The sequence below is a fragment of the Lepus europaeus genome, assembly GCF_033115175.1.
Source record: "Lepus europaeus isolate LE1 chromosome 12 unlocalized genomic scaffold, mLepTim1.pri SUPER_12_unloc_2, whole genome shotgun sequence".
Lineage (NCBI taxonomy): Eukaryota > Metazoa > Chordata > Mammalia > Lagomorpha > Leporidae > Lepus > Lepus europaeus.
Window position 1 is genome coordinate 1 of NW_026909002.1, and position 72,089 is coordinate 72,089.

Genomic DNA, 72,089 nt, shown 5'->3' on the forward strand with positions numbered 1-72,089 from the left:
TTGGGATGCCAGTGCTTCAGGCCAGGGTGTTAACAAGCTGAGCCACAGTGCTGGCCCCTTCACTGCTGAATTCTACCAGACATTTAAAGAACTAACTCCAATTATTCACAAGCTATTCAGAATGATTGAAGTGTGTGTGTGTGTGTGTGGGGGGGGGGGTCCTCACAAATTCTATGAAGCCAGCATCACCTTAATTTCCAAACCTGAAAAAGATGTAATGGAGAAAGAGAACTAAAGACCATTTTCCCTGATGAACATAGATGCAAAAATCCTCAAAAAAATTCTAGCCAACCAAATCCAACACCACATCAGAAAGATCATTCACCCGGACCAAGTGGAATTTATCCCTGGTATGCAGAGATGGTTCAACATTTGAAAATCAATCAATATGATACATCACATTAACAAATTGCAGCACCAAAAGCATATGATTATCTCAATAGATGCAGAGAAAGCATTTGATAAAATATAACACCCTTTCATGATGAAAACTTTAAGCAAATTGGGTATAGAAAGAACATACATCAACACAATCAAGGCAATTTATGACAAACTCTATTGAATGGGGGAAAAGTTGGAAACATTCCCATTGGGATCTGGAACCAGACAAGGATGCCCATTCTCCCCATTGCTATTCAATAATCCTTGAAATTTTAGCCAGAGCTATTAGGCAAGAAAAAGAAATCAAAGGGATACAAATTGAGGAGGAAGAAATCAAACTATCCCTATTTGCAGATGACATAATTCTATACACAGGAGATCCAAAAGGCTCTACCAAAAGACTATTGAAACTCAGAAGAGTTTGGTAAAGTAACAAGATATAAAATCAATGTAAAAAAAAAATAAAAAGCCTTTGTATACACAGACAATATCAAAGCTGAGAAAGAACTCTTAAGATAAATCCCAATCACAAGAGTTACCAAAAAAATCAAATACCTTGGAATAAATTTAACCAAGGATATCAAAGATCTCTACAATGAGAACTATAAAACATTAAAGAAAGAAATAGAGGATACAGAAAAATGGGAAAATATTCCATGCTCATGGATTGGAAGAATCAATATCATCATAATGTCCATACTACTGAAAGTAATCTACAAATTCAATACAATACCAATGAAAATGCCAAGAACATTCTTCTCAGCAAATACAATGCTTAAATTCTTATGAAAACATAGAAGACCCTGAATAGGGGAAGCAATCTTATACAACAAAAACAAAGCTGAACACATCACTAAATCAGATTTCAAGGCATACTACAGGACATTCATAATCAAAGCAGCCTGGTACTGGTAAAAAACAAATAGATAGGCCAGTACCATGGCTCACTAGGCGAATCCTCTGCCTGTGGCGCCGGCACACTGGGTTCTAGTACTGGTCAGGGTGCTGGATTCTGTCCCAGTTGCTCCTCTTCCAGTCCAGCTCTCTGCTGTGGCCCGGGAGTACAGTGGAGGATGGCCCAAGTCCTTGGCCCCTGCATCCGCATGGGAGACCAGGAGGAAGCACCTGGCTCCTGGCTTCGGATTAGCGTGGTGCACCGGCCACAGCGTGCTATCCGCAGTGGCCATTGTGGGGTGAACCAACGGAAAAAATGTGACCTTTCTCTCTGTCTCTTTCTCTCACTGTCCACTCTGCCTGTCAAAAAAAAAATGAATAGAAAGTGAAACAAAACAGAAACTCAGAAATCAATCCACACATCTACAACCAACTTATCTTCAACAAAGGAGCCAAAATAACCCCTGGGGCAAGGACATTCTCTTCAACAAATGGTGCTGGGGAAACTGGATCTTTACATGCAGAAGAATGAAGTGAGACCCCTACCTTACACTTATACAAAAGTCCACTCAAAATGCTTAAAGCCATAAATCTGCAGCCCAATATCAAATTATTATAACATTGGGAAAACTCTGCAAGACATCTGCATAGGCAAAGAGTTTTGGAAGACTCCAGAGACACAGGCTATCAGAGTCAAAATCAACAGATATTATTACATGAAACTGAGGAGCTTCTGTACTGCAAAAGAAACACTTAACAAAGTGAAGAGGCAACCAAAAAAATGGGAGTCAATATTTGCAAATTATACAGCCAATAAAGGGTTAATATCCAGAAGCTATAAAGAGTTCAAGAAATTCAACAACAGGGCCTGGCACCATGCCTCACTTAGTTAATCCTCTGCCTGGGCACCGGGTTCTAGTCCCGGTTGCTCCTCTTCCAGTCCAGCTCTCTGCTGTGGCCCAGGAGTGCAGTGGAGGATGGCCCAAGTGCTTGGGACCCTGCACCCACATGGGAGACCAGGGGGAAGTGCCTGGCTCCTGGCTTTGGATCAGTGCAGCGCTGGCCGTAGCAGCTATTTGGGGGGTGAACCAACAGAAGGAAGACCTTTCTCTCTGTCTCTCTCTCTCTCTCTCTCTCTGTCTGTAACTCTACCTGTCAAATAAATAAAAAATCTTTAAAAAAAAAAAAACTCAACAACAAAACAAACAAACCAGTTGAAAAAAGAGCAAAGGACCTAGACAGGCACTTTTCAAAAGAGGAAATTCAAATGACCAACAGACACATGATAAAACATTCAGGATCACTAGCTGTCAGAGAAATGCAAATCAAAAGCACAATGAGGTTTCACCTCACCCCAGTTACAATGGCTTTCATACAGAAATCAACAAACAACTGCTGGGGAGGATATTGGGAAAAAGGTACCCTAATCCACTTTTGATGGGAATGTAAACTGGTAAAGCCACTATGGAAGTCAGTATGGAGATACCTCAAAAATCTGAATATAGACCTACCATACAACCGAGCCATGCAAAATCAGCATACAAAAGAGCTATCTGTATACCAATGTTTATTGTAGTTCAATTCACAATAGCTAAGACATAGAATGAGCCAAAATGCCCATCAAATGAAGACTGGATAAAGAAATTATAGGATATGTACACCACCGAAAACTACTCAGTGGGAAAAAAAAAGTATCCAAACATTTGCAACAAAATGATGACACTGGAAATCAGACTTGGTGAAATAAGCAAGTCCCAAAGGGACAAATACCATATGTTCTCCCTGACCTGCAATAATTAATAAAGCATCTAAAAGCAATCTGTAGAAGTGAAATTGGCACTCTGACAAGCAATGACTTTGAACAGCTATTGACTGCTGAAGAACAGTTTGCTTTTTTATATTTTCTTTTCTTTTACTTTCTTTCTCCTTTTTCTTCTTTCTCATACTATCTGTTGAACTTTTACCCAAAATAGAGATAATCATATGTGTAGAAAGTTAATTGAAAATAGATCTTAGTGAGGCCTGTATTGTGGCAAAGCAGGTAAAAGAGACCACCTGCAGTACTATCACCCTATACGGGTGCCGGTGTGAGTCTCAGCTGCTCCACTCCTGATCCAGCTCTATGCTATGGCCTGGGAAAGCAGTAGAGGGTAGCCCAAGTCTTTGGGCCCGTGCACCTGCATGGGAGACCTGGAAGAAGCTCCTTTCTCTTGGCTTCAGATGGACATAGCTGTGGCTGCTGTGCCCTTCTGGGGAGTGAACCAATGGATGCAAGACCTCCCTCCCTCCCTCCCTCTTTCTCTCTGCCTCTACCTTTCTGAAACTGCCTTTCAAATAAATAAATATTTTTTTAAAAAAGAAAATACATCTTAGTAAAAAAAAAAAAACAAGAGTGAAAATTAGAGAGGGAAGAGGAATGGGTGTGGGAGCATGGGTTGGAGGTAGGCATGGTATGAAGAATTACCGTGTGCCTAAATATGTAACTGAGATGTATGAAGTTTGCAACTGCAAAACTGTACAGTTCTTCATACAATTATACAGACCTACTTCTAAGGGTAGAGTTTAAAAACTTACTATGGGACCCCAAACCCACTTAAGTCAGACAGAAAAAAATAGCATTTTAAATGTTAGAGTGAGCATGAAAATAGGATTAAATGATAAGTGATCATATAGATAGGACTAAGTGTTAAAGTGATCATATAAATAAGACTAAATGTTTGAAAATAATAGAATCAAAAAAGAGTGAATGCACCAAGATGGGAAGCAGTCCTTGCAGCAGACTCATAGAATGACAATCACTTCAAATAACACTCTGACCTCAGGATCAGTTCTTAAGGCATTGTGGTCTATCTGAAATGCCCAGGAGAGCCATTTCAGGCATGGAAAGCCAAAATACTGCGGCAAAAAGTATCCCACATGAAGGACTTCTGTGGACGAGACTGCAACAGAAAGAAGTGGTCATCAAAGAAGGATGCACTTTACTCTGAAGGGAGGAGAGAACTTCCACTTCACCCATGGCCTTGTTTAAATATGGAAGGAGTCAGTGGGTTCAAATGGCTTCCACAGCATAGGCAGTTCATGTAAAGAACCTCGGGTGATCACTGACATCATTCATAACAGTGTTAATTATTAAATTAACAACAGGAGTCACTTTGTGCTGACTTCCCATGCAGGACCTCTGTCCTCGAAGTGTTGGATTATGAGAGTTAATAGTAAAACTTGATCACAAAATCTACCTCACTTTATTAAGTGGAGGACACCATCTGTGTATCATAAGCTATAGTAATGTCTAAGTGCTCACAAAAGACACAGCATTCTTGGGATCTTCTCCAAAGTCAGCTCTCTCAAAAAATATATATATACAGGTTAGGGGTGGAGCCAAGATGGCAAATAGTGAGGTCGCACATTGATAGTCCGGGAAAGATAGGTTGATATAAGAGGAATTACAGTAAATACAGGGAAAGGCCCAGGGAAAAAAATGCAGAAGAAACTCCTCTGGATCTAGTGGAGGAGACACAGACGACCTGCGGCGAGAGCAAGGACGCTCACGGCTCCGGCTTCCGAGTCTTCACATCCGCACTGGAGGGGGAGGTGAGCTCAGTAATCCGAGACGTTGGCTGGAGAAGCGGCAGACAGAGAGGGAACTGGGCTGGAAGCTGCGCAGGGAGAGCTCACCAAACTAACTTCAGGAGAGAAGAAAAAGAAATAGGGGTGGGGGGGACCAGTCCAGATGAGCTTCTCTCTCCGCCCACCTAGCAAAGGTGTGCAAGAGACAAAGAGCAGGTGCCATTCTCAATATACATAAAAGGTGCATGCCCTCAGGGCTGTGCGTGACTTCAGAGCTGTGCGCAACAGGGCCGCGCGTGAACTCAGAGCTGAGCTCGAACTAAGTCAAACAGAAAATCCTGACTCTGGGGGGGAGAGGGAGGTGAAATACCAGGAGGTTAGGATTTAATAAAAAGGTAGAACTAATGAACTGAGGTGGGGAAAAAAAAAAATAGAGAGACGGTGGGGTGAGAGAGCTCGTGGAGGTCACATGACTACTCTCCAGAGACGCTACAATTCAGTAACCTTAGCAACCCGGTGGGAAACTGAAGGAGAATCCGAACCCACACTGAGCACAGCACAGATACTTTTGTTGATCTGTGGGGGAAAAAAAAAAAAGCAGATGATTCCTATACCCACAGAAGCCAGAGACTGGAAACTAACTACCATCAATTCTGCTCAGCTGTGTGGTATTACTTCCCTCCTGAAAATAAAGAAATAAATAGATAAAGAGAGAGAGAGGGAGAGATCTACCATGCCTAACCCAAAAGAACTAAGCAGAGCTCTCTGCCCTTACACATCTCAGGCCACCAAGGTTACTCCAATAGCAGACAACGCACTTAACACAGTCATAGTATAACAAGAAAAAAAAAAAAAACACTGTAAGGAAATAATTCAAAGAATTCCTCCAAAATGCCAAGCAATAAACACAGAAACCATGGGAACAAGATCAACAAACACATTATGACGCCCCCAAATGAACAAAACACCCCAGGCCAAGATTATGAAGATGATGAGATAGAAGAAATGCAAGATACGGATTTCAAAACATTTATGATAAGAACATTTAGAAGTTTTCAAAAGCAAATTCTTGAACTACAGAAATCCTTACTGGACAGGATAGAAAATCTCTCTTGTGAAAATGAAATATTAAGGAGGAACCAAAAGGAAACGCAGAAACTAGTAGAACTGGAAAGTGTGATAGTGAAGAGAAATCAAAATGAAATGAAGAACTCAATAGATCAAATGACAAACACATTAGAGAGCCTTAAAAACAGAGTCAGTGAAACAGAAGAGAGAATATCAGACTTAGAAGACAGAGCACAGGAAAGCATACAGTCAAACCAAAGAAAAGAAGAGGAAATTAGAAATCTAAAAAATATTGTTGGGAATCTACAGGATACTATTAAAAAACTCAACATACGAGTTCTAGGAATTCCTGAAGGCATGGAGAGAGAGACAGGATTAGAAGGCCTTTTTAGCGAGATACTAGCAGAGAACTTTCCGGGTTTGGAGAAGAACAAAGACATCCAAGTACATGAAGCTCACAGAACCCCTAATAAACATGACCAAAAGAGATCCTCACCACGACACGTCGTAATCAAACTCACCACAGTGAAACATAAAGAAAAGATTCTAAAATGTGCAAGAGAGAAACACCAGATTACTCTCAGAGGATCCCCAATTAGACTCACAGCAGACTTCTCATCAGAAACCTTACAGGCTAGGAGGGAATGGCGAGACATAGCCCAAGTGCTAAGAGAGAAAAACTGCCAGCCCAGAATATTATACCCTGCAAAGCTCTCATTTGTGAATGAAGGTGAAATAAAGACCTTTCACAGCAAACAGAAATTGAAAGAATTTGTCGCCACTCATCCAGCCCTGCAAAAGATACTTAAAGATGTGTTACACACAGAAACACAGAATCATGGTCATCAATATGAAAGAAGGTAAAGGAAGAAAACTTACCAGTAAAAGATCATAGAAAACTCAAAGCATATACTAAAAATATCTTTGGGAAAATGGCAGGGCAAAGTTACTACCTATCCTTAGTCACATTGAATGTTATTGGATTGAAATCTAAAATTAAAAGGCAAAGACTGGCTGAGTGGATTAAGGAACAAAACCCATCTATTTCCTGCCTACAAGAAACACATCTTTCCAACATAGAAGCATACAGACTGAAAGTAAAAGGTTGGAAAAAGATATTCCACACCAACAGAAACCAAAGAAAAGCAGGTGTAGCCATATTAATATCAGACAAAATAAACTTTAACACAAAATCTGTTAAGAGAGACAAAGAGGGGCACTATATAATGATTAAGGGTTCAATTCAACAGGAAGATGTAACTATTATAAATGTATACGAGCCTAATTACAGGGCACCAGTTTATTTAAAAGATGTTAAGGGACTTAAAGGGAGACTTAGACCCCAATACAATAGTACTGGGAGACTTCAATACTCCACTCTCAGAAAGAGACAGATCATCCGGACAGAGATCAACAAAGAAACAGCAGATTTAATTGATACTATTGCCCAAATGGATCTGACAGATATCTACAGAACTTTCAATCCTACATCTAAAGATTTTACATTCTTCTCAGCAGTGCATGGAACCTTCTCTAGGATTGACCACATACTAGGCCATAAAGCAAATCTCAGCAAATTTAAAAGAATTAGAATCATACCATGCAGCTTCTCAGACCACAAAGGAATGAAGGTGGAAATCAGCAACTCAGGAATCCCTAGAAAGTATGCAAACACATGGATACTGAACAACATGCTCCTGAATGAACAATGGGTCATAGAAGAAATCAAAAGAGAAATAAAAAATGTTATGGAAGTAAATGAGGATAACAACACAACATATCAAAACTTATGGGATACGGCAAAAGCAGTGTTGAGAGGAAAGTTTATATCAATAGGTGCCTATATCAAGAAATTGGAAAGGCACCAAATAAATGAGCTTTCAGCGCATCTCAAGGATCTAGAAAAACTGCAGCAAACCAGACCCAAATCTAGTAGGAGAAGAGAAATAATTAAAATCAGAGAAGAAATCAACAGAATTGAATCCAAAAAAAAAAATTGCAAAAAATCAGGCAAGCGGAGAGCTGGTTTTTTGAAAAAATAAATAAAATTGACACATCATTGGCTCAACTAACTAAAAAAAAGAAAGGACCCAAATCAATAAAAATCAGAGATGAAAAAGGAAATGTAACAACAGACACCACAGAAATAAAAAGAATCATCAGAAATTATTACAAAGAGTTGTATGCCAACAAACAGGGAAATCTATCAGAAATGGACAGATTCCTGGACACATGTAATCTAACTAAATTGAACCAGGAAGACATAGAAAACCTAAATAGGCCAATAACTGAGACAGAAATTGAAACAGTAATAAAGGCCCTCCTAACAAAGAAAAGCCCAGGACCAGATGGATTCACTGCTGAATTCTACAAGACATTTAAAAAATAATTAACTCCATTTCTTCTCAAACTATTCAGAGCAATCAAAAAATATGTAATCCTCCCAAATTCTTTCTATGAAGCCAGCATCACCTTAATCCCTAAGCCAGAGAAAGATGCAGCATTGAAAGAGAATTACAGACCAATATCCCTGATGAACATAGATGCAAAAATACTCAATAAAATTCTGGCTAATAGAATACAACAACACATCAGAAAGATCATTCACCCAGACCAAGTGGGATTTATCCCTGGTATGCAGGGATGGTTCAATGTTCGCAAAACAATCAACAGAATACACCACATTAACAGACTGCAGAAGAAAAACCATATGATTCTCTCAATAGACGCAGAGAAAGCATTTGATAAAATACAACACCCTTTCATGATGAAAACCCTAAGCAAACTGGGTATAAAAGGAACATTCCTCAATACAATCAAAGCAATATATGAAAAACCCATGGCAAGCATCCTATTCAATGGGGGAAAAGTTGGAAGCATTTCCACTGAGATCTGGTACCAGACAGGGATGCCCACTCTCACCACTGCTATTCAATATAGTTCTGGAAGTTTTAGCCAGAGCTATTAGGCAAGAAAAAGAAATTAAATGGATACAAATTGGGAAGGAAGAACTCAAACTATCCCTCTTTGCAGATGATATGATTATTTAGGGGATCCAAAGAACTCTACTAAAAGACTACTGGAATTCATCGAAGAGTTTGGCAAATATCAGGATATAAAATCAATGCACAAAAATCAACAGCCTTTGTATACACAGGCAATGCCACGGCTGAGGAAGAACTTCTAAGATCAATCCCATTCACAATAGCTACAAAAACAATCAAATACCTTGCAATAAACTTAACCAAGGACATTAAAGATCTCTTCGATGAAAATTACAAAACCTTAAAGAAAGAAATAGAAGAGGATACCAAAAAATGGAGAAATCTTCCATGCTCATGGGTTGGAAGAATCAATATCATCAAAATGTCCATTCTCCCAAAAGCAATTTACAGATTCAATGCAATACCAATCAAAATACTGAAGACATTCTTCTCAGATCTGGAAAAAAATGATGCTGAAATTCTTATGGAGCCACAGGAAAACTTGAATTGCTAAAGCAATCTTGTACAGTAAAAACAAGGCCGGAGGCATCACAATACCAGATTTCAGGACATACTACAGGGCAGTTGTTATCAAAACAGCATGGTACTGGTACAGAAACAGATGGGTAGACCAATGGAACAGAATAGAAACACCAGAAATCAATCCAAACATCTACAGCCAACTCATATTTGATCAAGGATCCAAAACCAATATCTGGAGTAAGGACAGTCTATTCAATAAATGGTGCTGGGAAAATTGGATTTTCATGTGCAGAATCAAGAAGCAAGACCCCTACCTTTCACATTACACAAAAATTCATTCAACGTGGATTAAAGACTTAAATCTATGACCTGACACCACCAAATTATTAGAGAGCATTGGAGAAACCCTGCGAGATATTGAGACCAGCAAAGACTTCCTAGAAAAGACCCGGCAGGCTCAGGCAGTCAAAGCCAAAATTAACTATTGGGATTGCATCAAACTGAGAAGTTTCTGTACTGCAAAAGAAACAGTCAGGAAAGTGAATAGGAAACCAACAGAATGGGAAAAAATATTTGCAAACTATGCTACAGATAAAGGGTTGATAACCAGAATCTATAAAGAACTCAAGAAACTCAACAACATCAAAACAAACAACCCACTTAAGAGATGGGCCAAGGACCTCAATAGACATTTTTCAAAAGAGGACATCCAAATGGCCAACAGACACATGAAGAAATGTTCAAGATCACTAGCAATCAGGGAAATGTAAATCAAAACCACAATGAGGTTCCACCTAACCCCAGTGAGAATGGCGCACATTCAGAAATCTACCAACAACAGATGCTGGAGAGGATGTGGGGAAAAAGGGACACTAACCCACTGTTGGTGGGAATGCAAACTGGTTAAGCCACTATGGAAGTCAGTCTGGAGATTCCTCAGAAACCTGAACATAACCCTACCATACAACCCAGCCGTCCCACTCCTTGGAATTTACCCAAAGGAAATTAATTTGGCAAATAAAAAAGCCATCTGCACCTTAATGTTTATTGCAGCTCAGTTTACAATAGCTAAGACCTGGAATCAACCCAAATGCCCATCAACAGTAGACTGGATAAAGAAATTATGGGACTTGTACTCTATAGAATACTATACAGCAATCAAAAACAATGAAACCCGGTCATTTGCAACAAGATGGAGCAATCTGGAAAACATCATGCTGAGTGAATTAAGCCAGTCCCAAAGGGACAAATATCATATATTCTCCCTGATTGGCGACAAATAACTGAGCTCCAAAGGGGAAACCTGTTGAAGTGAAATGGACACTATGAGGAACAGTGACTTGGTCAGCTCTTGTGCTGACTGCTGATGTACAATGTAATACTTCATCCATTTTAGTATTTTTTTCTCTGTTTTGTTCTAGTACTATTGGTTGAACTCTGTAATTAACACACAGTTATTCTTAGGTGTTTAAAGCTTAACTGAAAAGTGATCCCTGTTAAATATTAGAGTGGGAATAAGAGACAGAGGAGATGTACAATTTGGGACATGCTCAATTGGACTTGACCCAAATGGTGGAGTTAGAAATGTGCCAGGGGATTCCAATACAATCCCATCAGGGTGGCATGTACCAATGCCATCTCACTAGTCCAACTGATCAATTTCAGTTCACAATTGATCACACTGATAGCTCTAAGAGTCAAAGAGATCACACAAACAAGACTAATGCCTGCTAATACTAACTGACAGAATCAAAAAGGGAGATATAGATCCAACATGGGAAGCGGGATAAACAGCAGACTCATAGAATGTCAGATGTCCTAAACAGCACTCTGGCCTCAGAATCAGCCCTTAAGGCATTCAGATCTGGCTGAAGAGCCCATGAGAGTATTGTAGGCATGGAAAGCCAAGAACTGTGGCAAAACAAAAAAAGAAGAAGAAGAAGACAACCGAAATGAAAGATCTCTGCAAGTGAGATCCCAGTGGAAAGAACCGGGCCATCAAAGAAGGAGGTACCTTTCTCTGAAGGGAGGAGAGAACTTCCACTTTGACTATGACCCTATCGGAATAAGATCAAAGTTGGCAAACTCTAAAGGCTTCCATAGCCTTGGAAACTCATGACTAGAGCCTAGGGAGATTACTGATGCCATGAACAAGAATGTCAAATTGTTAAGTCACCAACAGGAGTCACTGTGTACTTACTTCTCATGTGGGATCTGTCCTTAAATTAGGGTCCAATGTGAAGTAATGCAATAACTAGTACTGAAACAGTATTCTACACTTTGTGTTTCTGTGTGGGTGCAAACTGATGAAATCTTTACTTAATATATACTAAATCAATCTTCTGTATATAAAGATAATTGAAAATGGATCTTGATGTGAATGGAATGGGAGAGGGAGCGGGAGATGGGAGGGGTTTGAGGGGGAGGGAAATTGTGGTAGGGGGAAGCCATTGTAATCCATAAACTGTATGTTGGAAATTTATTTTTACTAAATAAAAAATTAAAAAAAATAAATAAAAGTTAAAAAAAATTTTAAAGAAAAAAATATATATACAGTTAAGTCTAATCTCATAAAGGTTTAATTTCATTTAATTAAAAAGTAATTTTTTCTTACTATAAAATCAAGTCTGTTGGTATTCAATTGCACAGCAGAGTAATAACAGTTAACCATAACATATTGTACTTTCCTAAATAGCTAGAAGAAGGACTTCTGAATGTACACACTACAAAGAAATCTTGAATATATGAAGCAACAGATGCTGATTATCCTAATATGATCATTAAAATATATGCATACCAAAGTATTACATTGTACTCCATAAATATGTTCAATTACTCTTTGTAAATAAATAAAAAATTGTTTTCTGGAAAAAAAAGAATCATGGTGAATGAAATGTATACCTTTGGTTTTAGAGTAGAAAATAGCTCTGCCATATTCCATAGGAGATATAACAGTGTTTAGAGAATGAGAAGTCCAACCATTGTTAATTGATGTTACCCAAAGTGATTTAAATATTCAAAGAGTTTTCCAAACATGTTTAACAAAATTTCTCAGAATACCCGGTGCATTAACAAGCATCCAAGGAAGATGAATTTGCACAGAATATGTTTCAAAATTATTTGCCATAGTCTTTTAATTTAAATTTTTTAAAGATTTTCTTTCTGTATATGAGGAGTAGAGTTACAGAAAGTGAGAGGGAGAGACAGAGAGAAAGGTCTTCCCTCCATTGGTTCATTCCCCAGATGGCTGCAATGGCTGGAGCTGTGCCGATCCAAAGCCAGGAGCCAAATGCTTCCTCTGGGTCTCCCATGCGGGTGCAGGGGCCCAAACACTTGGGCCATCTTTTACTGCTTTCCCAGGCCACAGCAGAGAGCTGGATCAGAAGAGGAGCAGCCAGGACTAGAACCAGCGCACATATAGGATGCTGGCACTGCAGGCAGAGGATTAACCCACTGCACCATGGCACTGGCCCAGCATCTTCTAATTTTAATTTGCAATGACTTTCAGAAGATAGGAGTATACACTGCACATTGGTACTCACAATGATAATTATTGAATTTTTTTTTAAAAAAGTACTTACTTTCAAGCAGAGAGAAAGACAGAGAGAGAGAGAAAGAGAGACAGAGAAGGAGATCACCTCCCATTCATTGGTTCACAGCCTAAAAGCCTACAATGACCAGAACTAGGCTGGGGCCAAGGCTGAGAACCAGGAATTTAAACTAGATCTTCCACATAAGTGGCCCATCACCTGCCCCCTCATAATAGTTACTGGTATGTGGCAAATTGGAGGGCCACAGTGCTCAAATACTTTATACTTGATGTTTCTTTAAAAATATTTTACTGGATAAAGTGAATATTACAATGAATGGGCTTTGAGTAGAGCATACAGCCCTCCATGTGGGGGCCTCATCCAATCACTTGATAACCTTTATAGTACAAGGACTGACCTCTCCTGGACAAGATGGAATTCATCCTGCAAATGGCCTTTGGATTTGAATTTTAACACTGACCCTTTCCCAGGCTTCCTGCCTACCAAATTACCCTGCCAATGTTGAACCTGCCAGCCTCCTTAATCACATGAGCCTATTACTTAAAACAGAACTCTGTGTACATCCTACCCATTGTTTCACAGAAAAACTCTAATATAGTGACTAAGATTCTAGGATCTTCTTCTGTCTCTAAAACTGGCAAATAAGGTATGTATTCACCCAGTCATTGAGCAATACTGCTTAGAAGTAAACCCAGAAGCAAAGTGTTCTTTTATACAAAGAAGATACCTTGAGCTTCCCCAAATTCACAACAAAATCTCAAAGTTAGCTTGATTGATATCCATCATTTATAAGGAGGAAAAGTATGTTAGTATTTTTTGAAAAATAAAATGTTTAGAGTTGGGTGTTTGGAATATTGGTTCAGACTCCTTTTGAGTCACCTGAGTCCCACATTGGATTGTGCAAGTTCTAACTACACTCCTGATTTCAGCTTCCTGTTAATGCACACACTGGGAGACAGTAACTGATGTCTAAAGTACTTGCACCTCTGACACTCACATGAGATACCAAGACTGAGTTTTTAGCTCCTGTTTGAGCCTGCCCCACCCCTGACTTATTGGTATGTGGGGAATGAACCAGTGAATGAGAGATCTCTCTCTTGCTCCTTCATGCGTTAATACATGCTTCGTGCAGACACTGTGATGGGTGTTCTGGCGCACTCTCATATGACTACCTAGACCTGCTCCCATGCTGCAGGTTTGCACCCTGCACCAGAAAGATTTTAAGGACTCAGTTTGCACTGAGGCAGTTTAATGATGGGTTCTTAGGAGAAACATCAGGGAGCCCATGATGCTCACCTCTCCTAATAAGAAGTGCTATTTCCCTGCTTGTGGGGGAGGAGCAGGGAGAAATGTCATCTGCACTAGGGGAATGGGAAGTGCCATCTGGTAGGACTAGGAGTCAGAATGCCTAACATTCGGACAGGTTTTTGCAATATTCACTGCTCCAAGTGCTTTAGATAGATGGACTGCGATCATCACAACCTGTGGATGTAAGACTATTATCCTGTTCTATAGGACACACGGATTCAGAGGTTTGCTCAGCTCACCAAGGTCACATGGCTGACACTGGGGCCTCCAGGTTTTCACCCCACAATCCAGCTCAGGAGCCAGTATCTTCACCTGGGACACATTGCCCCTTGAAGAACATTCCTGGGGTCCAACGCAGTGGAGACCATTCATACAGCATGTGATGCCTCTGCTTCCTCCACTGGGAAGAAGCTACTCAACAGTCAGGAGCCACCCAGGGGAATGACCCAACAAGCCAGGCCTGGTCCAGCGCAGCTCTCACCATCTTAGCCTTCTCCGCACAGGCAGGACACCCCAGCACCCACTGACAGTTCCCAAACGGGACAGGCCTGATCCCTGGGCTTCCTCCAGGGCATCGGCCACCACAGCTGATTATATTTCTGGAGTACTCAACTGAAAAGTCCAGGCTTCCTTACACATTCCGCTTCTCATATGGGGTCCTCATGAATTACTGCTCCAAGGACAGGGGGGTCTTGCACTGTGGGAAGGACATGGACCACTGAGCCCATGCTGATGTCTCCCAGTGCTCCCTTCGACTTGAGGCACAGGAGGACAGTTAGGGAAGGAAGGAAGGGAAGTGTCCTGTGTTCGTGCCCTGATTCTGTGACCTCTCCACAATGGGACAAAGTTGGAATACGTCTCCATCCTGATCCTGATGAGGAACCCACTCAGAATCAGAGCCAGGCACAAAGTCTAAAGCAGGCTCCTGGGAAGTCAGAGACACCGTAGCCTCAGCTGGCGCTCACCTGATCAACTGGACTAAACAAAGTTAATGACTCCTGCCACCTAGCGATACAAACTTCAAACTGAGTTGAGCTTTCCAAGGAAGAGTATTTCTGGAAAACACGACCCGCTGACACACAGAAGCAACTCCATACCTTAGCATTAGGGACCCAGGAGAGGCTCTTCCGAGCTTAGGGGACTCTCAGGATTCTGTGGAGACAGGTGGCTAAGAAGTGGTCACTAAGTTGAGTTGCCTGATGCCTAAAGTACACACAACCTGGAGTGGGGCAGATGTTAGCAGGTCAGTCTCAAGACCTAGCCCCTGGGGAAAGGTGTCCTTGTGCACCTTCTGTGCTCACTAGAGAAGCAAGCAGAGCTTGAAACTGCCTAGCTCACTGCCAGGGTGTCCGTGTTAGAGTCAAGGGACGGCCCATCTGACCTCCTCTCTAGAAAATCTCACAAGTCTAGGACCGCTGCACACTATGTGGACAACTCCTGGATAAATTCTGCTCTGCATGGCCTCAGTCCATTAGGACACCCCATCTGGGAACAGATTCCTGGAACACAAACATGCTAACAGATTGCCCAACTGCCAATGGCACACTCTTGAATTTGTCCACATAAGGAAGTGATGAAAATCCACATGTATTTGAATCTTTGACCCTAAAAGATGAACCAACCTACCTAGGAGCAATGCAGTGACTCAGAATGAGAAGGATCCATGCTCACACACAAGTGCACCCAGCCTTGGATGCAGCTTTGATGATTAGCTTGGTCTCTAAGGCACACACCCACTGTCACCCAAATATTCTTACTGCACACATATCTAGGGTCATACATGTTGTAAGAAGCATACAGGGTTAGGCAAGAGGGGCAACAGGAGCAGGGGTAGAAATTCTGGAACTGCTCCCCAACAACAATTTGTTTTCCAAAGGACGCCCCCATGGAAGGCATATCTTGCATCACTGTGCTCAGAGACAGCCTGCCCACCACCAACAGTCCAAGTGGCAACAGAGCAGTAAGAGTGGGGTCTATACGTACAGAGTAGTAAGATGCACACACTCACATAGGCAGGGCCCTCTTATTCCCCACTGCTGCATGCTGGAGGGGCCTTTGGAGCACAAAGAGATCTCCTCTTCCCAGGGACCCCTTGGAGATCAGGAGTCATAAAAGCAGCCATCTGAGATCTCTGAGCGACTCTGTGTTGCTCTAGATTAGGATCAAGAACCAAGCAGTTCAAGAATCCTCTGACCCTGTCATTCCCTGTTCAGCATTTGTGCATCATTTCATCCAGGTTTAACGATCTCACCAGCAAGCAGATAAAAATTGCAAATTTCATGTATTAGCACTGATAAAAATTCCAATGTCTTGCTTTGTCTATTACACTGCTTTGTGGTGTCATGGCTGGCATTTTATTACTCTTTGTACATTTCTAATGGCTTCTAGATTTGTCAGTTTTCTGTGCCTACTGAGTAACAGAAACTTTCCCCCACCCTGCATCCTGGAGCACCACAGCTGGTCTTTGGCAAACATCCTCTGTTGGGACCATCCTCACCTCAGTGGGATGTGCAGATTGGTGAGCTTTCCTAGTAACAACTTCCCAGGAAGAACAGAAACAATGTCTAGGTCTTCTGGAAGTTCTGTAAGGTGGGGGTGGCGATGGGGGAAAACAGATTCAAAGAGGATTTCTTTAAACCTGTAAGAGTTACAAGAAAGAGGACAAGCTCTAGACTCCAGCAGCAATCCCTCAGGCTGAAACCTAGGTTCTTGAAGTTACTAATCCATCAGAGAGACCCACCCAGCATGACTGGCACTGTATGCACATCCTCCCAGCATCACTGAGCATCAGATCAGACATCAACCTGGGCTGGGCATCTGTGTTTCCCATCTGTCAGGTTCCAAATGGGGGCTGACATACCTGCACATACCATATATCACCTCTGGGCTGTATAACTGGAAGGCACAAGAGGAAAGCCTAAAGAATTCCAGTCATGAATAATGGGGATTTGTTGAAACTAGAATGCCCACCTTCTGACAGTAGTGGAAACGTGAGCTGGGCTAGCAAAGTCCTTGGAGGAAGCTCAATCAGCATGCTAATCAAACAAATCACTAGGCCTAGAGCGTGGTTGGGAGATCAGTGGCAAGGACAACCCCAGTGGGGGAATCACAAAATACCACAAGGACATAAAGAGATTAGAGCATTGGGGAATGTATTTCTAAAAGTCATATAAAAGCAAGCAGGGCCCTCATAAGATGGAGAAAACTAAAGCGATACACCATATAGCAAGAGAAAACCACTCTTCTTCTAAGAATGACCACATGAGGGTCTCAGACAGCAGGATATGGCCAGTACTCAATCCATGCCCCAAACTGGGTCCCTGTGAATTGTCAAACAGCCTTGCTGCAGACACCATGCTCTTTCTTCATTGTGTAAAGAGATGGCCCAAACCTGAGTGCAGCACTAGCTTGAGCACACCTGAACCCCTCTTGAGTGTGCACTTTTACATTTCCTGTAAAGAACCATGCTTCTCTGCTGACCTTTTGTCTGATCTTGAATCTTCTTTTATTGGAGACAAACACCTGGACCCAGCTACCCCACAAACTGATCTGCAAATACAAATCTACCTTCACCTACCAAGGAGATGCTCCACCCACATGAACCAGGAAACTGGGTCTACAAAACTTGAGACATTGGGCTCCACATGATTAGCAAAATCACAAGTGGACAGGACCCCATGTGGTCTGCTAACGATCCATTCTTCTCTTAAATATGAAGGTTAGAGGCCAGCGCTCTGCATATCAGGTAAAGCCGCTGCCTGCAGTGCCAGCATCCCATATGGGCACTGGTTTGAGTCCTGGCTGCTCCATTCCAATCCAGCTCTCTGCGGTGGCCTGGGAAATCAGTGGAAGATTGCCCAAGTCCTTGGGCCCCTGCACCTACGTGGGAGAACTGAAAGAGCTCCTGGCTTTGGATAGGCGCAGCCCCGGCCATTGTGACCAATTGGGGAGTGAACCAGCGGATGGAAGACCTCAATCTCTCTGCCTCTCCTCTCTCTGTGTAACTCTGACTTACAAGTAAATAAATAAATCTTTTTAAAAAAATGAAGTTTATTGCTTAGGTTCACCATACCCAAGTGAAGCTGCTGGGCCTACCCTTACCAATCAACAGCTATTCTCATGACTCTATATCTAAGCTCTCAGAGTATGCATTTACAGGAAACTGGATTCAGAAGCCACAGGCATGTACATCTACTTGATAAAGCTAACTATAGTACTAAGTAGTCCTTGAAACGCACAATTTTGCTCTAAGAAAACGATCTTTTGTTTGCTTGAAACAAAAAACACCCTAAATAAAGACAATATCAAACACGTTCCCTCTATTCCTAAAGGCACCGGAACACCCACTTTCAGATACAACACACTTTCAGATACAACCACCCCACAATTCTCACACGGCCAAATAAACAAGAAAACCTACATGCTCACATACACACACTGACCCCCAAACCATGCACACACACTTATCGGTGTGCAGTCAGTGACACTGATCTAACAGGTGAGTAGCACAGAAGTCACACACCATACAAGGTACAACTTCCTTTATTGTTAATTTCATGCACACAAGATGCAGGCAAGGCAACCGTGATTTGACACAGGACTGGGGACTACAGCTGACTGAGCCAAGCTGCTCACATCACTGACACCTATCCACACTAAACCTGAGTGCTGCACTTCTCCTCAGCTGCACCACGTCCATAGGTCAAACAGGATGCACCTGAGGGCGGCACGCACGGTCTGCAGCCAGGGCTACCTGTTGGGCTGCATCAGGGTTTCCGTCCCGAGGGAGCTTCCCCAGCCTCAGCCTTGCTCAGAGTGCTGGCGACACCGACGGGACACACGGAGGGTCCTCTGCGGTACTAAAGCCCCCTCACGTAGGTCAGGCATCGTCAGCACACGGGGAGCGCCCTGCCAGAACCAGGACCGGCACCAAATTCGGCGGTTTAACCGCTCGCTCGCTCGCTCCGCAGCCAGCTGGCCGCTGGGGCCGCTGGGCCGCACAGACCAAGGGAGAGCCCACCGCATAGCGGGAAGGATCACAAAGTGCAAGGACCGCTCGGCAAGACTGGGGCTGGGGGTCCATTACTTCTAAGTAACGGACTCTCGGGGCGCCGCCATGGCTGCGATTCTCTGGGGCACGCGCTCTCCTCGCGCCTGCGCATCACCTGGGTTGGACGCCCGCAACGGATGCTGGGAGACGTTGGAGGGCAACTTGAGCATGGCGGGAACCCGGCGCGCCCCGAGGGCGTGCGCATGCGTGCGGAGCGCGCGCCAAAGATAGGAGTGCAGGGAGACAATATGTGGTCTAGAAAGATTTTTGCGGTTTTTCCGCGACCAGACGAGTCCTGGAATCTTTGTGGCCGTCCCTCCATTAACCTAGCGCGTCTGAAACGACCCCTGATGGTTTGGAAGAGGGCAGACGTCCGCCCAGGCACGCGCACCCCAGGGAAGGGCTCTTCCCAGGGCTGCACCCTAGAGCGGGGTCTCCTGCACTGGGGTCAGCGCTTGCATCCTCTCTGGACTGCAGGTCTCCGAGACTTGTCCGCGCCTCCCCAAAACGCTGCCTCCTTTCTTCCCAGCCCGCCTGGGTTCCATGGAAGAACAGTCTGGCCAAGAATGTTAGACCTGGAAACACTGAGGGACTCCGGTTCCTAGCTCTGTTCTTAGAGTTTGTCCTCTGGTATTTACTGTGCTTGGGGAACTTACATGATACAGGGAATTTTAAATAAACAGTGATTCGCAAATGCTTTCGTTGAAAATTTCTTACCATCCTAAGACGTGCCAATTTGAACCACATAAAGTAAAAAATACCATGTAGTATAGGCGTTATTTCACAACAAAGAAACACTCATTCCTTAAGTTTCTGAGTACAAAACGGGGCTTCATCAACCCTCCAATACGAAGTTATTGTTTGAACACCATGTAAGGGTGCCCACGATAGAAATACAAGTCTTTGAGAAGGCTCTTAAACTTGTTTATGTTTTAAGTCACACCTCTAGGTGGTTTTTATTTCTTAGGTCACACCTCTAAGTGGTTTTTTTGTTTTTGGTTTTTGTTTTTGTTTTTGTTTCTTTTTTGTTGTTGGTGGTGGTGGTGGTTTTTTGCCATTCACCATTACCTTGCTTGAATTGTTCCCATATTATCTTCTGAACATCTTGGTAGACCTGATCCAGTGCTTGCATGAAGAATAAAAACATTGTTGAGTGTAAATGGGTGGTTCATGCTACAGAGGACTGAGGCTCCTAGCCCCTGGTTTATTCTCCAGGTGACTTCAACTCCAGGGCTATGCCAAGAGGCAGCTAGATGCATGGAACTTCATACTTTTCAGGTCACACCTGGATTCGTGAACCCAACAACTTGAGGCATCATCTGTGGTCTCCCAGGGTGCACATCAGCAGAATGCTGGAAGGCCCAATGACTCCAGTACAGACTCCACACCATCCGGAGTACCTGTAACATTTATGAGCTAAAGACCCACTTTTTCTAAATACCTGTCCTACAAACCAAAGAAAGTAACCACAAGTAACACAAACTCATTCTGCACACCAGTAAAATTAACTATCAGAAACTAATTGAAAGTATTTTCAAAAACAAAACTCCTGTCCATATACTTTTAGATAAAAATGTACACATCACAAAAATTTCCTGTGGAAGGGAAAAGTGACCAGGATACTTTGTTGGGAGGAAGCCCCATCCCTATGTATTCCATTTGACTTTTGAAATACAAAAATATTTGCACGTCACAATACTCCATGAAAAGCATTAAAAGGAGAAAAAGCATACATTTAACAACAAACACTGTCAGTACCATAAAAGGTTGGGGAGGGGGTTTCTGAGTTAGTCTGTAAGCTTTAATATCAGTCCTTGATGGACAGAGGCGTTCCAACAAAGGGGATCAGAAGTCAGACTTTCCTTGGAAATGCAGATTCAGCAGTGGACAGTACTTGGGGGTGCAAGACTGCTTCCCTCAGGATGAAGTGCACACACTGCGACTGTCACTGATCCGCTGATACGTTTTCAGACACTTGGTCCCCTCTTCTCCCTAAGCAAGCCTGTACTGATCACATCATGTGTTCTGAAATTTGATGAGAAAGTACTTCACTGAATGTAGCTAGGGGGCCTACCTTCCTCCACAGGTGGGAAGCAGGGTGGCCTAGGAAGCAAGAGTAGGTATATCGATATGGAACAGATGTTAAGGAGGAACCAAGTACAGTCGGTGTGCTGGAAATCAGAGAATACTTTAACACTGCCTGAGGAGCTCACATCAGCTGTTTTGCCAGTTCAGATTCAGGAGAACTTGAGATTCTGCCCTACTGCAAGAGCCTCAGAATGTCTCCCCACCCCCACCTGGGCTGCTCTCCTGCCACCCCTCCCCCACCAGAGAAGCCTGAGCCCCACATTCCGTTCCTGTTACCTTTAAACTTGCCCCAGCTGCTGCAGTTGGACCCTGAGCGGCCAGCTCACTGCTGGGTCCTGAACTTGTTTCTCTCATTGAGGAGGCTGTGCTGAGTGTCCAAGCCTGCAGGGAGAGCTTCAGGAGGAGGTAAGTCTGTAGGGGTGGGGCTGTTTAACCAGATTCCCTGCTACTACTTGGATACTTGGGGACTCACATGGGACACGTCCCCTGGGGACAGCTGACTGGATTGAAGTAGAAGAAAGAGACAACCCTGGATGTCCACAAGGACATCGTACCTGGGGAGGCTGTGGAAGCCTATGTTGAATGGACGCTGTTGACTGGGGAGACTACTGGCCACATACAGGTGAATCAAGATGCCCCATGGGAAGTGTACTGATGAGTAGAAGAGACGGGAGCAAATGGATTCATTCTCTGTAAACCAGGAGAGGGGCACAGGTCACTTCAGTCTGAGGGGTGTAGTGCGAGGATGGCTGGGGATGAGGTGGAGGCAGAGAGAGGGTTCAGGGTATAGCTGAGCCTACCCTTTCAGTCACAGGGAGCCTGCCCTTGAAAGGGCTCAGAGGGTGTAGACAGGGGTATCCTAGGTATTAGGATGCTGAGATGAAATGGGCTTAGCCATGAAAATGATCAGTTGGGATCCTTCCCTTTTACCCATTCTTCCTTGAGTGAGCCTGGAAATTACAACCACCTCTACTGCCCATATCCTCCCAGCTCTCTGCTTCCTGCCCAGTAGTGGTTTCTTTCACTCCAGGAAAGTTGTTTTTTCTGGATTCTGCAAGGCAGGAATGGCAATTAGCATCAGGCAACAGAGGGCTTGGGTTTCCCCTAAGTGGTCTACATTGTTCCTCCTGTAGTGGAAACACAAGTCTTTCAATCAAGTCATCCTACATCTCATGGTGGGCCTCTGCCAAGGACTTTCCATAAAGATGAAGGCAGTGCACAAACTCCACCTCTGTACTTCACAGACAGGTTCAGCTGGGCAGAGTGGTTGGATTTCCACAGGAAGTTTCAGTGAATGCTGTTCTCCACCTTTATTTTCATAAAGCTTAATTATTTGAGTAGCAGAGTGACACAAGAGGGGAGATAGTGAGGGCTTGACAAGCAATGGAAGAGGGAGAGAGGGAGAAAAGAAAGAGAGAGAAAGGAAGGGAGAGAGGGAGAGAGGGAGAGAAGGAGGGAGCGAGGGAGAGAGAGAGAGAGAGAGAGAGAGAGAGAGAGAGAGAGAGAGAGAGAGAGAGAGGGAGAGAAAGGGAGGGAGAGGGAGGGAGAGGGAGAGGAAGGGAAGGAGGTATCTACATCTTCTATCCACTGTACTCCCCAGTGTCTGAAATAATCAGAGCTGGGCAAGGTCAAAGCCAGGAGCCCAGAACACTGCCAGAGTCTCCAACAAAGGACAGCAATTCGTGTGCTATGTCTTCATTTTCTGCCCCCCTTCTCACATTAGCAAGAAGTTGCCTCAGAAGTACAGTTTGCCAGGACTAGAACAAGCTCCAATATGGGATGTGAACATGCCAAGTTGCAGCTTAACTCACTGTGCCAAAGAAACCACACCTGTTTTTATATTAAAGGATGGAGAGTAGCAGTTAGGAAGGTTATGTTCAATGTGAGGACACGGGTCCTGATCCTTAGACACATGTGCACTGTGCCTGTTGTCATTTACTGGGCTCTGTGTGGTTCCTGGTCAGGGATGTGTTCCAGTACATATTGTCCCCCCAACTCCCTGACTCAAGCCTACTCCTCAAGCCTTTGCTTTCCATCACTGAGAGCATAAAGAACGATCCCAGATAGTCACCATTTCCCTCAACCAATTCTGATCTGACCCTTTAGAAATTACGAAATCCCGGACACCTCCCCAGACACCCCTACCAGTCACCACCCTGTGGACTTTCTAACCCTATGCAGCCATCCCTGATTGTGTAAGGAAACCATCTCAAGGGACCAACATCTACCTATCAGTCCTGTTCTTGGGGAATACAGAGGGACCACCAGGCCATGCAACCAGGGGCGGCCAATATATATATATGCTCCCTGTGGTTTCGGCAGGGCCCTCTTAAGAAGAGTACCACCTGCTAGCAGGATGACGTTATCCTCAGAGATCACAAGGTTATCCTCATGAATCACAAGGCCATGGTAGGGAGAGATTTCTTCCCAGACCTTTGACCTTCTTGTGCTAGGGTTTAAGGAAAGTGTCCACTAAGAAGTCCCCCTAAGGTGGGGTCTGGGCTCGGTGTTGTGAATCAGCTGGCTTTACCTAGGCCGGGTGGGCATGTGGCACCACAGCTGTATACGTCCCCTAGCCTGCTGTGGAGTACTGAGGTGCCACCAGGGAGGCAATGCTGATCCAGGTGTTGGGAGACATCTAGAGAACTGGGAGTCACCCTGTGTGACTCTAGGGGCAGTGAGAACTCAGTGTTACATCCTGGCAATGAAGGGTATCTGAGAATTGCTATTCGAGAAGGGTATTGAGAATTGGTTCCCCTATTCCATTCACCCCTCTCCTTTGTCTCCACAGCATCTCCAGGGCTGGGATCAGCCATGATCCCGCACCCAGGCACCTCCACGTCTCTCGTCATGCTGCTGCCCTTTCCCCAACCAACTCACGGCCCTGCACCCCAGCCACCCTGGGGACAGCCCCCTCCGCCCCTCCTGAATGTGGCATTCCCTCCAGGCAGTCGCCTCGTGCTGCCTGCTGCTATCCCCAGGATGCCCACAGTGGCTGGAGATGGTGGCTGTGGCCCAAATGGGGCTGGGAATGTCCAGCTATTCCTCCAGTTGAGGACAGGAGGGCAGCCAGTGGAGCCCCTCCACTCTCAGACCTTGGTCTACAACCAAACCCATATCAGCCTGAATGCCCCAGAGGGGTTCTGTGGGGCAGGGCAGCACCCTGCTCCCATAGCAGTGCCTGTGTCTTCCCTGCAGGCAACAGTGCCTGCACCTACCATGGTGGGAACCCAGGCCAGTCAGGGGGGCTGGCCTCCAGGCCGCCCTCCTGCAGCTCCACCACCAGCTGCCCAGCTGGCCCCGATGGTCTTCCCAGTAAACAACGGGCCACCATCACAAGGGGCTGACAGGGAGCACATCCTGCCTACTCCCAAGGCCCAAGCCTCATCAGACGACCCCTGCAACTCCACCAGCGTCTACAAGAACTTCCGGCGCTGGCAGCACTTCAAGGCCCTGGCCCGGAGGCTCCTTCCCCAGAGCCCTGACACAGAAGCTCTGTCCTGCTTCCTCATGTGAGTACCCATGCCCAGGGCCTGGGGCAGTGCATTGGGAGGATCACGGGGTGGGCAATGCAGGCTAAAAGGGCTCCCAAAGGAAGACCCTGAAGGCAATCGAGAGACCACATGCAGTTCCCATTGGCAGCCATGATATCTCATGCTGCCTGTGACATGCTTCCAGGGCCTTGCCCCACTGGATCTTAGCTATCCTGTGATAACATTTACACTTCCACAATTTCCAGGGTAACCCTTACAGAACACTCAAGGTCAGAGCGGGTCCTGGGATCACAGGAGCCACCACTGGGGTTTGAGTCTGAGTCCACACAGCAATCCCTGTCCACCACCAGCATCATACACAGAAGGTCACAGACCCAGGGACTTGACGTGAGGGCTGATAAGGAGGGAAGTCTTATGCACAGCCCAACCCTCTCTCTTCCCGGAACTTCCAGGAAGACAGAAGGTGGTCAGGAGCCCACCCAGGGCCACGCTGGGGCACCAGCATGAGGGTCTCTCCTGGGCCAGCACTGACATCGCAGCCCAGAGCCCTCACAGAGAGGAGACACTCGCACCTGTTCCCAGGGAGCTGCGAAGGTCACTGCAGCGAACCTGCTGAGCTTGGCACAGGCCAGGCACACGCTCTGTCTCACAAAATGACTGCAGTCAATGCTGTCATGAGGAAAAGGCAATGAGGAGAAGAACACAGCCACAGCCCAAACACCATGGTACAGGCTGTGACTGGACTCTGAGCACCTAAGGCAAGAACGCAGGCCGCTGTCCGGGGCTGCTGGGGACCAAACCAGAGGGAACCTTCCCCGCAGTGGCACACTCCCCTTTCTTGACCACTCTGGCTCCGGTTCCTCTGTGTCTATCACCATCACGACAAACACAGCCACCTTCCACTGAGCAGGGCACTGTGTCCATGTCGCGCCCACCTCTGACCTCCCGGCCGCATCGTCACTCAGCCTGCAACTGAAAGGAGTCTCCACGCCTTGGTGTTGATGTCTCCATCTCCCTGCAGCTCTGAACACTCAGCATTTCCCAGGAGGCACATCACCCCCCAACTCAGTCCCCATCCACAGAGTCCTGGTACCCCACTCAGAGCACAGCCTGCATAGCTCCCAAACTTCTCCCCACTCACAGGAGCTCTGAGGTCCCAACTCCAGTGCGGCCTCTGGCCAGCAACTATAAAGCAGGTTACACACTCAGCCCTGGGACCAGCAGCCCGCACCAGAGCCCTGGCATGCAGGTCAGATCATTCTGTGTGGTTCTCCCTTTGGGCTGCACTGCACAAGGCCACACGCTGGACAGTTTCAGCCACAGATGTTCATGTGTCACATCTGGAGGCTGGAAGACTGAGCACAGGACATGGGCTGGATTCAGATTCCGGTGAGCCTGCTCTTCCTGAGACAGGACCTTCCCACTGTCTTCATTTGAGAGTCAAGCTATGGTGTGTCTTGACCCTCCTCTAAGGACACCAGTACTATCATGGGAGCTGCAGCCTTAGGACCTCTCCTAACCCTAACTGCACCACAGACACCACCTCAGACCCCATCACACTGAGGATTAGGACTTGCACACATGTATTTAGGGGATACAATCATCCAATGCATGCTGCACAGTGATGCTGAAGCCGCAAACGGAAGACAGAGAGGCCAACACAGCCCTGGAAGTGGGTATCCCCCAGATGAGAGGTGGCCAGGAGGCCGGAGAGCCCACACTGGAGGAGGACACGACAGGGACAGAGGGAAGGGGAGACAACAGCACAGTAGTCAGACCCCTGAGCTCAGGCGGCAAGGTGGGCTTGTGTGTTTTTACTGACACTGGGGAATTAATTCCAGCCCTGTGCTGCGGACCCTGGCCCAGAGGAGGCCCACCATGCTGCTGGAGGAGGGCCTGCAGTTTGCCTTGCGTGAATGGCAGCACAAGAGCAACTTTGACCGGATGATCTTCTACGAGATGGCAGAAAAGTGAGTTGGGAGTACTAGTCCCAGGGTTGTGTGGTGGAGGAAGCTGGGGAGGGAGACTGGGCCTGAGGGGCTGGATGTGTCAGCACACATACACCGTTTCTTGGAACAGGCCCTCCGTGGGCCCTGCTCTCCCAGGATACTGCCCCACCTCCTGGATGTAGGGTTCTATGTGCTCTCCTCCCTGGGAGTCCTCCCAATCTGTGTCTGAAGCTACCGAGGCTTTGACGCTCAAGGTTGAGGTGGAGCAGCTAGCGAGCCCTTGTGGTGTCCTCCCACCACGAGGACTCTGCACATGGCACGACCTCCATTGGAGCGTCTGCCTCATGCCCTCGAGAGAGGCGCTATGGACAGATGTGTTCTCAACAGTGAAGCGCCATCCCAGAATGTGCTGCAGCCCAGAGTGTGTTCTCGGGGGTCTGGTGTCTCAGACGCAGTGCCCTGTGCTGCATTTCTGCCTGTTTATGCAGTGAGATAAGTTTAAACACACAGCACTCAGAGGCAATGCCCCACCTCTCAGCTAGGCCTCCCATCCTCCTGCCTGCCCCTGGACCCTCATCTCCTGCTCCCCCTACAAGGATCACAGTCTCGGGCTCAGGATCTTTGATTCTGAACTGGGACCCAAAAGAGCTTGTGATAAATGTCCTTTGGAGCAGCCTCTGGAGTCAGCCCTACTTGTGGCTCTGTATAGGGCCAGACAAGGCATGCAAGTGGTGAGATCTGCTGTGCCTTTGTTAACTGGGCCTGTAGGGGATCAGAGACACACGTCACAGGCCCGTGCAGGGCAGAACAGAGCACTGTTCCCAGAATGTTTTACCCCCATGGGACTGACCAGACATGGGCCTCGCTGACCCCAAGGGACATGTGCATGTGTCTGCCACCAGCTGCTGCCAGATCGCTTGTCAGGGCATGGGCCCCTCACGTTTGGCCTGTGTCCCCCACTCTCAGGTTCATGGAGTTTGAGGAAGAGGAGGAGATGCAGATTCAGAAGCAGGGGTGGATGAAGGGGAAACCTTGCCAGCCCCCACCGGTCTCACCACCGCCGCTTCCTCAAGGGCCCCCAGCCCCTGTGGCTGTCCAGCAGCCAGGTACAGTCTCCCGTGTTCTAACAAGTCCGTGGCAAAGGCCAACACAACCCCAGGATCTGTTGTCCCCTCGTCTGGGCCTTTCCTTCAAGAGCAACATGTGTTCCTTTGTGCAGAATGTCCCACGGACAGCCCAGGGGCCCACATGCTTTGGGCCATCACCTGGGGATTTTTCATGCCACAGTCATAGTGCCTCTCATCCCTTAGCTTCCCAAGGAGCCAGCAAACTCTGGCCAGGATGGGGTCTGGAGATAAGAACATGGAGTGTTGGTGACTCAGATGTTCCACCTCTCGGCCCCATCTCCTCTCTCGGATGCTCTTGTCAGGTTCGCCTGGCCCAGCGAGACCACTCATGTCCCCCAACAACTGCCCACCCCACTGCGCCTGACATGACACTGGGGCCCCTGTACTCACACCATGTTCCCCATCCACAGGGTGTGCCCCCAGGAAGGCCAGCTCCAAGGCCCTGCCTGCCTGTCCAGTGCCACCCAGACACCAGGGGCCTCAGGACAAGACACCCAAGGAGATCCCGCCAGAGGCCGTGAAGGAGTACATGGAAATCATGGACACGTTGCTGGGGCCAACACCCTTGTCCTGGGAGCCTCCCGATGGCCACCCAGAAGAGGACAGAGATGAAGGTTTCCTGGAGAATGAGGGGTCATACCCGGACCCGGAAATGCTGTCCTACATTGACAGTCTATGCGCCCAGGTGGATTTTGTCACCAAGGTGGGTTGGGATGCGGCACTGGGATGCAAGATCCAAAAAATGACCCTGCCAGGCCCTTAAGCCAAATGCAAATTCTTCACCACTGCCTTTGTGTTCCTGAATGAGTGAGTGAGTGAGTGAAGCTGACTGCCCACTGATTTACAACCCCAGTGTGAACAGTGATGGGGCCGTCATTGCTTTCTGGTTCTGTTCAAGTTCCCATCACCTCAGATGCTTCAAGCAAGGATGATCACGGACATCTTGTGTCTTTTCTAGGCGGAGGCCATCATTCACCCCAGATTCCTGGAAGAACTGCTTTCCCCAGATCCACAGCTGGACCTCACAGCCCTGTCCAAGGAGCTGGAGAAGGAGGAAGGGCTGACTGCTGGCCAGGTAAAGGACAGAAGGTGGTCAGCATTAGAGTAGGGACAGCATGTAGACAGGGCAGGGAGGGGCACCAGGAAACCAGGGGTGGGGGCAGCATGTAGACAGGGCAGGGAGTGGCACCAGGAAACCAGGGGTGGGGGCAGCATGTAGACAGGGCAGGGAGGGGCACCAAAAACTGAGGGGGCAGCATGTAGACAGGGCAGGGAGGTGAGCCAGGAAACCAGGGGTGGGGGTACAGCAGGTAGACAGGGCAGGGAGGGGCACCAGGAAACCAGGGGTGGGGGCAGCATGTAGACAGGCAGGGAGGGGCACCAGGAAACCAGGGGTGGGTCGACAGGACAGGGAGGGGCACCAGGAAACCAGGGGTGGGGGCAGCATGTAGACAGGCAGGGAGGGGCACCAGGAAACCAGGGGTGGGGGCAGCATGTAGACAGGCAGGGAGGGGCACCAGGAAACCAGGGGTGGGGGCAGCATGTAGACAGGCAGGGAGGGGCACCAGGAAACCAGGGGTGGGGGCAGCATGTAGACAGGCAGGGAGGGGCACCAGGAAACCAGGGGTGGGGGCAGCATGTAGACAGGGCAGGGAGGGGCACCAGGAAACCAGGGGTGGGGGCAGCATGTAGACAGGCAGGGAGGGGCACCAAGAAAGCAGGGGTGGGGGTACAGCATGTAGACAGGGCAGGGAGGGGCACCAGGAAACCAGGGGTGGGGGCAGCATGTAGACAGGCAGGGAGGGGCACCAGGAAACTCAGGGGGCAGCATGTAGACAGGGCAGGGAGGGGCACCAAGAAAGCAGGGGGGGGGGGACAACAGGTAGACAGGCAGGGAGGGGCACCAGGAAACTCAGGGGCAGCATGTAGATGGGACAAGGAGGGGCACCAAGAAAGCAGGGGGGGGCAGCAGGTAGACAGGGCAGGGAGGGGCACCAGGAAACCAGGGTGGGGGCAGCATGTAGACAGGGCAGGGAGGGGCACCTAGGTAGACTGGTGGTAGAAGGGGGGACACCAGCATGGCAGACCCAGATCATTATGTCTCCCCCTACTCTGCTGGGGAAGAATGACTTCTTGAGGAGCTGCTTCAGGTGGGGTGCAGGTGCTCACATGTGTTAAAGAGACAGAAGAGCCAGTTCCAGGTTAGGGTACAGGGCTAGAATGAGGCTCATGTGGGTGGAGGCAGAACCCCCTCACACCGATGGAACCAGCCCAGAGACTCGGGCCTTTCTGCCTCCTCCTGAGTACCTGCTGTGCACTCCCTGGCCTCCCTCGCACCTGGCACAGCCACTAAGGGCCTGTTTCCTCTGCAGGTAACGGCGAAGCACTTCTCCTTGACAGAGGATGGGGCCGTGGGGGCAACCCCCAGTCATGGTGTGCCCATACTGAACCCCAGCAATTCTGAATCTGGACCCCAACAAAGTGCGGAGAGTGACAACCAGGGCCCCTGCCTTGGGGCCAGAGCTCAGTGCTTCTCCCGGTCGATGCCTTCCCAAGACCTGCAGAGACATGCAGTCCCAGACACCCCCCTGTGCAGGCCTGAGGTTAATGCTGTCTTCAGTGGACATCAGGCATGTCCCTCACTGGGGGCCACCAAAGATGCTGGGAGTTTCAGAGGAGGACCCTCTGTTGGGGGCCCGCATGCACCATTGGGCATCTCCAGTGAGAACGAGGAGGAACTTCCCAGTCTCTCCTTCCTCCTGGCTTCCCAGCACCACCTGCTGCCCTTGGGCTTTGCACGCAGCGAGGCCTCTGCCGAAGACCTGCCCTGCCTTGGAGCTGGGAATCCTTGCAGAGCACCAAAACCCCTGTCTACCCATGGAAGGGACCCTAGGGGTCCCCTCCCACATGCTGCAAAGTCCAGGAAGCAAGCTCTCCAGGGAGGCCCGGGCCCTGCAAAAAAGAAGCCCTGCCCAGTGCCTCATCTCAGGGCTTCTGGAGGGCAGGCCCAGGCTCTGGGCTCTGTGGGAAACTCCCAGGCTCAGAAGAGGAAACGTGACCACTTTGACACCAGGAGGAGGAAGAAGCATCATTCAGCCCACTAGGTGGCGCTAGGGCTCTGGGGAGCAGCTCCTCTAGGTGCAGCCTGAAGCACATGGACCCTAACTCTGCTCTGCACCCAAAGTGCTGACCCTGCTGTTCCTCACCATAAGAGGGCAACTCTAGGACCCCCAGGTGGAGGGACCTGGGGCCAGAGTGTGGAATCATCCCTTTGGGACTTTGTTTGTGTAAATAAAGGAAGTTACATTGGAAACAGCCTGCTCTGCTGCCTTCTGTCCTGGCATCAGCGGGGTGAGGGCGGTGAGGCAGACAGACGGAGAGGCCTGCTCATGGCTGCACAGGGGCCTGACCGACATCTCCTTCCAGGTTCCCACGCTTCCTACCCCGGCTGCTAGTGCCCCGCACCATCACCGCCCACACGAGCCCTCATTGGCTCTGGGTCCTCCTGAGCCCCACTGCCCTCTGTGTCCTATACATGTCTTCCTGGGAGCTGCTTCTGAGCCGTCAGTCGAGGGCCCCAGGAGCAGAGTCCGAGAACTGAGCCTGGAGAGGGCACCCTCCCGAGGGGCTCCTTTCTGCTCCCCTGAAGCAGGCTCCAGGCAGGCCTGGTCCCTCCTCAGTGTGGGTCTGAGGAGATGGCAAGCGCTGGCTTTGGGAAAAGAGGCTGCGGCATCTGGGGTAATGTAGGCTGACAATCTGAGCAGCACTGATGGCCGCAAAGCCAAGGGCTGTGCTTTCTCAGTGACCAGGTGGGATTGCTCCACAGGGGGAGCTCAGCGCTGCAGGAGGTCCTCCACGGCTCTGTGCCCTGGGCAGCACTGGTGGATGGCCCTCATTCATCTTAACAGGCAGCCCCATCCTCTCCCAGCGGCCGGGAAAAGGGCGGGCCAGCACGAGTCCGCTCATCAGTCGACCACAGGCAGTGGCTGACACAGGTCTCCTGGCAGACAAGAGAAGGGCTGGCCCCTGGGACACACGAGGGGCAGCTGAGGCCCTTCACAGCCCCTGCAGTTTCTGTGAAGGCATCCTGGGCTGGGAGGAAAGAACCTGGGCGGCCCCCACGGGGGCTCTCAGGACCTGACTCCTACCCTAGACAGGCTCTGCGTGTCCCAGACCAGCACAGCCCTGTTAAGGTCTTCAAAATCCACTATGTTCTGTTCCCTGACACCAGCACGGATGCCTTGTGTGCAAGCCTCTCACTAACTTCAGACAAACATTTCATGACTAAGGCTGCACTGGGCTGGCTCTCATCCCCTCCCCACCTCAGTCTTCCGAAGGACGAATTCCACCTCTGATGGCAACACCCCTTCCTGCAGTGTCCTGTGTCTTAGTTCATTCCAAAGATTTTCATTTTCTTCAATTACTGCAGCTTTGGTAGTGATATCAAGAGAATGTTTGGGGCCGTGATATGGCGTAGCAGGTAAAGCTGCCACCTGCAGCACCAGCATTCCATATGGACACTGGTTCGAGTCCTGGCTGCTCCACTTCCAATCCAGCACTCTGCTATGGCCTGGGAAAGCAGTGGAAAATGGCTCAAGTCCTTGCACCCCTGCACCCACATGCGAGACCCAGAAGAAGCTCCAGGCTTCTAGATTCCGATCAGGCCAGCTCCAGCCATTGTGGCCATTTGGGGAGTGATTCAGCAGATGGAAGACCTCTCTGTCTCTGCCTCTGCCTCTCTGTAACTCTGCCTTCAAATAAAGAAAGAAAAAAAGAACTTCAGTAAAATAATAATAATAATAATAATGCTACCCTCACAGCATGAGTTATTAGTGTTCCCTCCTCTTCCCTTCTTTGGAACAGCTGAAGGGGATTGATATTCTTTTTCAAAGAAAAAATTGATTTTTTTTTTCATTTTATTTGAAAGGTACAAGAGGAAGGGAGAAGAAGGGGGGGGGTTGGAGAAAAGGGAGAGGGAGAAAATACTCCTATGTGCTGTATCACTCCCCAAACTGGCAATGGCCTGGGGCTGGGTTGAGTCCAGGCAGTATCTTCTGCTATAATCTGTTATTATACAGGAGTCCTAATGATGAGGTGGGGAGGTGTTGGAGGGGAGGCATTCTATAACCCTGTGATTTTACTGAACCTGGGCTACTGTCCTGTGACCTTCACATGTACCTCTGAGTAGCCCTCACCCCAACCCATGGTGTGGAAGAAATGAGAGAGCGTGCTGGAGTTTGGCATTTCTTGTCCACCAAGTCAGTTGGGTGCTGGTAAAACCTCCAAAGAAAAGACTCTCGTAAGAGCTGCTGTTGTGGTAGGCTTTGTAAGCAGGGCTGATGGTCTCTTCATATTTCACAGTCATCACATGTCCAGTCCCCTGTCAGAAGCAGGACAGGCTCTCCCTCTTATCCACACACCAAGACCTTGAGAAGGCTGCTGAGGTAACCATCCCAGCCCCTATGTCCATCTCTCATCCTCCAGTCACAGGCCAGGACCCCTTTCCTCACGTCCTGGTTCTGGACGCAGCCCTGCTCAGTCACTCTATGTCCCAGGCTTTCCCTCCCTGAGGACCACTGGAGTTCAGTCTTCCCTTTAAAACCCCCAGCCGTGCTCGGAAAAGCCCTGGATCCTCTGCACTGTGGGTCCTGAGTGGGACGTCTCACTCCTTCTGCAGGCCTGGGTGCCCCTGTAGCAGACACGTTCTGTGAGAGGCAGAATCAGCCTTCTCCCCTAATGGTGCCCCTTAGTGTTCCCCTACACACCTGCTCTTCTCCTGGGAACTCACACTTGAGAGTCCTCCCGCAAGGTCTCCTTTCTGAACAAGGGAACTAGATGCTGACCCCAAGGGAAGGGCGGGCATGGCGGAGCATGAGAGATCAGAGAGGAGCAGGGAGGGTCACTGCTTTCCTCTGATACTGCCACACTTGGTTTGAGGGTGGGTAGAAAAGCCAAGGAGAAGTTTCAGGGAAGGACACTGGTACACGGGATGAAAGGCGCTGAAGGCCCACAGGTCACGTCAAGGCTTTCTGGGAGGCCCTGAGGATAAATGGCAGCAGAAGCCAGGTAAGCGCAGTTCTGAGGGCTGTGTGGGGTCCAGCTGAACAACAGGTTGGTGTAGGATGGAGCAGATGCTGGGTCTGGGGAAGGAGTGGGCCTCTTCATTCTGTCAACCCAGTCCACTGAGCAAGAGACCCTGGGGCAGATGCTGGGGTAGACACAGGTCAGCACCAGACCCACACTGGCCTGTTTCACCAGTACCCAGACTTTGGGAAGGTAGCAAACTAGGGGCCTCCAGAACCAGACTTCCTCAACCCACTGGGGGAGGGTGCAGCTTGTACAAACAAGGTGAGAACGGCTGTGTCAGGACCTAGGGTATCACAGGAGGCCACAAGCAGTTAACAGAGCCAGCCTGGTGCTAGGCATAGGGTGCCAAGTTGGCAGGCACCAGGTAGAGTTAGGACCAGAAAGACGCCAGCAAAGAAGAAAAGGTAAGACGCCATTGACAGGGAGAGCAAAGGGGGACTTGGTGTGATCACAACTCGATGGCCTCCGGGTGTCCTCGTCCTCATCCCTGGAACCTGGGAATAAGTGACTTCACGTGCAGAAAGACTGTGCACATGGGATGGAGCTGAGGGACCTGAGAGGGTAGAGGACCCCTGGAGTACTCAGGTACCATCCCTCATGTCCTTCTAAGGGAATGGGGCAGCAGGGGGCAGAGGCAGAAGGAATGTGAGGACAGAAGCAGAGGTTGGCTGGATGCACTCTGAGGATGCAGGAATAGGTCACTGGCCAGGGTGTGCTGCAACGGGAGAAGCTGGAAAGGCGGGAGCAGAATGTGCACTAGAGGCTCATAGGAACCGGGTGGCCCACACCGGGACTCTGGCCCCTCAGGTCTATTAGTCACTCAGTGTCAGCCACTGGGCTCCCAGGTGGTGGTGACTTGATACTGGGTGCTGGGAAATTCACATCAGGGGCCTCCTGAGGACAGTGCTGTGCCTTTGGTGTCCTGTTGTTCCCTTCTTGGGCTCCCCACAGGGAGTGCCCTTCCCCTGCCTTCCTCTCACTGTGCCACCACCCAGCTTGAGAAGGCAGCAGCAGGCCTCATCTGCTCCAGGCCATGGGATTAATGCTATGAGTGATGGGGTCACCAACATCACCCTGCATTTTGTGCTGCTGGGGGAAGCACCAAAGGACCCCAGCATCTCCAGGCCCTTGGGGAGCTCCAAGAGGGTAAAGTCCCACCTCTCAGGACCCTATGCAGGGACAGGTCTGAGACAGGCACTAAGAACAAGTGCAGCTCAGACACAGGGAGATGGACAAGATCTGGAACTGGAGCGCCAACACTTGTTCACCATCTGCTGAATGCCAGGCAATGTGCTTACTTTTCTGTAGGAACCTTAAGACCAAACCCTTTTGCAGGTGAGGAAACCTGGCTAAGGTCACAGTGCAGGCGATGACCAATTACAGACTGGACTGGCCCACAGTGTGAGCACTTAGTCACCCCGCGGCACGTGTCTCCTCAGAGCTGTGTCTTGGCACTCTGGCTAGGGCGGGGAGCCCTGAGGAGGAGGTGGGGACCAGGTCAGGCAGGGGAGGAATCCTGAGGGTTCTCAGAGACAGGCAGTGGCAATGGACAGGGTGAAGAAGGAGGGGCGGGGGTGTTTGTCTGGACTCTCAGGAGTCCAGCTCAGCAGTGCCCTGGCCTTGGGAAGGAACAACAGGAGGGGAGGGTTGTGGGTACATGACGGTGTGCCCATCAGGTGCACAGTCAGAGGCACTGGCCCTGAGACACCACAGCATGGCCTTTTCAGGGGAATGCAGGTGCAGGGCCAAGCTGGAGAGGAGGTCCAGGCCCTAGCACTGCATTCAGCAGGCCCTTTTCTCTGCCTGTGGGTGCAGCAGACTCTCAGGAGGTGGCCCAGGTGAGACAGCCTGAAAGAAGCAATGAGGGGTGTAGGGACAGGGAACCAACAGACCTGGAACCTCCTCCCACGAGGAGGGCAGGGAGCTGAGGGCCCTCCCTGTAGCTCAGCGAGCTCACTGGGAAGCAATGAAAACTGAGTTACTGGTGCAGGCACTCTACGTAGCACCACCTGCAGTGCTAGCATTCCTATGGGTGCCAGTTCAAATCCCTGCTACTCTACTTCCCATCCAACCCCCTGTTAATGAGACAGGTAAAAGCAGTGGAGTGTGGCCCAAGCATTTGGGTCCCTGCCACCCAGATGGGAGACCCTGATGATGTTCCTGGCTCCTGGCTTCAGCCTGGCCCAGCCCTGGATATAGTGGCCAAGTGGGGAGTGAATGTGTAGGTGAAAGATCCTCTCTCTGCGTTTCTCCCTCTCTCTATGCAAGTGTGACTTCAGATTAAATAAACAAATCTATTTATGAAAACTAAATTGCCAGCCGACGCCACCTCTCAATAGGCTAATCCTCCGCCTGCGGCATTGGCACCCAGGTTCTAGTCCCAGTAGGGGCGCTGGATTCTGTCCCGGTTGCCCCTCTTCCAGGCCAGCTCTCTGCTATGGCCTGGGAGTGCAGTGGAGGATGACCCAAGTGCTTGGGCCCTGCATCCGCATGGGAGACCAGGAAAGGCACCTGGCTCCTGGCTTCGGATCAGCACGATGTGCCGGCTGTTGCGTGCCAGCAACGGCAGCCATTGGAGGGTGAACCAACTGTAGACCTTTCTCTCTGTCTCTCTCTCTCTCTCACTGTCCATTCTGCCTGTCAAAAAACACAAAACAAAAAAAAAACTAAATTGCCAATGGACCCTTCCCACTGCCAGGGTGAGTCAGTGTTCAGAGTGGGGACAACAAACACCAGGTTCTAGATTTCAATCTGTCGTTTTGCTAGTGGTATGATTTAGCTAAATGTATTCAGTTATAAAAGCTTGCCATAATAAGTTGTCATTAACTAGGTAGTTTGGAAATAAGAGAAACTGATTCTCATGATTATGGAAGCCAGAAGTCAAAATCAAGGCGTTTCAAAGTCACTCCACCTTAAAATGCTGCAGGAGGAACTCCTCACCTCTGCTTACTTCTGGTTGCTGTTGGTGTTTTGTGGCTTCTAACTGTATCACTCCAGCCTCTGCCTCTGTCTCCATGGGAATATCTTACCTCTGTGTGTCTCCATGGATCCTCTTATTTTTTAACACCTTCATTTTTATTTATTTGAGAGTTGGAGAGATCAGAGACAAAGAATGACAGACAGAGATCTTCCATCTCTTAGTCTACTTGCCTAAAGCTCTTGAAAGGCAGGGATGGGTCAGATTGAAGGTAGAGTTGGGAACTGATTCCAAGTGCCACTTGAGTGGCGTGGGGCTAGCTACCTGAGCCATCACTGCTGTCTCCCTGGGTACATATGAACAAGTAGCTGGAATTAAAATCAAACACAGGCACCCTAACATGGCCTGGGCACCACAAGTAGCCTCGTAACCACTGCATCAAATGCCTGAAACTGGCCTCTCTTCTCATATGGACATTAGTCATTGGATTTAGGATCTACCCAAAAGGTGTTGTCATCCTGAGATTTTTTTTTTTAAATAAATGCTTATTCTAGTCCCACTATCTTATCTCTCTTTTTTTTAAGATTTTATTTTATTTATTTGAAAGACAGAGTTACAGAGAGAGATGGAGACAGAGAAAGAGGTCTTCCATCTGCTGGTTCATTCCCCAGCTGGCTCCAACGGCTTGAGCTGAGATGATCTGAAGCCAGGATCTTCCTCTGGGTCTCCCACGTGTGTGCAGGGGCCTGATGACTTGAGCCATCTTCCACTGCTTTTTCCAGGCCATAGCAGAGAGCTGGATTGGAAGAAGAGCAGCCAGGACTAGAACCCTCACCCATATAGGATGCCGGCACTTCAGGCCAGGGCCTTAACCTGCTGTGCCACAGCGCTGGCCCCCATCCTGAGATTCTTAATAAAGTACATCTATAAAGTCCCCATTCCCAACTATGGTCAAACTCAAAGGTTCCCGGGAAGAGAAAAAATTGGGGGATGTTAACCCACACAATACACCATCCTTTCAACAACCACATGAAGGAGGGTTCAGAAACCCCGATTACAGAGGACAACACCAGCTCAGAAGATAAAAAGACCAGGAGCAGCTAGCCACACAGCAGGACTATGTGGCAGAATACGCCTAACAGAATACGGTCCTAACAATTTCCTCTCCACTCCATGCTGCCATGTATGGAACAGTTTAGCCCACAGAGGCCTGCGCAGGAGACTCGGCCACATGGAGGATGCTGTAGTGACCAGAATGGCTGGGCCCAGGTTGTATCACTCACTTTCACCTACTCACTTTCTGTCTCTGCTTTTACACCTCAGTTTTTACACCTATACTGTATAGTTTTACAGCTCAGTTTTTACACATATAAAATGGGACCCAGTCCTTATGTAAAAAAGTGAACTTATATCCAGAATATACAGAGAGCTACTACAAAAAAAAGTCAGTCACCTAACAGAAAACCAACAGGTTAAAAAAATAGAACAGAAATTTCACAGATCTCCAATGACAATACACATATGAAAATGTAATTAGTCAGTCATCAGCAAAATGCAAATAAAAATCGTAAACCACCCCACTCACCAAAATGATCAGAATGAGTGTTGGTGAGGATACAACCTCTGATGCAGGCTGTTTGCTAACCTGGGAGGAAGATGAACCCACACCCCTTTCTATCCTGCAATGCTAGTGGTGACTTTCTTTCTTTCTTTTTTTTTTTTTATATACAGAAGGTCAATTTAGTATATATTAAGTAAAGATTTCAACAGTTTGCACCCACATAGAAACACAAAGTGAAACATACTGTTTGAGTACTAGTTATAGCATTAAATCAAAATGTACAGTACATTAAGGACAGAGATCCCACATCAGGAGCAAGCGCACAGTGGCTCCTGTTGTTGACCCAACAAATTGACACTCTAGTTTATGGCACCAGTAACCACCCTAGGCTGTCGTCATGAGTTGCCAAGGCTATGGAAGCCTTCCAAGTTCCCCGACTCTGATCATATTTAGACAAGGTCATAAAAGACAGGGTGAGGATAGTAACCAATGATCCTAAGAGTGGCATTTACCAGGTCTGAACAATTATACAGCATTAAGTGGGGAAGAGGACCATCAGTACACACAGGTTGGGAGTAGAGCCATTGGTGGTAGAGTAGAGGTTATGATTACAAAGGAATGAGGCCCAAGTGTGCTAGACAGGGTCTAGAACAAAGGACAGAGTCATTATTAGAGGAGCTAAGAAAGGTGCTAAGCTACAATTAAGTTTTCTGATTGAGAGGCAAATAGAACCTGATAGAAGGGGCTTGATAATAATCTGGTGGGCTTTAGGCCTTGTAAGTTAAGAGGCCCAGACCTATCTATCTCTTCACATGGGGTATATCCTAAGGGAGGTGTGAACCTCCTAGGGGAAGGCACTCTGTTGACTTTCATTACTTGGCTGGCCTGGGAGGAGAGCTGGCCAGGTAAAGGCAGGTGGCATCTCTAACAAGAATTTACAGTTCTGCCTGCAATGTTGCTGACCCTACTTGTCCATACCCTCAGCTGCCGTGGTCACTTTGGAAGTTGGGCTGAGTGAAGGGCTTTTCAGCTTAGAGCCAATAAGATCTGTGGCTCTGACCTGGGCATCCTTCGACTCCAGGGCAGGTCCATTTCCAGTGACCCAACTCTTGGCAGAGCTGCCAGGGCTCTTCACAAGCTGACTTCTGCTGAAGCCCAGACTTACCACATTGAAAGCCACTGCAGTGGACTGGCCTGTTGGGTCTCCTTGAGGGCAGATCACCGTACAGATCAGCCCTTAATAGGCCTGCCACCCATTGCTTCTGATGCCTAGCTTTCTTTTCCTCCTGGTTTGTGTTAAAGCAGACCAGAGGATGCAAGTCAAGGGAGTGCCCGTATCCCATCTCTAATCTTCGGTGGCCTGAACTACAAGTCTATAGTCACAGGCATGTTCTGTAGTAGTTTTTCTAAGGTAGAGAATGCCCATGAGGAAAATTATATTCTCACTTTAAAACTTTCTTAACATGTACCATGAAAGAAAGAGTGTTCATCTCTGCTACGAAGAGAAATAAAAGATGTGCTCAGCTCTGCTACTCAGATATCTCCAGGTGGAAACTACTCTGATACCTCCCAAGCACAGAATTGATAATAAAATTCAGTTCTCATGGCAGCACACTATACAGCAATGAGAATGAAAACACCTTAACTATGTGTTACAGCATATATGGGTCTCACATATACAACATTAAGACACAAAAGAGTGCTAGCTGTAATTCTATTAATATAAACTAAGAATCTAGTCTAAGGTGCTTAAAAGTGAAGGTGGTAATTGCCCTGATTATCAATGATAAGAACAGGGTATGAAGTGGGGCCTCTGGGGTTACTGGTAACATGTTTTGGGAGTGTGGGGAGGGCATCAAACTTTAGACTTATGAATTACATACTCTTGTGTAGTTATGTCATACTTCAATTAGGACATTTAAATATGCAATGAAAATGGGTGTTGATTTAGGGTCCTTCTAGCAGATGCCCTTACGTTGGGGCTGGGCCAGGAAAGGGGTTACTTCGGGGAGACTGATGAGGAATGGAGCCCAGGAGAACACACAAGCATCCCCAGACAGGGCCTTACTCACAGGGCAGATGGACTCTTCTTTCGAGAAGTTCTCCTCACAAACCATCTCTATATACAGAGCATTTGTCTGAGTCAGTTCTCTGCCCATATAATAACTTACAGAACCGGTTCTCAATGAGACTCACCTGACATTACTGGAGATTGGAGGGTGGTAAAAGACACATTGCAAAAAAATAAATAAAGCAGGAGGTCAGTAATGTGTGCTGTGGCTTAGTCAAGCCACCCTGACGTACTCTATTCTGAATTCTCACGCTGCCTGACTATTCACCAATATCCCTCTCACAGGGTTTTTCTCATAACATCTGAGCACCAAAAACTGTCTTGGTCTCCTATTATCCTTGAAGTTCCTCTCCATTTTCTCAAATATTTCCAACTTCTCATCCAATTCATTTCACTTCTCTGAGCAACAGACCACACCTGTTCTATGCCACAGAGAGGCAAATCCCACCAACACTTGGGGCTTAGCAACCATTCACTGACCTGCTCACCCTTTCATAAATCACCCTATTCCTTTCCATACATTACTTTCTTCCATTTCTTCATCCACCCATCTACCCACATTTGCACAGCCAACCACTGACATACCTATTGTCCTTCACATCCCCATTCAATCACTAATGCTTCCATTTACCCGTGCATCTGATCTTTCAGTAATCTCTCCGTTACTCAGCCATCAATCTCCCCACCTATCAATACATCCAGCCTAATTACCCATCTATCCACTCACCCATCCTTTTATCCATGCATCTGCCCACCAAATCTTCATCCATCCAACCATGCATCTATCTTCTCTTCCATTGATCCATCTCTCCACTCAATCATCTATTCACTCCTCCATTGATCTGTGCACATGCTAGGTATCTCTTGGACACTAATGACAGATGGGGACATTTGTTGGTCACAGCATGTAAACAAGTTGAATTATATTAGATCTATTATGAAGAACAAAGACATGGAGATGTCTTTGTAGGGATGACCTACTTAAGCTCACAGTGTGAAGTAAAATTCCTCAGCCGAAGATCTGAATCATAAATGTAAAGAAGAAACCCTGCAAAGACTGGAGGAGAGGACAAGCTAGGCCCATGAAACAACATAGCTAAAGGCCCTTAGGTGGGAAAGGCCTTCACATACTAAAGAAACAAGAAGACTTGTGTGACAGGGATGGCATGAGGGATGTGGCAGGAGATGAGGCAGAGGGATCAGGAAGCCAACGCTATGCAAGGCTTAAAGCCAAAGTAGGAAATTTCAATTTTATCCTGAGCACAAGCGAAAAAGCCATGGAGAGGAATGAACAGGAAAGTGCAATGACATGCTTTAAAGTAACGTTCTGATAGTTGTTTGGAGAGTTAAGTAGAGACACAAGAGGCTGGATGCTAGGAGACCAGGTCAGGGACTACAGGACAGAAATAATGGTCTATCCTGCAAAGGAGGTAGCAGCACAGTGGAGTAACTACACGGTTTCACAGTCCTGAGTGAGGACTGGGATAACAAGTATGATCACTAGGGATCACTTTCCCCACAAGGAGGAACCAGTGGCAGAGAGAGGTTCACACTGGTAGCTGTTTGTCATCTGATTAGGGAGTGATTCTAACTATGAGGCTAGGGCCCAGGATCAAGGCAGAGCCCCAGTCTATGATGACAAGTTCAGTCCAACAGACCTGTACCATCTCTGTTGAGAAAGCCTGTAGCAAATTATGACTCAACAAACAGTTATCAGATATGTTGTTTTTCTCCTTACCATCACACTTATGCTTTTCCCCAAACCACATATTATCCCATCAATAAATTCTGTTGCCCATAAGTCTTTGCCAAATTTCTCTTTTTTCAATCATTCAAGCAACCAACCAAAAATATCTCCTCTGTGACTCAGTTCACCTAACAAGACTATAAAGCAGTCAACCCAGTTTAGAAGAGCAAGGTGGCGTTGAGAAAGGTTAAACACGCCAAGATCATGATCATTTTATTGTTTCACACTGCCTCAGAGGTCAGTATACTTTCTTTCCACTTTTCCCAAACACTTTCTATGACAAGGGAAAATCAAGGTTTTCAGTGGTGACCTGTAATGATCAGAGGACTGAAGTCTTCTCAGATCCTTGCCTGATAAAAACATTAAATACATAACAATGCAAACTTAGATTCTTGATTCCAACTGCCCAACATTCCTAGACTTTCAGAGCCTGGGTCTAGGGCCTTCTGAGGTTGTAGAACCACACACCTTCAGAGTCAGAAGGGCCCTGGTCCAGTCCAGTCATCATCTTACATGTCATGAAATTGAGGCACAGAGTGCCAAGGCCCAGTGGCTTCTGAAACCAGCCTTGACCTCTTTGTAGGGCTGACCCAACGCTGCTTTATTCTCTTGCACCACACTCATCCCTTTTCTCCTTGCTTGGGCTCCCATCTTTCCCACACCCATTTGCTACCTCAGTGAGCATTCCCCAGCCAGTTACCCAACAGGATGTGAGACTGGTTAGCTAAACATACAGGGCTGGGGGACAGACAAGGACAATGGAGGAGGTGAAGTTCACAGGCAGGTGCAGCTGACGCATGGCAATGTCACTCCCAAAGGGGTAAAACCTCTCAAAGTCTGAGTGCGTGAGGATCTGATCACTGGCATCTCAGTGTGCTGAGTTTGCTGGTACAGCTGGGTGTTCCAGCTTTCTCCCTCCACCCATCCCAGGGCCAGACTTCAACCATTTATCCATGTCCAGGGTCCCACCCTGGGATTTGGGGATGTCCCAGCCAAGAAAGGTTTCTTCCTGAGTGGGGAACCTGATTCATCTGGCTCATGTCATCCTGAGGGTACCTGCTTGGGAGGGACAAGGCAACATCCAGATGACCTCCACCACTAGTCCTGTCTCCCAGGTTTCTAACTTATCTTGGGCTGGGCTCACAGAGCTCTGGGGCCCAATGGCTGCCAGCTCCCCACCACTCTGCACCCCATGGCAGCCCTATTCAGCCCTTAGCCTGTAAGAGGTTGAGGAACTATGGGCTGCTGGGTGGAAGTGGTCGCAGGGCTCAGGGGAGGCAGCAGCAGCCAAAGCAGGGATCATGGAAGCACAGTTCCCATGTCCATACTGGACGCCAGGACCAGAAGAAGGGTGGAGAGCAATGCCTGACCCTGGTCCCAGACAGGACCTCATCCTGCTGTGGCTTCAGTTCCAGAGGAGCCCTGCTCCCACCCTGACCTCACCTGAGACCATGATAGGCCTGAACTCTACTAAGAGAAGTCCTGGACCCTGAGCCCTGACCTTATGCCAAGACAGACCCTAACCCTGACCTTCCCAAGCCTGGACTCTAACCCCACCCTGATGGGTGCAGAGCTAGGCCAGACCATAACACAACAAAATGCTCTGACAAATTCATGAGGAAAGAGACCAGGCATAGAAAAATAAATGATATTAAAAGATTTTGATAGGCCGGCGCTGTGGCATAGTGGGTAAAGCTGCCGCCTGCAGTGCTGGCATCCCATATGGGCTCTGGTTCGAGTCCCAGCTGCTCCACTTCCAATCCAGCTCTCTGCTATGGGCTGGGAAAGCAGTAGAAGATGGCCCAAGTCCTTGGGCCCCTGCACCCATGTGGGAGAACCGGAAGAAGCTCCTGACTCCTGGCTTTGGATCGACACAGCTCCAGCCATTGAAACCAATTGGGGAGTGAAACAGTGGATGTAAAACCTCTCTCTCGGAGGAGTCTACGACCTGCGTAGAAGCCGCGTGGTGCCGCCAGTGTGAGGTCGCTTGCTCGACATAGGTAAAGAAGACAATCTGAAGATGAAGAAGGCAACTTTCCAGTAATGGGGAAAAAAATGGTATCCCAGCTTAGAGCTCTTTTTCAATATACCATACCACCTCTCTTGGACATTTTAAGGCAGAGTGGACAGTGAGAGAGAGAGAGAGAGAGAGAGAGACAGAGAGAGGGGTCTTCCTTTTTTCCATTGGTTTACCCCCCCCCCAGTGGCCGCTGCGGCCGGCTCACTGCAGCCGGCACACCATGCTGGTCCGAAGCCAAGAGCCAGGTGCTTCTCCTGGTCTCCCATGCAGGTGCAGGGCCCAAGCACTTGGGCCATCCTCCACTGCACTCCTGGCCACAGCAGAGAGCTGGACTGGAAGAGGGAAAAAAAATTTAAAAAAACCTCTCTCTCTCTCTCTCTCTCTCTCTCTCTCTCTCTTTCTTCCTCTCCTTCTCTGAGTAACTCTGACTTTCAAATAAATAAATATATCTTTAAAAAAAGATTTTGAGTGAAACAAGCCAGGCACAGAATAACAAATACTACATATACTCCTTCATATATGAAAACAAAACAAAACAAAAACCAGTTCAGTCTGAACATAGAGTGGTGATTACTGTGGCTGAGAGGGGTGGTAAGGATAGAAAGAGTGTGGATTTAAAAATTTAGAAGCTAGGTGGGGTTCATTAATTGTGACAAACATATCACACTAATCAGAGATGTTAATAAGGGACCTGGGAGTATGGCATATGCAAATTCTTTATACTACTTTACAATGTTTCATAAACTTTAAACTATTCTGGAGTAAAAAGTTTAAAAAGATTATTTGTGAAAGAAGGAATTAAAAGACCTAAACACATGGAAAAAAGTTTCAACCTAATCAGCTATCTGGGAAATGGAAATTAAAACATTAAAAATTATCATTTTCAACCATCAAACTGCCAACACTTCAGATTGAAAAAGACTCTCAATCTTTGCTAATCCATGATTTCTCTTTAGAGTGGTAGAAAAAGAGAAGGTTCAAACTTCATAGACATGTTCTTAGTTTCTACTCTAGGATGTAATATCCTGAATTTTTTTAAGGATTGAGATTCTGCCACTGAATATTAATTTCTTTTGCCTTTTTCTTCATTACTAGTCTGTCAATATGATTCTACAGGGAAATGACTGTTTACCTCTCAGGCTAGGTGAAAGAGAATAAGGAAAATATGACTGTACATCATAGACACTAAAATGTCTATTTAGCCATTGCTGTTGTTATTAATGAAGACTGAAACGAGGGGGCCACACAGTCCTACTTATTAAGAACTCACATTTCAAATTTTGTTAATATTTTGAGTTTAGCAAAAGTTTATCAGTGTTGAAAATACTTTATACTTCAATATGGAAGTACTGAACTGAAAAAAGAACTGATAAATACTGTAAAACAGGACATAAGATTGGCCATAAAGCTCAGGTGAACACAACGAGGGCCATACTGAATGAATTCTGATTGTGATATCTGTGAAGGATCTGGTGAGATTTCTATAACAGGCATGTGGAAACACCAATTTTGACTCTGGGAAGTGAATTCACATGCAAAATATAGATTTGAATAGTTTAAGGATTTAGGTGAGGGGTGAAGCCATGGAGTAGATAAAATATAAAAGGAATCTATGTTCAGGAAAATTAGACTAGAACAAAGGAATTAAATAAGAAGCTCCTAAGAGACGAAGACTTCAGGAAGTAAATTTAAACCTTAAATGAAATTAAAGTAGGTGACCATGTAAGATTTCTTATTAACTTCTTAAACAGCATTATTAGTATAGACCATAAAATTCATTCATCACCAGTAATTTAATAATACTAATTTACAGAATTATATCAAAATCATCCAATTTGCAGTTAATCTCCCCTCTTTACCTTACCCCCTGATAACCACTGATTGATCTCTTTATGTCTCTCTGAATTTGCATTTTCTGGACACTTCATATAAACAGAAATACACAATACATAGGTTTTCATGTCTGGATTATTTCATAATCTTTTTGAAATTCATACATACTGTCGCACATACCATTATTTTGAACCATTTATTCCATTGTATTTTTGAGTTTTTGTGATCTGGGTTGTGTCACATTTTTCACTGCCTAATTACCAGTTGATGAACATGTGTACTATTTGTAGTTTGAGATTATTATGAATAATGCTCATGTAAATATTCTTGTGCAATTCTTTGTGTGAACATACAAGTATGTTCTTGTTTCTCTTGGGAGGTTCTTGGAAGTGAAACTGATGGAGCAAATGGTAACAGTATGCTTAATATTTTCTAAACTGCTACTTTCCAAAGAGAGTGTATCACTATACATTCCCATCACAGTGTATCAGGGTTCTACTTTTTCCACATCATTGCCAACATGGATATTGTCTCTCTTACTACAGTCATTCTATTGGAAATGAAATGTTATCCCATTGTAGTTTTAATTTGCACTTTCATAATAACTAATGATGTTGAACATATTTTCATGTGCTAAATTGCCATTCATACATTTTCTTCAGTGAAAGGACTATTAAAAACTTTCTCATTTCAAAAGTGTTAGTTATCGAGGCTGGCGCTGTAGTGTAACAGGTGAAGCTGCAGCCTGAATTGCTGGCATTCCATATGAGTGCTGGTTCGAGTCCTGGATGCTCCTCTTTTGATCCAGCTCTCTTCTGTGGCCTGGGAAAGCAGCAGAAGATGGCCCAATCCTTGAGCCCCTGCACCTGCATGGGAGACCTGGAAGAAGCTCCTGGCTCCTGGCTTTGGACTGGCGCAGCTCCAGTTGTTGTGGCCAATTAGGAGTGAACCAGCAGATGGAAGACCTTTCTCTCTGTCTCTCTCTCTCTTTCTCTCTCTCTCTCTTCTTCTCCTCTGTGTAACTCTGACTTTCAAGTAAATAAATCTTAAAAAAAAATGTTAGTTATCTTTGATCAGAAAAGTTATTCATGTATTATAGACACAAATTATATTAAATACACATATTTGTGATTTGAAAATAATTTTCTTCAAGTGTCTTGTCTTTTCATTCTTTTATTGTTTGCTACATACACTTCTGGTGGGAATATAAATTAGTGCAGCTATTGTGGAAAGTTCTATGGCAGTTCCTTTTAAAAATTAAAAAAAAAGGCAATCCCACTATTGTGTAAATATCAAGACATGAAATTATGGATCAAAAAGATACATGCTCCACCATGTTTTTAGCAGCGCTATTTATAACTTCTTTTTTTTTATTTTTTATTTTTTTATTTTTTATTTTTTTATTTTTGACAGGCAGAGTGGACAGTGAGAGAGAGACAGAGAGAAAGGTCTTCCTTTTGCCGTTGGTTCACCCTCCAATGGCCGCCGCGGTAGCGCGCTGCGGCCGGCGCACCGCGCTGTTCCGATGGCAGGAGCCAGGTGCTTCTCCTGGTCTCCCATGGGGTGCAGAGCCCAAGGACCTGGGCCATCCTCCACTGCACTCCCTGGCCACAGCAGAGAGCTGGCCTGGAAGAGGGGCAACCGGGACAGGATCGGTGCCCCGACCGGGACTAGAACCCGGTGTGCCGGCGCCGCAAGGCAGAGGATTAGCCTAGTGAGCCCCGGCGCCGGCCGCTATTTATAACTTCTAAGATATAGACTCAAACAAGGTGTGCATCATCAGATGGATGGATAAATAAAATGAGGTACGTATACACAATGGAATATGCAGCCATAGGATGGATAAATAAAATGAGGTACGTATACACAATGGAATATGCAGCCATAAGAAAAAAATAAGATTTTTTTTTTTATTTTTGACAGGCAGAGTGGACAGTGAGAGAGAGACAGAGAGAGAGGTCTTCCTTTTGCCGTTGGTTCACCCTCCAATGGCCGCCGCGGTAGGCGCGCTGCGGCCGGCGCACCGCGCTGATCCGATGGCAGGAGCCAGGTGCTTCTCCTGGTCTCCCATGGGGTGCAGGGCCCAAGCACTTGGGCCATCCTCCACTGTACTCCCTGGCCACAGCAGAGAGCTGGCCTGGAAGAAGGGCAACCGGGACAGGATCGGCGCCCCGACCGGGACTAGAACCCGGTGTGCCGGCGCCGCAAGGCGGAGGATTAGCCTGTTGAGCCACGGCGCCGGCCAAAAAATAAGATCTTATCATTTGCAGCAAAACTGATGTAACTACAGGACATCATGTTGAATGAAATAAGCCAGACTGAAAGATAAGTACTGTATGTTCTACCTCACATAAGGGATCTACAAAAACTCAATCTGAATACAGAATGTTGATTACTAGAGACATAGAGGAGTGGGAGGAATAGAAGGAGTTTAAATTAAAAAAAAATAGGGGAAGTTATCATGGTTCATTGATTGTGACAAATGTGGTAATATAAGATGCCAAAACAGGGCAAGTGAGATTTAGAGGTATATGAATATTCTTTGTATTACTATACTACAATTTTTCTTTTATACATTTAAAACTATTATGAAATAAAATATTAAAAGACATTGGCTATGGAAGAGCAGAAAATTTTTCGTTTAATAAGTCTAGTTTATAATTTTTTTCTTGTGTGGATCATGCTTTTAATGTCATATCTAAAAGGTCTTAAGATTTTTCACTATTAACGTGCCAGGGGATTCCAATACAATCCCATCAAGGTGGCATGTACCAATGCCATCTCACTAGTCCAAGTGATCATCTGCAGTTCACAATTGATCACACTGATAGGTCTAAGAGTCAAAGGGATCACAAAAACAAAACTAGTGTCTGCTAATACTAACTGATAGAATAAAAAAGGGAGAGAACAATCCAACATGGGAAGCGGGAGACACAGCAGACCCATAGAATAGCAGATGTCCTAAATAACACTCTGGCCTCAGAATCAGCCCTTAAGGCATTTGGATCTGGCTCAAGAGCCCATGAGAGTATTTTAGGCATGGAAAGCTAAGACACTCTGGCAAAACAAAACAAAACAAAACAAAACAAAACCACACCTAAATGAAAGATCTCTGTGAGTGAGATCCCAGTGGAAAGAACGGGGCCATCAAAGAAGGAGGTACTTTTCTCTGGAGGGAGGAGAGATCTTCCACTTTGACTATGACCCTGTCAGAATAAGATCAAAGTCGGCAAACCCTAAAGGCTTCCATAGTCTCGGGAACTCATGACTAGAGCCTAGGGAGATTACTGATGCCATAAACAAGAGTGTCAAATTGTTAAGTCAACAACAGAAGTCACTGTGTACTTATGTCCCATGTGGGATCTGTCCTTAATGTGTTGTCCAATGTGAAGTAATGCTATAGGTAGTACTGAAACAGTATTTTTACACTTTGTGTTTCTGTGTGGGTGCAAACTGATGAAATCCTTACTTAGTATATGCTGAATCGATCTTCTGTATATAAAGATAATTGAAAATGAAAAAAAAAACTTGGTTTTAAATTGGAAATTGCATAAAAAATATCATGTAGGATCTCTGTCCTTAATGTGTTGTACATTGTGATCTAATGCTATAACTAGTACTCCAACAGTATGTTTCACTTTGTGTTACTATGTGGGGGCAAACTGTTGAAATCTTTACTTAATATATACTAAACTGATCTTCTGTATATAAAGAGAATTGAAAATGAATCTTGATGTGAATGGAAGGGGAGAGGGAGTGGGAAAGGGGAGGGTTGTGGGTGGGAGGGAAGTTTGGGGGGGGGGGAAGCCATTGTAATCCATAAGCTGTACTTTGGAAATTTATATTCATTAAATAAAAGTTTAAAAAAAAAGATTTTTCACTATTCACTTTCAGAAATTCTAAGGGTTATCTGTTACACTTATGTAAATGATCAAGTTTGAGTTAATTTTTATATCATTTGATACAAATTTATTTGTTTTTCCTTTTCCTTGTAAATATCTACTTGTCTCAAAATCGTTTGTTGGTTACAGACAGAAAAGATTAGCCTTTCACCTACTAGATTTTCTTCAAATTTTTATTAAAAATCAATTGACAGGGGCTTACACTGTGGCACAGTAGGTTATCCCAGCCTGTGGATCTGGCTTCCCATATGGGCATGGGTTCTAGTCCCAGCTGCTCCACTTCTGATCCAGCTCTCAGCTATGGCCTGAGAAAGCAGTGGAGGATGGCCCAAGCGCTTGGGCCCCTGCACTCACGTGGGAGACCCAGAAGCAACTCCTGGCTCCTGACTTTGGATTGGCCCAGCTCCAGCCATTGTGTCCATCTGGGGAGTAAACCAGCGGATAGAAGACCTTTCTTTCTGTCTCTTCCTTTCACTGTTTATAACTCTACCTCTCAAATAAATATTTTTTAAAAATCAATTGACAATAAAATATAATGATTTATTTCTGAACTTTTGGTTCTATTCATTGATCTATATGCTTATCCATTTGCCAGAACCCTAAAATCTGGACACATAGTAAGTTTTCAAATGAGGTAATGGAAGTTCTCAAGTTGTACTCCTTTCAACATTTTTAGGTTGCTTTAGGTCCATTATCTTTTCCTGTAAACTTGTAAGCTCATCAATTTCAATACCAAGAATGCTGGAATTTTGGAAGGGTCTACTATGGATTTCTAGATTCATTTGAGGAGAATTTTAATAATATCAAGTGAGATTCCAAGATGGTGGATTATGGAGCGACACGCTTTGCTGGGCTAAGAATAAACAGTGAAGAGGAAAGTGTAGGAAGTACACACTCAGGGGAGAATTGAAGAGAAAAGCACACTGGAAGTAATACGGGAGGAGGTGAAACAGCGTGGACCTGTGTGGAGGGTGCAGACACACACCACGAACATGAGTGCAGCCACAGCAGCCAAGAGCTGGAGCAGGCAGCAGTTTAGAGACAGAGGTGAGTCTGGCCTCCGAATCAGTCCTTAAGGCATTCAGATCTGGCTACAAAGCCCATGAGAGCATTTCAGGCATGGAAAGCCAAGACACTATGGCAAAAAATGATCTACCTGAAGCATCTCTGTGAGTGAGATCCCAGTGGAAAGAACAGGCCATCAAAGAAGAAGGTACCTTTCTTTGAAAGGAGGAAAGAACTTCCAATGGTCTTGTCTAAATAAGGTTGGAGTTTGTGAACTGAAGAGGCTTCCACAGCCTTGGCAGCTTATGACAAGAGCCTTGGGTGATTACTGACGCCATAAATAAGCATTGTCAATTGTTAAATCAACAACAGGAGTCACTGTGCACTTACTCCCTATGTAGGACCTCTGTTTTTGATGTGTTGTACTATGAGAATAAATCGTAAAACTAATTTTAAAACTGTACTTAATACTTTGTGTTTCTGTGTGGGTGCAAACTTTGGAATCTTCACTTACTATAGAGTTGATCTTCTGTATATAAAGATAATTTAAAAATGAATCTTAATGAAGAATGGGATGGGAGAGGGAGTAGGAGGTGGGATGGGAGTGGGGGTGGGAAGGCAGGTATGGGGAGAAGAACTGCTACAATCCAAAAGCTGTACCTGTGAAATTTATATTTATTAAATAAAATCTTTCTAAAAAAGAGAGAGATGGAGGTGAGACTGGACTGCAGCAACCCATGGTGATAGAACTGGAGGGAGTATGTGGTGTGGGTCCGGACTGGAGCTTTGGGGCTGGCAGTTGCTGGCAGTTGCCCATAGATCCAGTGAATGTGGTGGCGGAGGTTGGGGGGGGGGCATTTGTTTCCCTGCAACTAAACCAAAACAGCGCTCATTGCCTGGCTGAGAGAGGGTAAGAGCCATTTTGGGTTGGGCAGCGCAGCAATGGAAGACTTTATGTGCACACACAGCAGCTGAAAAAGGACACCTAATCAGCAGTGCTGGCAGCAGTGGTGGGCAGGCTGCTGCTCCACTTTCTTTTTTTTTTAATATTTATTTATGTATTTGAAAGTCAGAGTTACACACAGAGGGAAAGAGAGGCAGAGAGAGAGACAGAGGTCAGTCTTCCATCCAGTGGTTCACTCCCTAGCTGGCCGCAAGGACCGGAGCTGCACTGATCCAAAACCAGGAGCCAGGAGCTTCCTCTGTGTCTTCCCACACAGGTGCAGGAACCCAAGGACTTGGGCCATCTTCCACTGCTTTCCCAGGCCATAGCAAAGAGCTGGATCGAAAGTGGAACAGCCATTTTAAAAAAAAAAAAATAAACAAAATTGATAAACCACTGGCACAACTAACCACAAAAAGAGGAGAAGACCCATGTCAATAAAATCAGAGATGAAAAATGAAATGTAACAATAGATATCACAGAAAAAATTTTAAAAATCTTCAGGAATTACTACAAAGAGCTGTATTCCAACAAATTAGGAAACCTAGAAGAATGGGTAGATACCTAGAAACATACAATCTACCAAAATTGAATCATGAAGATACAGAAAACCTAACAGTCCAATGACCAAGATGGAAATTGAATTCTTAATAAAGACCCTCCCAACAAGAAAAGCCCAGGACCAGATGGTTTCCATGCTGAATTCTACCAGACATTTAAAGGACTAACTCCAATTCTTCACAAGCTAATCAAAACAATGGGAAGGAAGGAGAGAAATTCTACTTTGCTTATGGCCTTGTCTAAATACTGATGGAGTTTGTGGATTCAAAAGGCTTCCACAGTCTAGACAGCTCATGTCAAGAGCCTCAGGTGATCACTGATGTTATATATAAGAGGATTAATTGTTAGATTAACAACAGGAGTCACTGTGCACTCCTCATGCAGGACCTCTGTCCTCAATGAGTTATAGTACGAGAGTTAACCCGTAAAACTTGTTCTCAAAGATTTATTTCATTTTAGTGTATTAAGTGGAAGATATGAAGAACAGGCCTTCTCTGGGAATGGGAGAGGGAGGAGGAGGAGGGGTGGAAGAGTGAGTGGGAGGGTACGTATGGTGGGAAGAATCACTATATTCCTTAAGTTGTACTTATGAAATGAATGAAGTTTGTATTCCTTAAATAAAAGGTTTCTTTGGGGGGAAAAAACGAAAGAGTGCTTCCATCCACAGGTTCACTCCTAAAATACCTGAGATAATCAGGGTGCTGGGCCAGATCAAAGACAGCATTCCAGAATACGACTGTGGTCTCCAACAGAGGCGTTAGGAATCAAGGTACATAGGTTATCACCTGCTGCCTCCCAGGCACATCAGCAGGAAGATGGATCTGAAGCACAGTGTAGCCAGAACTCAAATAAGCTCCAAAATGGGATGCGGGCATCCCATGTTGCAGCTTAACTGGCTATGCCAGAAAACCTTCACCTGTTTTCCTATTAAAGTAAGGAAGGCAAGTGGTAGAGTTAGGAAGGTTATTGTTCTATATGAGGACACGAGTCCTGATCATGAGGCACATGTGCACTGTGCCTTGTTGTGTCATTAACTGAGGCCTGTGTGGGTACTAGACAGGGATGTGTTCCAGTACACATCGTCCCACCTCCCTGACTCATGCCTGCTCCTGCTTGGGCCTTCACAATCCATTACTGAGAGCTTAAAGAAGATGAATCCTGGCTGGCACCACGGCTCACTAGGCTAATCCTCTGCCTGCAGTGTCAGCACCCCAGGTTCTAGTCCAGGTTGGGGTTCCATTTCTGTCCTGGTTGCTCCTCTTCCAGTCCAGCTCTCTGCTATGGCCTGGGAATGCAGTGGAGGATGGCCCAGGTCCTTGGGCCCTGCAGCCACATGGGAGACCAGGAGGAGGCACCTGGATCCTGGCTTCGGATCAGCGCAGCGCGCCAGCCACAATGCACCAGCCATAGCAGCCACTTGGGGGGTGAACCAACAGAAAAAGGAAGACCTTTCTCTCCGTCTCTCTCTCTCTCACTGTCTTAACTCTGCCTGTCAAAAAAAAAAAAAAAAAAAAAAAGATGAATCCCAGACAGGGACAGAGGGCAGAGATTTCAGCTTAGTAGTCCAGCACCTGAGCTCAGGAAGCAGTGTGGGTTTGTGCATTGTGACTGACTCAGGAATTACAGCCCAGTGCTGCAGTGACCCAGAGGGAGCCCACCACACTACTGGAGGAGAGCCTGTAGTCTGCCATGTGGGAATGGCAGCATGAGACAACTTTGACCAGATGATCTTCTACAAGATGGTAGAAAAATGAGTCAAGGGACCAGGACTTGGGGCTGTGTGATGGAATAAGAATAGAAAGGTTGGGCCTGGCGGGTTGGACTTGTGAGTGCACAAGTGAGCCATTTCCTGACAGGCCCTCCATGGGCCCTGCTCTCCCAAGATGGTGACCCTGCTGCCTGGGAAAGTTCTATGCACTCTCCTCCGCATGAGCTCCTCCCTCATCTATGTCTGAGGCTACCTATGCTTTGATGTTCAGTGTTGAGGTAGAGCAACCAGGGCAGCCGTTTGGGTTGTTCTCTTACCATGGGGACTCTGCACATGGAACAACCTCCATCAGAGCTTCAGCTTCACGCCCTGGAGCTAGAAGCTACTGAAAGACGTGTTCTGAAATAGTGAAATGCTATCCCAGAAGGGGCTGGGCACCAGAGCTTGTTCACAGGGAACTGGTGTCTCAGACACCTTGGGGCCTGGTCTCTGTCTTTCTGTTAGCTGATGAAATCTGCTGTTTAAACAGACAGCACTCAGAGGAAATGCCCCACCTCTCAGCTAGGCCTCCTCATTCTGCCTGCCCCTGTACTCTCACCTCCTGGTCCTCCTACAAGGATCACAATCTCAGCCTCAGGATCCTTGATTCTGAACTAGGACACAAAAGTAGTTTGTGATAAATGCCCTACAGTCCAGCCTCTGGAGTCAGCTCTTATTGTGGGCTGGGTAGGGGCAGACAAGGCATGGAAGGAGGTCTTTGGCTGCTGGGCCGGTAGGGAATCAGAGATACACATCACATGCCTTTTGAATGTAAGTCAGAGGGACTGTTCCCAGAAAGTTTGTCCCTCCTGGAACTTGACCAGAGTTGGGCCTGGCTGACTCCAAGGTAACCTTTCCATATCTCTGACATCAGATGCTGTGAGACCCTTTGTCAGGACTGGGCTGCTCACATATGGTCTATGTCCCCCTCTCAAGTTCATGGAGTTAGAGGCAGAGGAGGGGATCCAGATTCACAAGCGAGGTGAATGAAGGGAAAATTATCCCAGCCTCCCCCAGCGCCACCATCATTGGTTTCTCAAGGGCTCTAAACCCCTGTTGTTCCTTAGCAGCCAGCTATAATCGCCCTTGCCCTAACACAGCCCACTGGCAGAGGAAAGGCAACCCCAGGAGGCCATCTCATCTGAGCCTTTTCTTTAAGAGCAGTATTTGTTATTTTGGGCAGAATGTCCAACTGACATCGCAGGGTCCTGTATGTTTATAGTTATGATCTGGAGATTTATCAGGCCACATTCATAGTGCCTCTCACTCCTTGCCTATCCAAGTCCCCAAAACAGCCTGCCCAGGATGTGGGGTCCAGGGGAGAGAACACAGAACATCGGTGACTGTCTTAGATGTTCCACCTCTGCCCCCTCTCCTCTCTCTTGGGTGCTGTTGTCAGGTTCTCCTGGCTCAACCTGACCATCTCATGTCCCCAACAACTGTCCACCCCAGTGTGGCTGACAAAGAACTGGAGCCCCTGTACTCACACCATATTCTACATCCATAGTGTGATCCCTCAGGAAGGCCAAATTAAAGGCCCTGCCTGCCTATCCTATGTCACCCAGACACCAGGGGACACAGGACGAGGCACCGAAGGAGATGCCACCAGAGGCCGTGAAGGAGTACATGGAAATCATGGACACACTGTGGGAGCCAACATCCCTGGCCTTGGGGCAGTTCGGTGGACACCCAGAAGAGGACAGATTCAAGGGTCTCCAAGAGAACGAGGGGACATACCCAGACCCAGAAGTCATATCCTACATTGACAATCTATGTTCCCAGGAGGATTTTGTCACCAAGGTGGGCCGGGCTGCAGCACTGGGAAGAAAGAACTAAAAAATGATCCTGCCAGGCCCTTGAAACAAACTCAAGTTCTTCACCACTGCCTTTGTGTTCCTGAGTGAGTGAGTGAGTGAGTGAGTAGTGAGTGAAGCTGACTGCCCACTGATTTACAACCCCAGAGTGTGAACAGTGATGGGGCCGTCATTGCTTTCTGGTTCTGTTCAAGTTCCCATCATCTCAGATGCTTCATGCAAGGATGATCACGGACCACTTCCTTCTGTTTCAGGCGGAGGCCATCATTCACCCCAGATTCCTGGAAGAACTGCTTTCCCCAGATCCACAGCTGGACCTCATGGCCCTGTCCAAGGAGCTGGAGAAGGAGGAAGGGCTAACTGCTGACCAGGTATAAGATGGAGGGCTGGTCAGCAGGTAAAGCAGGGAAGCAGGGACAGCAGGTAGACAGGGCAGGGAGGGGCACCAGGAAACTGGGGGGGGGGCAGCATGTAGACAGGGCAGGGAGGAGCACCAGGAAACCAGGGGTAGGGGGACAGCATGTAGACAGGGCAGGAAGGGGCACCAGGAAACAGGGGGGGGGGGAGGCCTTCATGTAGACAGAGCATGGAGGGGCACCAGGAAACTGGGTGGGGGGCAGCATGTAGACAGGGCAGGGAGGGGCACCTAGGTAGACTGGTAGTGGAAGGAGGAATCCCAGCATGGCAGACCCAGATCATTTTGTCTCCCCCTACTCTGCTGGGGAAGAATGACTTCTTGAGGAGCTGCTTCAGGTAGGGGTGCAGGTGTACACATGTGTTAAGGAGACAGAGGGTACAGAGCTGGAATGAGGCCCAGCAGGGTGACGACAGAGCCACCATCACCCTCTGTGAAACAAGCCCAGTGATTCTGGCCTTCCTGCCTCCTCCTGAATGCTTTACTTTGCACACCTAACCTCCTTCATACCTGGTGCAGCCACTGTTAGCCCGTTTCCTCCTGCAGGTGATGGAGAAGCACTTCTTCCCCTTGAATGGGAATGGGGTTATGGAGGCAAGCCCCAGTTATAGTACACTCCTGTTGACCCCCAGCAATTATGAATCTGGACCCCAACAAAATGCAGAGAGCGACAAAGAGGGCCCCCATCTTGGGGCCAGAGCTGAGTGCTTCTCCCAGTCGATGTCTTCCCAAGACCTGCAGAGATATGTTGTCCCAGACACCCCCCTGTGCAGGCCTGAGGTTAATGCTGTCTTCAGGGACATTGGGAGTGTCCCTCACTGGGGGCCACCAAAGATGCCAGGAGTTTCAGAGGAGAACCCTCTGTTGGGGGCTCACACACACCATTGGACATCTCCAGTGAGAACAAGGAGGAACTTCCCAGCCTATCCTTTCTCTTGGCCTCCCAGCACCAACTGCTGCCCTTGCGGTTTGCACAGAGTGAGACCTTTGCTGAAGACCTGCCCTGCCTTGGAGCTGGAAATCCTCGCAGAACAACAAAACTCCTCTCTACCCATGGAATGGACCTTAGTGGTCCTCCCCAATGTGCTGCGAAGTCCATGAAGCAAGCTCTCCAGGGAAGCACAGCCCCTGCAAAGCAGCAGCTCTACCTAAGACCTGGCCTTGGGGCTTCTGGAGGGCAGGCCCAGGCTCTGGATTCTGTTGGACACTCCCAGGCTCAGAAGAGGAAATGTGACCACTTTGACACCAGGAGGAAGAAGAAGCATCAATGAGGACAGTAGGTGGCACAAGGGCTCTGGGGAGAAGTCCCTCTAGGTGCAGCCTAAAGGACACAGACCCTAACTGTATCCTGCACCTAAAAGCATCAAACACTTACATTTGCCCAGTGCTGAACCTGCTGGTCCTCAGCATGGGAGGAAGAGGGTGGGAGCCCCAGGTGGAGGGACCCAGTGGTTGGGGTGGGGAATCATCACTTTGGGACACCATTTATTTGAATAAAGGGAAGTACATTGGAAATGGTCTCTGATCTGCAGCCCTCTGTCCTGGCTCAGTGGGGTGAGGATGGGGAGGAAGGATGTAGCAATTTTCAAATGTATACGGAAATGTAAAAGATATTGAATAGCTAAAACAATTTGAGGGAATTCTAAGAAGGGTGGGCAATATTAAGACTTTGGTATCAATGGAAAAGCAGACACAGGTCCAATAAACAGGATCAAGAATGCAGAGACACAAGTACAGCAAACTGACTTTTTATAAAGCAGTATAACTGAAAAGGGATAGGGTTTTTTAGCACAAACAAAAAATTAACAGAAATGAGTAACATATTTCGATGTAAAACTGTGAAACTTTTAGAACATAACATTGGAGGAAGTCTTCTGGTTTTAGCACTTGGGAAGGAGTTCTCAGATATGGTATCCAAAGTACTATGTCTAAAAGACATAATTAATTATTGGACTTGATTAAAATTTAAAAATTGCCCTTTGAGAAAGACTATGTTGAAAGGAAAAAAAAAGGAACAGGCAAACCACATTCTGGACAAATCTTGCATCTAGAATATATTAAGACCTTTGGAAACTCAACAGCAAAAACAGAAACAATCCAATCAGATAACAGGCAAATAACATTGAGACACATTTTACAACAGAGGACAAGAGTTTGGTAAACAGGCCATGGAACCACATTCAACATCACTAACCATCAAATGCAAATTAAGAATACAATGGGTATTAGCATATGCCAATTAAAACAGCTCAAAAACAAATTAGCTACACTCAAAATACTGATAAGGAATCCAAGAATCTGGATTTATCACGTTGCTAGTAATATGATAGAACCATTCTTAAAAAAGTTTTTTCCTTTAAAAAAACAAATTTCTGTATTTTATTAACAATAATTGTGTTTAGTCTTGAGCTACACTGCAATATTTCAATACCTGTATGTAGTGTGTACTGATCAAAACAGAGTCAGGAATATTTCCCCTTCTTTGACTTCTCTTTATGATTGGAGGCTTGGACCTTCTTTCTTCTATTTGTTCATAAATATATACTGGATTGTTGAGACTCGAGTCTCACCTCTATGCTGTGTAATACAAGGAATTCCTTCCTTCCTTCAGACTCTGATTTGTTACCTGTTATCCAAATCCCTTCATTCCCCCTACCATTCCCAGTCTCTAGTCATTGCCATTAGGGATTCAGAATGAAGATAATCTTGGTTTCTACAAATGGTGGAAACAGGCAGTATTTGTCATTCTGTGTCTATAGGATTTCATTTATGATAATATCCTCCAGTTCCATCCACTTTGCTGCAAATGACAGTATTTCATATTTCAGGGTGAATGATATTCCATTGTTTACATAGATAATTTTTAAGGCTCATAAAGGCAAATACATTCTTTTTTAAAAGATTTATTTATTTGTTTGAAAAGCAGAGTTATAGAGAGGGAAAGATAGAGACAGAGACACAGAGAAAGACAGAGACCTTCCACCTGCTGGTTTACTCCACAAATGGCCACAACAGGCAAGATCAGGTTAGGCTGAAGCCAGGAGCCAGGAGCTTCTTCCAGATCTCCCACATGGGTGTAGGGGCCCAAGGACTTGGGTCATCTCCTGCTGCTTTCCCAGGTGCATAATTAGGAAGCTGGTTTGGAAGGGAAGCAGCTGGAACTCGAACTGGAGCCCATATGAGATGCTAGTGATGCAGCTTTACCTGCTACACCACAGCACCGGCCCCTATAAATTTCCTTTATTCATGTGATTATAAAAAGATATTCCAGTTGATGTGAACACTCATGCAGTCAACAAGATGGGGCAAGTATCTGATACAATTATTTCACATCTTTTGGATATGTACTCAGTAGTAAGATTTCTGGATCACATGACAGTGCTATTTCTAATGTTTTAAAAGACATCATCATAATAATTGCCATCACTTTCCATAGTTTCTTACTAACTTATAATCCCACCAACAGTATATAAGAGTTCCCGCTTGTCCACATCCTTGCCTGCATTTTTTACTGTCTTTTTTATAACAGCCATTATAACAAGGATGATGTGTTATCTCCTGGAAGTTTTAATTTGCATTTCCCTGATGACTAATGATGTTGCTTATTTGTTTGTACCTTGTTGGCCATTCTATGACTTATTTTGAGAACTGTTAATTCAGACCTATTGCCCATTTCTTAATTTCATTGGTTGGGTTTTTTGATTGCTGAGTTTTTCCATTCCTGATATATTTTGGATATTAATCCATTGTCAGATAAATAGCCGGCAAGTATTTTCTCCAGTTCTGTTGGCTGTCTCTTCATTCTGTTGATAGTTTAGTTTTCTGTACAGAAGTTTTGGAGTTTGACAGAATTCCATTTGTCTAGTTGGGCTTTTGAAGCCTGTGCTAAGAAAACAAAAACCAAAACAAAACTGAAATAGACCAAACTAAATCCACACGTACATTATGACCCAGACATTGCATTATTAGATGTTTACCCTAGAAAATATGAAGACTAATGACATCCATATAAAAATCTATAAATCTTCACACCAGCTTTATTTGAAATAATCAAACTGCACACAACGAGAATGCCTCAAAAGCTGCATAGAAGGGCATATGGTGTGGCTGTGTCTCTGGGCAGTCACTGTGAGTGGCTCCACATACTGGGGACTCACTGATTGCCTGGGGAGGGTCATTGCTGAGTGATCTGTGCTTGCACTGAAGACTGCATGGATTCTTTGTGTGGTTCTGGATGAATAATGTACCCAATGGGACTAGTGCCCAGGCAATCGTCACCTTGGAGGAGAGGAGGTGAGTATGCAACTATGCCAAATTTATTATGGCCAACTTGGGTGTCACCTTGGACAGTACCCTCAATCTGGATCATTGACTATGGCTCCCTGGCCACACCCAGCACATGCCGCTGGGTATTCACTGAAAAAAATGGACACTCCACAAAGCCACAGAGGTATAGTCCAAAGATAAAAGCCATCAAAGGGAAAAAAACCAACAAGTATCTTTAAAATGACTAAAAATAAACACAGAAATTCAAGAAACATGATTAAGGAAGATGACATGATGCTCCCAAAAGAAGACAATATTTCAATTCCAGAATGTAAAGATGAAGAGATTGAACAAATGCCAAAAATGGAATTCAAAAAATAGATCATAGGATTATGTAGACATAATCAGAAGCAAATTAATGAATTATAGAAACACATACATTACATGAATGAAAATTTTTCCCACAAAACTGAAATTTTAAAGAGAAATAAAAATAAAATATTTAAAAAGAAATTTAATAGATCAAATAGAAATGTGGTGGAAAGCTTTAACAATAGACTTTGTGAGGCAGAAAAAAGAACATCTTGAGCTAGAAGACAAATCTCTGGAAATTTTATAGTCAGACAAAAAAAGAAATTAAAAAAATTTAAAACGTGTTGGAGATTTTTGGGATACTATCAAATGACCAAACATATGGGTCCTAGGAGTTCCTGAAGACATAATACCATAAAATTACTAGAATACACAGGGGAAACTGCAAGACATTGGCATAGGCAAAAAGTTCTTAGGAAAGATCCCAGAAACATAGGGAATCAAAGCCAAATTTGACAAATGGGAAGACATCAAATTGAGAAGCTTCTGCACTGCAAAAGAAACACTAAGAAAAGTGAATAGGCTCAAAATGGTGCTGGGAAAATTGGATTTCCACGTACAGAAGCATGAAGCAAGACCCTTACATTTCACCTTACACAAAAATTCACTCAGCATGGATTAAAGAGTTAAATCTACGACCCGACACCATCAAATTATTAGAGAGCATTGGAGAAACCCTGCAAGATATAGGTACTGGCAAAGGCCTCTTGGAAAATACCCCAGAAGCACAGGCAGTCAAAACAAAAATTAACATTTGGGATTGAATCAAATTGAGAAGTTTCTGTACTGCAAAAGAAACAGTCAGGAAAGTGAAGAGGCAACCGATAGAATGGAAAAAAATATTTGCAAACTATACTACAGATAAAGGGTTGATAACCAGAATCTACAAAGAAATCAAGAAAATCCACAACATCAAAACAAACAACCCACTTAAGAGATGGGCCAAGGACCTCAATAGACGTTTTTCAAAAGAGGAAATCCAAATGGCCAATAGACACATGAAAAAATGTTCAAGATCACTAGCAATCAGGGAAATGTAAATCAAAACCACAATGAGGTTTCACCTCACCCCGGTGAGAATGGCTCACATTCAGAAATCAACCAACAATAGATGCTGGAGAGGATGTGGGGAAAAAAGGACACTAACCCACTGTTGGTGGGAATGCAAACTGGTTAAGCCACTATGGAAGTCAATCTGGAGATTCCTCAGAAACCTGAATATAACCCTACCATTCAACCCAGCCATCCCACTCCTTGGAATTTACCCAAAGGAAATTAATTTGGCAAACAAAAAAGCCATCTGCACATTAATGTTTATTGCAATTCAATTCACAATAGCTAAGACCTGGAACCAACCCAAATACCCATCAACAGTAGACTGGATAAAGAAATTATGGGACATGTACTCTATAGAATACTATATAGCAGTCAAAAACAATGAAATCCGATCATTTGCAACAAGATAGAGCAATCTGGAAAACATCATGCTGAGTGAATTAAGCCAGTCCCAAAGGGACAAATATCATGTTTTCCCTGATCGGTGACAACTGAGCACTAAAGAGGAAACCTGTGGAAGTGAAATGGACACTATGAGAAACAGTGACTTGATCAGCTCTTGTCCTGACTGTTGATGTACAATGTAATACTTCATCCATTTTAGTATTTTTTGTCCTACTAATATTGGTTAAACTCTGTAATTAACACAGAATTATTCTTAAGTGTTTAAATTTTAACTGAAAAGTAATCCCTGTTAAATATGAGTGGGAAAAAGAGAGGGAGGAGATGTACAATCTGGGACATGCTCAATCGGACTTGCCCCAAATGGTGGAGTTAGAAACATGCCAGGGGATTCCAATACAATCCCATCAAGGTGGCATGTACCAATGCCATCTCACTAGTCCAAGTGATCATCTGCAGTTCACAATTGATCACACTGATAGGTCTAAGAGTCAAAGGGATCACAAAAAACTAGTGTCTGCTAATACTAACTGATAGAATAAAAAAGGGAGAGAACAATCCAACATGGGAAGCGGGAGACACAGCAGACCCATAGAATAGCAGATGTCCTAAATAACACTCTGGCCTCAGAATCAGCCCTTAAGGCATTTGGATCTGGCTCAAGAGCCCATGAGAGTATTTTAGGCATGGAAAGCTAAGACACTCTGGCAAAAAAAAAAAACAAAAAAAAAACCAAAAAACAAAACAAAAACAAAAACAAAAAAAACAAACCTAAATGAAAGATCTCTGTGAGTGAGATCCCAGTCGAAACAGCAAGGCCATAAAAGAAGGAGGTACCTTTCTCTGGAGGGAGGAGAGAACTTCCTCTTTGACTATGACCCTGTCGGAATAAGATCGAAGTCGGCGAACCCTAAAGGCTTCCATAGCCTCGGGAACTCTTGACTAGAGCCTAGGGAGATTACTGACCCATAAACAAGAGTGTCAAATTGTTAAGTCAACAACAGAAGTCACTGTGTACTTTCATCTCATATAGGATCTGTCCTTAATGTGTTGTCCAATGTGAAGTAATGCTATAACTAGCACTGTAACAGTATTTTTACACTTTGTGTTTCTGTGTGGGTGCAAACTGATGAAATCCTTACTTAGTATATACTGAATCAATCTTCTGTATATAAAGATAATTGAAAATGAAAAAAAAATTTGGTTTTAAATTGGAAATTGCATAAAAAATTAATCAATTTTTAAAAAATATCATGTAGGATCTCTGTCCTTAATGTGCTGTACATTGTGATTTAATGCTATAACTAGTACTCCAACAGTATGTTTCACTTTGTGTTACTATGTGGAGGCAAACTGTTGAAATCTTTACTTAAAATATACTAAACTGATCTGTATATAAGGAGAATTGAAAATGAATCTTGATGTGAATGGAAGGGGAGAGGGAGCAGGAAAGGGGAGGGTTGCGGGTGGGAGGGAAGTTTGGGGGGGGGGAGCCATTGTAATCCATAAGCTGTACTTTGGAAATTTATATTCATTAAATAAAAGTTAAAAAAAAAAGAAAAGTGAATAGGCAATGGATACAATGGGAGGAATTATTTGCAAATTATGCAACTGGTAAAAGATTAATATTCAGAAATCTATAAAGAGCTCAAGAAACGCAACAACAATAAAACAATTAAGTTACGACATATGCAAAGGACTTGAACAGGCATTTTTCAAATCAGGAAAGCTAAATGGTGGTCAACAGATACATAAAAAAATGCTCAGGATCAACAGCCATCATGGAAATGCAAATCAGAACCACAATGAGGTTCACCTCACCCCGTTAGAATAGCTTTCATACAGAAATCAACAAACAACAAATGCTGGTGAGGATGGAGGGATAAAGGTACCCTAATCCACTGTTGGTGGGAATGTAATACTGTGGAAGACAGTATGGAGATACCTCAGAAATCTGAATATAGACCTACCATATGACCCAGACATCCCCCTCCTGGGAATTTATCCAAAATAAATGAAATAAGCATATGAAAGTGTTATCTGTACTCCCATGTTTATTGCAGCTCAATTCACAATAGCTAAGATATGAAATCAACCCAGGTGCCTGTCAATTGAAGAATGGATAAAGAAATTATGGGATATGTACACCATGGAATACTACACAGTGGTTAAAAAGTGAAATCCTGGCCGGCGCCGCGGCTCAATAGCCTAATCCTCCGCCTTGCGGCGCCGGCACACCGGGTTCTAGTCCAGGTTGGGGCACCGATCCTGTCCCGGATGCCCCTCTTCCAGGCCAGCTCTCTACTGTGGCCAGGGAGTGCAGTGGAGGATGACCCAAGTGCTTGGGCCCTGCACCCCACGGGAGACCAGGAGAAACACCTGGCTCCTGCCATCGGATCAGCACGGTGCGCCGGCAGCAGCGCGCCTACCGCGGCGGCCATTGGAGGGTGAACCAACGGCAAAAAGGAAGACCTTTCTCTCTGTCTCTCTCTCTCACTGTCCACTCTGCCTGTCAAAAAATTAAAAAAAAAAAGTGAAATCCTGTCATTTGCAACAAAATGGATGCAACTGGAAATCATTATACTGAGTGAAATAAGCCAATCCCAAAAAAGACAAATACCACATGTTCTCTCTGATCTGTGAAAGAATAGAGTACCTAAAAGGTAATTTATAGAAGTGAAATTGACACTTTGAGATGTGATAACTTTGAACAGCCCTTGTCTTCACTGTTGAGGAACAGTTTTCTTTTTCTTTTTTTTTTTTTTTTTGACAGGCAGAGTGGACAGAGAGAGAGAGACAGAGAGAAAGGTCTTCCTTTGCCGTTGGTTCACCCTCCAATGGCCACTATGGCGGGCATGCTGTGGCCGGCGCACTGCGCTGATCCGAAGGCAGGAGCCAGGTGCTTATCCTGGTCCCACGGGGTGCAGGGCCCAAGGACTTGGGCCATCCTCCACTGCACTCCCGGGCCACAGCAGAGAGCTGGCCTGGAAGAGGGGCAATCGGGACAGAATCCGGTGCCCCAACCTGGACTAGAACCTGGTGTGCCAGTGCCGCAGGCGGATGATTAGCATGTTGAGCCACGGTGCTGGTCGTTTTCTTTTTTTCATACTATTTGTTGAACTCTTTACTTAGTGTAGGGTTATCTTACGTGTATAAAGTTAACTGAAAATAGATCTTAGTAAAAAATAAGAATGGGAATAGGAGAGAGAAGAGGAAGCAGGGTGGGAGTGTACACTGGAGGGAAGGTAGGGTGAAAAAAATCACTATGTTCTTAAAGTTGTATTTATGAAATGAATGAAGTTTGTATACCTTAAATAAAAGATTTATGGGGGAAATTTTAAAAAATAAATAAAATTTTTAAATGTACACTGTTGCCAATATAAATTAAATTGCAAATACTTTAATGGAATTATAAGTGTTAGAACACTGAGCACAACTGGAATACATAGCACAGTAATTAAAAGTTGATGGAAATTTTTTTAGCATCTAGAGAAATTCCATAGAACCTTATGTATTGTGAAATGCAGCAAAAGTTGTTACTCTTATTAAAAGATGTTCAATAGTCAACTTCTTTATTATTTATTTGACAGGTAGAGTTATAGACAGTGAGAGAAAGACACAGAGAGAAAGGTTTTCCTTCTGTTGGTTCACTCCCCAAATGGCCACCATGGCTGGTGCTGCGCTGATCTGAAGCCAGGAGCCAGGTGCTTCCTCCTGTTCTCCTATGAGGGTGCAGGGGCCCAAACACTGGGGTCATCCTCCACTGCCCACAACAGAGAGCAGAACTGGAAGTGGAGCAACTGGGACTAGAACCTGGCACCCATATGGGATGCCGGTGCCACAGGCAGAGGATTAACCAAGTGAGTCACAGCACCAGCCCCTCAATAGTCAACTTTTTAAAAATTTTGCCCAGATATTAGAATTAATGATACTCACTTAATGTATATCACTGTTCATTGGATTTCTCAAGGGAAAATACTAAGCATAGTTTATGAACTCAATGTCACACTTTTGTCAATGAAAAAAAATCACATTTGGCAAATACTCTTGTGTAGGCAGCCCATAAACAAGTCATAGACAAGTCAAGGTCAGTCTTGGCTTGTGGAATTCCTGGGGTGAAAAAAAGTCACCTACTCCCATGCTGAAGGAGAAGGATCAAACAAGAACACTCCGCTAAAATTAACTATGTTATGCCTGTGTTGCAGAAAGCCTAATAAGTTGCTTGCCTGTGTTGTTAACTTCTGTGTTGCCTTGAGCTGCAGCTGGTAATGTATAAAATATCGCTGAGATGCTGGAATAAACGAGCCTTGATCAGACTTTTGTCTTGGCTCCATTCTCTGCGCCCTTGTCCCTCTTTTCATTCCCACTCCCTCCTTCAGGTTCTGTTCAACTGGTACGGCTGGCCCGCATCACTCTTGAAGATGAAATTTGGGTAATGAAATTGGCATATTTAACAGATATTATAATGAAAAAACAGTGACGTATTTCAACATTCCAAAGGTATCCAAAGATTCCAAAAGGCATTATTGTTATGGCAAGCAAGGCTCAAAAGTAATTATCCTATCTATAATTTTTCCAAGATTTTTACAAAATATTGAAAAGAATATTAAAACATGTTAAAAAATAAAATGAGAATATAGTTGCATCTCACATCTCTGTCTCAAACTTTTAACCTTTACTTTTAAGAAGAGATATTAAGGGAAACATTTGAGTAGAAAATCAATTTGCTTTTTGAAACCTTCAATCAATAATTAAGATAAACTTACTATCTAAAGAAGAAAATGAATTGTTTAGTTCTTTAATATTCATTGAAGAATGCTTATGACACCTTAAATTTATTAGCATTTTGGATTAAGATAAAAGAAGCCTTTCTTTTGCTAAGTAGAGTATCTTACTGTTCCTACAACATTCACAGCAACTAGTTTGTGTTAAAGAGGGTTTTCCATTTTAATCTAGTTAAAAATTAAAGAAAGAAACAGGTTAAATGGTTCAGCAGATATACAAGTAGCATTATCTTCCTGGATTCCAGTCTGGAACATACTTATCAAGTGAGCATAACCAATTCATTAAGTAAGATCTTAACTAGTTTTTGTATTTCTTATTTTGTAACATTTTTCTGTTATATTTAAATGTTAACATTATATGTGATAACTTTGTTATGCCTCAGTGTTTACTTCAATATTAATAAAACAATAATCTAGAAAAATTCAAGCATCTTGCAATCCTTCTGGGTTTTACTTCCTACTCCTGACTCCTCCATGCTTTCAGCCTTGCATAGGTGTTCAGTGTCAGATCATCAAGGATGTGAGGAGTGCATTATGGACCATGATGGCTGTGTCATTCTCCCTATCTCTTTCATGACATTTGGTTAATCACAGCAGTCATTTGGCCAAATAGTTAAAACATTACTTGGGATGCCCATATTCCATATCAGAGTGGCAGTTTCAAGTCTTGGCTGCACTGCTGAATCTAGCTTCCTGCTATGTACACCCTGGAAGACAGAAGGCGATGACTTAAGTTGTTGTGTTCTGGCTACCTACTTGGGAGACCCAGATTGATTCCCAGTTCTGGACACTGGACTGACAAAGCTGTGGCAGTTACAGGTATCTGGGACAGTAAACCAGCATATGGAAAATCTCTACCCATCTGTCTTGCACCTTTCAAATTAAATAAATAAGTAGATAAGTAAGTAAATAATTTTTTAAAAATCATATTCCTTTTCTATTCTACTTATATTGACCCCTGGATAACAGCAACAAAATTCAACAGAGAGATAAAACTTGAAAAATGATGCTCTTATTTCAATACAAGGTACTCTGCAAGAACGAGCAGCAAGTTTTAGGTTAAAAATTTATTGGCTGTTTCATTCTCTTAAAATCAGTCAAAAAGTTATAAAACTAACTAAAGCAATTCAGGTTTAAAAAAAAGTTTTAATGTTACTACTTAAAAGAGACCAAGAGCATTAATGTGATGTACACTGATATTTAATGCTATAACTAATACTCCAACAGTATTTTTTTCACTTTGTGTTGCTATGGGAGGGCAAACTGTTGAAATCTATATATATACTAAACTGATTTTCTATATATAAAGAGAATTGAAAATGAATCTTGATGGGAATGGAAGGGGAGAGCGAGTGGGAAAGGGGAGGGTTGCGGGGTGGGGGGGGAATTGTGAGGGGGGAAGCCTTTGTAATCCATAAGCTGTACTTTGGAAATTTATATTCACTAAATAAAAATAAATAAATAAATAAAAAACAAACCAAAAAAACCCCTAACTCCTAATACAAATTTTAGGGCCAAAAGAAATAAACCAGTAAAAAAAAAAAAAAAAGAGAGACCAAGAAAGAAAATTATGCTCTTATAAAAGAAAAATGGGCAAATACCCCAAGATGGTAAGAAGGAAGCCTCTGTTTTCTCTCTCTTTAGACTGAGCATACCCTTATGACGTTTACTTTATGTCAGGCATTGTTCCAAGCACTTTGCAAATATTTTTAGTTATCACAATGAGTTATGTGATTTAGACATAATTATCTTATCTCCTCTTACCTGAGGACACAGAAAGACAGATTTAGTCCCTTTCCTAAGGTCATGTAGCTAAGAATGGGGAAGCAGTATTAGGAGGAAAACTCAGGTACATAATCACCATGTTATCTGACCTCTTTTTTCCTCTTTACAGCTCCATAAAATTTGCCAGACAATGCCAATGTACTGATTGTGCCAGTACTGTAGCATAATGGGTTTAGCCTGTGACGCCAGCATCCCATATGGCCATTGATTCATGTCCTAGCTCACCACTCTGATCCAGCTCCCATGTGCCTGGGAAAGCAGTGAAGGATAGCCCAAGTGCTCGGGCCCCTTCACCCACATGGGAAACCTAGAAAGAGGTCCTGGTTCTAGCCTGGCCCAATCCCAACCATTGCAGCCATTTGGGAGTGAATGAGTGGATGAAAGATCACTCTCTCCATCTCTCTCTCTCTCTTCCTCTATCCCTCTACCTCTCTGTAATTCTGCCTTTCAAATAAAGACTTTATATATATAAAGACTTTATATATATATATATAGAGAGAGAGAGAGAGAAAGAGACTTTATATATATATGTATATATATATATACACACACACTTAATATTCTACTTTTTTTCATTTTTTGCAGATACAATTTATTTATTTGAATACAATTTATTTATTTGAACTTCTTGATGATCTCTCATGTGCTCTCTAAGCACTTGGACCAACTTTTGCTGCTTTCCCACGCTGCTTAGCAGGGAGCTGTATCAGAAGTGGAGCAGTTGGTACTCAAACCAATGTTCAGGCCTTTCCTGGCATCACAGACACAGCTTAACCGCTATGCCACAACACTGGTCCCTTTCCACTTCCTCTTGTATAACAGTCAGTTCTCTCTAACCACTGAGCCCTTCTGTATATGAGGATACTTTATAAAGATTATGGGGAAATGGAATTAAAAGTTTATTTTGGTGCAAACATGTTTTGAAATCCAAGTATACAATAGATGCTCGTTACAGAAAAAAAAAAACGCATGAATTTCAAAAGTTTTTACACCAAAGTTTGTATCCTTTGCACATACAAAATGCATTCACAATATTCCAACAGCTGCAATATCCACTAACCCATTTCTATATCAGATGAAAATCTGGAGCCGGCGCCACGGCTCACTAAGGTTAATCCTCCACCTTGCGGCACTGACATCCCATATGGGCGCCGGGTTCTAGTCCCAGTTGCTCCTCTTCCAGTCCAGCTCTCTGCTGTGGCCCGGGAAGGCAGTGGAGGATGGCCGAAGTGTTTGGGCCCCTGTACCTGCATGGGAGACCAGGAGGAAGCACCTGGCTCCTGGCTTCGGATTGGCGCAGCGCACCAGCCATAGTGGCCATTTGGGGGGTGAACCAATGGAAGGAAGACCTTTCTTTCAGTCTCTCTCTCTCACTGTCTAACTCTATCTGCCAAATTAAAAAAAAAAAAGAAAACCTATAATCTCTTGTAAATCCCTAAATCAAAAGTGAGAATCCAGTTACTATCACCTTTTGATAAACTTCTCTAGCTGTGATCCTGTGACATGAGGCATGTTATCTGCTTCCAAATACAATGATAGACAAGCATAGGCTAGATTTTCCCATTCCAAAATGGAGACATCACAAAAAAATAAAGAAAGTGGTTCATCATAAGCAAGTCTAAAACATAGCAAGGCAAATTCTATCAGACTTTAGATCTCAAGAACAATCATTTGTGACTCAATACCCTGTGTTCACAGTCTACTGCAATGGAAGCCCTATTTTCTGGGGTCACTGGGATAACAGGATTGTTCTAAGTAGTAGCTCCTAGAACAAGGAAACTGAGAATACACATTTTCCACTTTCCTCCCAAGAATGGTAGCCTTGCCAATCTCTGAAACAACTTTCTGGGTCACAATTTCCCCTTTTCTTGAACAATAACTCAGATTAGCATTAGGACTGCTTTATTATACCTTGCTTTAGACTTCATGAAATCCAACAAGTCTGCCTTTATTTCGCTCCACATAGTTCTCTCTCAGGTGCAGGCAGAAGAGTTCCTGATGAGATGTACCATGACTCACAGTCACAATGCTCGCTACAGAAAATACTTTATCATTTTCTGTGATGTGAACAGATTGAGAATTTTCCACATCCTGAAATATCAACTCCTGTTAGTTTGACAATCCCTTCTATTTCTTTCTCCCTGCTCATATTTTACTAGGCAGCAGGAGAAATCAGGCCACATTTTCATCATATGTGTGGAAATCACATCTGAAAACTCAGCACTTAAATCATTTAGAGATTCCACAAAAGACTACAATATAATTCAGCAAAGTTATATGGCAAGAATTCTAAGTCAGTGATCTCACCAGCATTCAACATCTACATTTTCACCATAGTCTCTGAAGCAATTCTGCCTTTTTTCTAACACACACCTCAAAACTCTTCTAACCTCTACATAGTACCAAGTTCCAAGCCACATCCACATTTTGCAGATGCCACCCCACCCTTAGTACCAAAATTGCCATTAGTTTGCTAGGGCCAACATAGGAAAACATATAACACAATAGGTGTCTCACCCAATGGAACTTCTCTTTCTCATAGTTCTGAAAGCCAGAATTCCCAAAAGAAGTTGTCAGCAAGTCTGGTTTCTACTGAAGCCTCACTCCATGGCTTGCGGATGACTGCAGTATCTCTGTATCTTCACAAAACCTAGTCTCCGTGCATGCAACTACTGGGATCCTCTCCCTCTTCAAAGGCCACACCCTTTTAAACCTTTATTACCTCTTTGAATGTGTTTTCTATGAGGAGGTCATTGTGGCAAAGCAGATTAGTCTGCCACCTGTGATGCTGGCATCCCATATGAGTACCACTTTGAGTCCCGATGTACCACTTCCAATACACCCACCTGCTAATTTG

General features: G+C 45.4%; 1 protein-coding gene and 1 long non-coding RNA gene across 2 annotated transcripts in view; one reads left to right on the top strand and one right to left on the bottom strand.

The window, feature by feature from the left end:
- Nucleotides 1-24,188: 24,188 nt before the first annotated feature.
- Nucleotides 24,189-31,048, top strand: LOC133754288 (NUT family member 2G-like). Its single transcript, XM_062184758.1, has 6 exons — nucleotides 24,189-24,886; nucleotides 26,710-26,838; nucleotides 27,784-27,923; nucleotides 28,355-28,647; nucleotides 28,903-29,036; nucleotides 30,400-31,048. Exons 1-6 carry the CDS (start codon nucleotides 24,189-24,191, stop codon nucleotides 31,046-31,048), a joined length of 2,043 nt encoding a protein of 680 aa, XP_062040742.1.
- A 27,302-nt stretch (nucleotides 31,049-58,350) lies between these two features.
- The window catches only part of LOC133754287 (uncharacterized), a 19,273-nt gene continuing 5,534 nt past the window's right edge, over nucleotides 58,351-72,089 (bottom strand). The window contains exon 3 of the long non-coding RNA XR_009865181.1: nucleotides 58,351-60,452. This is a non-coding gene — a long non-coding RNA (uncharacterized LOC133754287). The remainder of the gene's footprint in view (nucleotides 60,453-72,089) is intronic.

Bases quoted from the DNA above. Each gene is read 5' to 3' on its own strand.
- LOC133754288 (XM_062184758.1), top strand. From the start codon at position 24,189: ATGATCCCGCACCCAGGCACCTCCACGTCTCTCGTCATGCTGCTGCCC. The intron at 24,887-26,709 runs GTGAGTACCCAT...AATTAATTCCAG, and splicing joins GCTCTGTCCTGCTTCCTCAT to CCCTGTGCTGCGGACCCTGG. The intron at 27,924-28,354 runs GTACAGTCTCCC...CCCCATCCACAG, and splicing joins TGTGGCTGTCCAGCAGCCAG to GGTGTGCCCCCAGGAAGGCC.